The 58,994-nt window shown below is 34.3% G+C and overlaps 2 protein-coding genes across 3 annotated transcripts; both read right to left on the bottom strand.

The window, feature by feature from the left end:
* Positions 1–6,847: 6,847 nt before the first annotated feature.
* LOC138700925 (farnesol dehydrogenase-like) lies at positions 6,848–33,122 on the bottom strand. The gene is made up of 7 exons (XM_069827356.1): positions 32,977–33,122; positions 21,402–21,549; positions 21,052–21,220; positions 15,918–16,047; positions 12,307–12,433; positions 10,735–10,863; positions 6,848–7,401 (listed from the first exon to the last, which is right to left on the bottom strand). Exons 1-7 carry the CDS (start codon positions 33,012–33,014, stop codon positions 7,363–7,365), a joined length of 780 nt encoding a protein of 259 aa, XP_069683457.1. The 5' UTR covers positions 33,015–33,122; the 3' UTR covers positions 6,848–7,362.
* A 6,338-nt stretch (positions 33,123–39,460) lies between these two features.
* LOC138700924 (farnesol dehydrogenase-like) lies at positions 39,461–58,209 on the bottom strand. 2 transcript variants are annotated; one of them, XM_069827354.1, is made up of 7 exons: positions 58,060–58,209; positions 55,550–55,697; positions 52,150–52,318; positions 50,972–51,101; positions 47,082–47,208; positions 42,233–42,361; positions 39,461–39,619 (listed from the first exon to the last, which is right to left on the bottom strand). In XM_069827354.1, exons 2-7 carry the CDS (start codon positions 55,679–55,681, stop codon positions 39,581–39,583), a joined length of 726 nt encoding a protein of 241 aa, XP_069683455.1. In that variant the 5' UTR covers positions 55,682–55,697; positions 58,060–58,209; the 3' UTR covers positions 39,461–39,580. The 2 variants fall into 2 exon arrangements, with proteins under 2 accessions (XP_069683455.1, XP_069683456.1); XM_069827355.1 differs by having other exon boundaries at positions 55,550–55,694; positions 58,060–58,188.
* Between the last annotated feature and the right edge of the window lie 785 nt (positions 58,210–58,994).

Raw genomic sequence — 58,994 nt, 5'->3', positions numbered from 1 at the left:
TTCACCCACTCGGAAAGTTTTTACATGAAGTTATGTAAAAAGTTGTTATAATACTATTATTTACACTTGAAACTATCACATATTAGCCACCGGCGTGGCTCAGTCGGTTAAGGCGCTTGCCTACCGGTCTGAAGTTGCGCTCGGGCGCGGATTCGATCTCCGCTTGGGCTGGTTACCTGGTTGGGTTTTTCCCGAGGTTTTCCCCAATCGTAAGGTGAATGCCAGGTAATCTATGGCGAAATATAAATATAAAGTGTAAATATTTGTAATTTAAATATGTATCGTATTGATTAAGGCTGGTTGAGTGGAAGAGAAGGCCTTATGGCCTTAACTCTGCCAGTGAAAATAAAACATTATTATTATTATTATTATTATTATTATTATTATTATTATTATTATTATTATTATTATTATTATTATTATTATTATTATTATTATTATTAATCCCCGGCCTCATCTCGCCAAATACCATCTCGCTATCACCAATCTCATCGACGCTAAATAACCTAGTAGTTGATACAGCGTCGTTAAATAACCAACTAAAACAAAGTATCACGTATTTCTCTATTCCTCTAAGTGGAACACTGTGTATTTAATCTACACCCCTAATAAAACCCAGGTAAGGGAAGGTCGTATGTAAATTGCACACATTTCATGACATATATTTCTACCAATTTGTATAAATTTGATTTTTTTTATTTATATAAAATTATCCACATTCATAAACCGTAGCCTGTAAAGTCACTCATAAATTTGAAATAATGTCTCGAAATTCTGTTGTGATAAAATACGCTTATTAAATTACTATACATTGGCTATACCAGGGGTTCCCAACCGGTATGTGGCACAGCCCCACGGAGTGTGTCGCGAAATTTTGCAAATGAAAAATAAATTTTATGCTCGACCATGCCGAAATGTAGTAATTATACACCTGGTAGCAGTCCTTTACTGTTTAACATCGGCCTTGAAAAAGTCATTAGGAACATTGATATAAATTTTAATGGTACCATTTTTAATAGGACCAGACAGTGTATGGCCTATGCGGATGATATTGTGGTCATGAGTAGATCTCTTGGAGTGCTAAATGAAATAGTAACCCAAATTCAAATAGAAGCAGAGCACATGGGGTTAAAAATTAATAAAGAGAAAACTAAATATATGAGAAACATAAGACCAAGTGTCGTTTGTAATAAAGATATTATAATAAATGGGCAGAAATATGAGGAAGTAGATTCTTTTAAATATTTAGGAGTTCTAATTACCCAAGAAAACACTGCAGATGCGGATATGAGGCAAAAAATTGCTGGGGGGAAATAGATGCCTGAGAGCCCTTAACAAAACTTTGAGAGCAAGATGCGTAAGTAAAAAAGCAAAACTTACATTATATAAAACAGTCGTAAGACCAATTGTGCTTTATGGCAGTGAAACTTGGACTCTGTCGAAGAAAATGGAACAACAACTGATGACATGGGAAAGGAAAATTCTAAGGAAAATCTATGGTCCTAAATATGAGAATGGGCACTGGAGGATTAGATATAATGCAGAACTGAAAACTCAATATAAATCTCCAGATATTGTTGCTGAAATCAAAGCCCGTAGGTTGGAATGGTTAGGACATGTAATCAGGATGAATGATCAGAGAATACCAAAAAAGATTCTAAACACAAAACCAGAAGGCAGGCGCAATATTGGCAGACAGAAACTAAGATGGTTGGATGGAGTGGAGGACGATTTAAGGACTCTAGGCGTGAGAAGATGGAGGCAGAAGGCTCTGGTTGGACAGGAATGGACCAAGATCCTAAGGGAGGCCAAGGCTAGACTACAAGGGCCGTAGTGCCAAAGAAGAAGAAGCAGCCCTTTAATGGACCTCATTAAAGTACACCTATTCATTAAAGTTCAGGTGTTCCACCAATCAGAAAATACCATTGTAGCAATATGAAAGCGCAAGTATCGATTATTCTCGGATATGCAATCGAAAGACAACTAGCGCGAGACATTTGTTTCTCGGAAAAAATCAATACTTTCGCGTCTGCGCACATCTCACAATTTACGAGATATTGCACAAGGTCAGTTCCGCTCCTCAGTCAGATAAGAATAACGTGAATACTTATGAATAGTTTCAAGTTAGAAATATGGTCGAGCATAAAAAGTCGTATGAAACTTGACTATAATGGTAATTAAGACGCTCGTATGAAAATTATTAAACTCGCTTGCGCTCGTTTCATAAACATACTCGCGTCTTAATTACTACCATTATAGGCTCGTTGCATAATGTACTGTTATGCCATTCAGAAAGTCTCTTTACAATACATTTTTTATTTACAACGTAGTCTTTGATATGGTACATTTTATTTTGAGACAGACTTTACCAATGAAACGTGAACACCAGCAACAATGCTTTGTAATTCGTGTACTGTCTCCACTTAGTAACAATAGGCCCTACAGTTTAGAATCGTCAGAATATATTGGTCAGTTTCAGTATGAGGGGGTGATAATGCGACTATTTTATTAAAATGCTTTATTTAGATTTTATCGTGGACAAATTTTTAATTCGAAATCAAGCTCTGGCTTAGAATTAGATAACAGCAGTGCTAATTCCCTTCAGGGTTCACAGAAACGTATGTGTTTCATAATAACATAGTGACGAATACTTGCAATATGGTTTTACATGGCGTGGAGATGAATATAAACAAAATCCCTAGAGTCTTAATGCGGAAATGTTTTTTTTTCAAATCAGTCGATGGTGCCGAATAAACTAAAAAGTACTGCTGTTGATCGATCAAAATATTTAATCGATTAACTATTTGAATTTGATCGAGTTGAAAAATGTTTTAATATTCTGTAATACACAATTATTGTTAAATTTAACATGTGTTCGGTGATAAGCATAAGTATTAAATGCTGTATATCTGTATATATTGTATCGTTATATTACAAAACAACTATTTTAATTACTGGCTAACATATTTATTATGAGGCTTATAATTTATTGTTTCAATTTCTCCGGGAATTTTTGAGACAAACATAAATAACAAAAAGTATTAATACTTACCTAGTTAATACTGCTTCATCCATGATTTAAACATGTGAGTACATTCACATGCTCCGTATTAAGTGCCGCTCTACGTTTAGTAACAATGTTTCCTGCATCACTAAACACGAAAAAACTTTTTTTCTGTCAAGCACTTCTCCACGATCGTTCAATTTAAATCCAAACGTTTCGTCGAGTTTACCTCTCAAATTCTCATATGACATAATAGAGTTTACACTTTTCACAGACCACAGAAAACTGTTTTTTTTTCCTTTATCAAACTAAACACAACTTTCATCTACAAACTCAGTACAGAAACTGCAACTGCAAAAGTACAGCGGTCGAAACAGAAGACTGGCCCCTATTGTAATCGAATTACCAGATTTTAGGAAGAGAAGAAGATAGTTACGCTCTCACTTGCACACAGTGTAGACATGGCTATTTTATAAGGGATGAGGGGGACGAATCCCAGAAAAGTATGTATTTCATATGCTACGAAAATGAGCTGACAACAAGGTGGAAGTTTTCTTGGAAAACTATAAAATTTAATAAGAGTTTCGCATTGTGTTTCAACTTTCAATAAAGGTAGACTAGGTCACTGTCCTCATATCTCCATCTCTTTCTGAAGTTTTTGTGCAAAGATTTTCCCTACTGTTTACAGTTAGAAAATAACAGTGTTATTGTCCTTTTAAGCAAGCACTTTCCGAGAGAGAAATATTGTCGCAATTTTTAGTATGAGTTTGTATTAACGAAATAATAATTAATACCAACTACAACCGATTAATTTTAATCGACTCGATTATTCGATTAAATGTTTTTGATTGATTAATCTTACAACACAAATTCATCGATTAATCGATTAAATCCCACAACACTACTAAAAAGACATTTAAAACTGCTATTTTCAAAATCATACTTTTGTAAATGAGCATTTTCTACTATGAAAATAGTGAACTCTAAACAAAGTAACAGACTGTTGCATCTTGAAGATGATTTACGTGTCCTGTGAATCGTAAGACCACGTATAGAGAAACTCTGTGCAACCCACCAAGCGCAGACTTCACATTAACTTAAATAGGTGAGTTTTCAAAGACGATCATAAAAGCTTTTATCGGACATCCAGCATAGATAGTTTGTGATTTTTGACACATGTTACGTTTGTTTTTTCTAATTCCACTCAACTTGCTGCCCGTCTTTTTAGAATTTTCGATTGTGTGTTAACATAGACCTAACTACAACAGTGGATATCCGATATTACATGGAAATTATCAATGCTTTTTTTCTAGCACAACGCCCTGGAACGGTATTCCGGCACTTTTTTTTTTTTTGCATTTTTCATCATGCAAGCGAAATATGTGTGAATAACTATGTTTTTAATTTAATTTTTCTTTGAATTCCGCTTTGATCTTGAAAGCCTTAGTTGGACGAAAAGGAGGATAAAAACGACAAAATTCCCGTGCGGTGAAGAGTAATCATCTTACCGTACGCTATAAAATATTCTATACAGAGTTTCGCCATCTTTTCCTCCACAAGAAAATCCTGATTGTTGTTTATATCGTTACTAGTGCTTCTGCAGCAAATGCTGTAAATTAAGTTCATTAGACGTTCAAATAAACATTTTTCAGATTTATTTTCAATGAAGAATAGCAGGCATTTTGAAAGTTATTTTCTTCCATAATAATGAAACATACTCCCTCTGAATGGTTTTTCATACCAAATACTTTTCTTGAACCTATCCACCTTCCGTTTTTGAGTTTCAACGCGAAAACGTAAGTAACAATGTCAGGACGATCAGTGGGTTTTTAATGTGGGAGTAAAGCAATAGCTTTTTCAGGTCATTGTGGATTGTAGGTGAAAGTTAAAAAAAAAAATCAGGTTTGCTATGCTTTCGAACAATAGACACAGCATCTTGGTATAGCTGCTGCATGTAGAGCTTGAAATGTAGAGGGTAAAATCATTTTATCCTGCTAAGAGTTCTTGCTGAAATGATCGGGAGAGTACAAAATGTTGTAGGCCTCTTATTTTATCAGTAAGTAATACCTTTTGCTCTTTCCTTAGGAACTGTAATTTTTGCGCTCTCTCGAGCCAATACTGAAGACAATGACGCATATAAATATCTACACCACACCGCCATTAAGTATATGAAAAAGACCCAACCCCACTTGATTAATAACTATACAAATATTTTATTTTTAATAACATTGTCTTACGTAAGTTTTGTAGTTTTATATATAATATAATATAATATAATATTTATATAATAGCCGCCACTCAGTAAATTATAGAAATGAAGATCTAATTTAAGATGTTCTCTAGAAGAAGAAAGTTAGCTTCCCTTATGAAAAAGTTGCCAGATTTGACAAAGCGTATTACATATAATTTGAAAACAGACCTAAAAGGTAAAATGATATCCATTTGAAACGATGAGATAATCGAATATACAAAATGTCAGAAAATTTACACCTAAGTAGCGTTTGTGCTCATTTACAGTTAAGAAAGGGGGGGGGGGGAAGAAATATCATCAGATAGGTTAGAATGATATGAATGCCATATACCCCCAGAAAAATAATAGTACGGATTTACGTATTGGCATTGATATCTAAACATACTTACATAACCCTAAAACGTTTCACTTTCATATCATCAGTATAGCACGTCATAACATTAACTATAATAATATAATATTTCATTTCTAATGGTAATAATGTCATCAAACCACCTCAAGTATTGTAGATTTTAATATCAAATACACAGCTGTACCCAGAAAATTACACATCGCAGAATCAGTCCTGTAAATTATTTTTAGTAAATCTTGAGGTTTTTAATAATCAATTGAATTTGAACTCTAAATGTGTCACCAATCCTGCAGGTCATGGCCTTCGTATAATAGCCTATTGTTTATTGTAGTGTGTGTTTTCTTTTGTTCTGAAATGCAATTAGTTCTCGAAACTGACGAAAGATGGATTTTGGAAAATAGAAAAATTATGTAAGGAAACTATTGTTTTGTTTTGTTCTGAAATGCAATTAGTTCTCAAAACTAACGAAAGATGGATTTTGGAAAATAGGAAAATTATGTAAGAAAACTAACCCTTCACTGAAAGTTACTATTTTTCTGAAAATTCTTGGATGCCAAGCTTCAAAATGACGGGTCATTCATTAAAATCCGTTCAGCTTTTTTCTCGTAATTTCCATTACCAGTTCAAATGATGTATATATATATACTTACTTACTGGCTTTTAAGGAACCCGGCGGTTCATTGCCGCCCTCACATAAGCCCGCCATTGGTCCCTATCCTGAGCAAGATTAATCCAGTTTCTACCATCATATCCCACCTCCCTCAAATCCATTTTAATATTATCTTGCCATCTACGTCTCGGCCTCCTCAAAGGTCTTTTTCCCTCCGGCCTCCCAACTAACACTCTACATGCATTTCTGGATTCGCCCATATGTGCTACATGCCCTGCCCATCTCAAACGTCTGGATTTAATGTTCCTAATTATGTCAGGTGAAGAATACAATGCGTGCAGTTCTGTGTTGTGTAACTTTCTCCATTCTCCTGTAACTTCATCCCTCTTAGCCCCAAATATTTTTCTAAGAATCTTATTCTCAAACACCCTTAATCTCTGTTCCTCTCTCAAAGTGAGAGTCCAAGTTTCACAACCATACAGAACAACCGGTAATATAGCTGTTTTATATATATATATATATATATATAATTAAAATCAAATAAGTGTGTCGCGATATCGTGGGCATTCAGTAAAGTGTGCCGTCAGTCAAAAAAGTTTGGGAACCAGTGGGATATGCACATTAAAACAGTTGTTTAAATATTTCAAAAAACATTTATTTACATTCGGGTATCTATACCTATGTTTGTATAATGCATTCATAAATAATTACAGACATTCAACTCCAAAACAGCGCCTTCAACTCTTGTTAAAATATACAAATTTGGTTCCTTTGGTTATCGGGGCCGTTCGAAGACTTATTTTCTTCTAGACAGTTGCAAATCTTCTGTTGTCCTCTCTGAATGACGGATAACTACATTGAAGCTGATATAACCATCTGATAGATCATTCCTGTTTCAAAACTTGATCATCTTGGACGTAAAAGTAAATTTATCTACTATTTCCAGGCTGTTTACAAGTGTATTAAAAAAACCTAGTAAATTTCCCCCCGATTTCCTATCTGTATTTAAAATATTGTAACCATAGTTACGAATTGAACCATTTTATGATAAATTTCAGTTATTTCGTTTCACACAAACAGATATTTCGTAAAAATAAATCTTATTTCAAAAAGTAATAGAATTTGTTATTCTGTTTTCATTTTCTTCATGATTGTCCAACCGGATTGACCGTCAATTCGTGAATCTGCAATACAGACAAAAAAAAATTTGTTAACGGGTCAAGATTATGATAAAAGAGATTGAGGTAGGGTAACATTTGCATATTGCTGTTTCAAAATTTCAAGATATTGTTAACTGACTTAAGACTTTTAACAGATTAGTAATAAAAACAAGACTTTAAAGAAATTATTAACTGAAACAACATACTTCAAATTAATTTATCAACAGTAATCTCACTAGAGGTTTTGATTTATGTAGAGAAAATCAAAACTCGAGTGGGATTCAATTGACTATTACACGATTAGAAGAAAGTATATAAAATTATAAGAAAAAAAGTACTCTAATACAATAAAATATTCATTGACTTACTGAAATTCTATTTCACTTATGTTACCTTCCAGAAAATGTTTGAACGGAACCGTCATTTTCAGTCGATTATCTATGCGGAAAACAAATTACGATCGCAAAGGATGTTTTATAGTACCGGTACGCTATTTAGAAATGTTGGCAAACAAAGAAACAAATGATAGGGTGGTGATAAAAACAAACAAATGCTAGGAAAGCGAAAAAATTAAGCGATAAACAGCGAGGATTGGTTGAAAAACGTCGTTGCGTATCGTTTTATTGGTCAAAAGTAGTATGACGTAGTAAAAGTGTAATGGTCAATACAAACAAAATTTTAATTTTAATCTAGAATTTAGTACACATAATATTGCTCAGTTTTCTTATAATATTCGATTAAATTAAATTAATCTGAAAGAATCTATACGCACAAAGTTTCTGGCTTTGAACTGGGTAATCACTCGAAGTGGAAAAAAAACATAGAATGTATTACAACTGAATTTAGTTCTATCTGTTACGCATTAAGATTATCTTCTTTTGACGACGTTAACACCCTTAAAATAATATTATTTTGCATATTTTAATATACTTTGATATTGATTAATATTCTGGGACAACCAATTTGGAACTAAACTCTTTTAACAAACGAAAGTAGCATAAAAATTAAAGTTACTTTCCAGGCTTTAGAAATATTGATCTTACCTTATGAGTATATTCCTTCAATGATGATGTTTTATATTAAAAACAACGAAGATATATAATTTAATACAAGACACGAATCAGATCTTCATCTACCCTGTGTTAGTCTCAGCTGTCGTAAAAATTAGTTAACTATTCATGTATTACAGTCTTCAATGCACTGCCTAATTATCTTAAAGCTTTGAAGGGCCAAGAGAAAATTTTTAGAATAGAATTAACAAAATTTCTGCGTTTTCATACTTTCTATTCAACTGATCAATTGTTTCTGTTTCTTTTTTTTTTTTCGTTGTTGGTAACTCTATAGCATCTATTAGTGCTTTATGGTTGCGCCAGCGAATAGGGATTATAAAGAATGGACACTTCGCGTCGGTACCTTTGATGTAGCCGGACCGATTTCAACGACCTTCAAGCCAGCTAGAGCGTGAGATTCTGCTTTCTCCCTAGAGTTGGCGCTGACATCACACCAGCTAACAGTCGACACAGCGGAAATATAACACATATAATTAATACATCTAGGTACATTATGTACTCAAATAAAAATAAATTGGATCCATAAAATAATGAATCCTTCATTAACTGTAATGTCTAGACTCTAGAGTTCCTTTATAATGAGAGTTGAGACGTTGACCCAACAACAATTAAAATATGTAATGATTTGATAGCGCTGAAAATGGAAAAACAAAACTCTTACGAGAAGTAAAACCATATACCTATATTATATTATATACAAATATTAAACGAATTCGATACTTAATTTTATAATGTATTATATTATTTTATAATATAATGTATTATATCTGAAATATAAAATATCATTATTACAACTAGTTTGTCACTGAGAAATAAGGAAAAGCTGTTAACTTGAATTTATTTGAAGTAAAGCGTTACTGGATTATGCAATGAGGTAAGAGATGTTTGGATCCTGTGTCTCAACTCGATTCTCAATTATTATCTTAGTGTATGCTCGATTACACTACCTCTAGCGCTTGAAAGTGGAACTAACCGCTGGCGCACAGAGAAACAAAACACAGGAAAATTCGCTCAGTGTCCATTCTTTATAATCCCTATTCGCTGGTTGCGCTAACAGATGGAGTTACTTGTCAACAATGTGACGCTGAAACGTGTGTTCAGGTTACTGCCCAGTGACAGTCCTGATGTATTTTTATATTTGTGATGATTGGTTAATTAATATTAACCCGGCACACTCACAATCATACAAATTTCCAGACTCTAGACACCCAGGGAATTATCATCATCATAATCATCATCATCATCATCATCATCATCATCATCCACAGGGATTAGGCCTTTCGACCTGTTCCGTCCTCTCAAAGAAATTGATCTCTCCATCTCTTCGTAGGCCTTCCTCTGTCTCTCTTGCCTTTAGGTTTGTACTCTAGAATCTTTTTAGGAATACGGTATTCTGGCATTCTTTGTACGTGTTCATAGTATTTTTCTTGATATTCTTTTATTTTATTATTTAAGTTGAATATGTTCAGTTCGTCTCTTATCGTTTCATTATATTGTCTGTTCTTCTGTATCCAGCTACCGATCTCAAAAATCTCATTTCTGATACTTCTATTTTGTGTTTTTGGTTTTCTGTTAGGGTCCAGCATTATGAGCCATACAAGAGAGATGGGACTGCCAAGACTTTATAAAACTTCAAAATGGTTTCTTTCCTTGTTTTGTTTAATAAGATTCTTTTAATCGTTCCACATATTTGGTTAACATTTTGTAATTTTCTTTGTTGATCTAATTCTCTTGTGTTTCCAATTTCACAGCCCAGGTATTTAAAATCTCTTACTTGCTCTACTATATTGTCGTCAATTATAATTTTACATCGTACCTGTGTTTTCCCTTGGAAAGTTAAAATTTTTGTTTTTGTCGAAGATATTGTTAAATTATAGCATGAGGCTGTATTTGTAATTCATATATTAGTTAGGGAATTATTCTTCTTCAATAAAAATTCACCGAGAGCCGAGCCCGGGAATCGAACCCGGGACCTCCTGATCTGGAAGCCAGCATGCTGACCAACAGACCACGGAGGCAGTCATTGTTTCTGTTTGCAAATTAAATTAATCAACTTACTATTATATTAATAATTAGTTATATGTTTTTGTGTAGCTTATGACGTGCTCCACATCTCAAAGCTATAATGCTCATGTAATCTCTATGAAATATTATAATAAAATAAATAAAAATTGAAAAACAAAAATAAATTAGTTGATAAATGTATCTTTAGACAAAATGGTCAGCAGAAATATAATTTTAAACGCAATGGTTTGTGAAATAAGACAGTGAAGAAATGTACAACAACCTGCACATGTGGTGGCACTCCCAGTACATACATTACGGCATCCGCTATGTCCTCAGGGTTGAGAGAGGGGTAGTCTTTCAGATATTGTTCTGGGGGCATGTCTGTCTTCACTAGGCCTGGACTCAGACTCTGGAATGGAATATATAGAGCATTATCTGTATATATCGTTATATTTATGGGAAAATTTTAGAACACGGTTTGCACCTACCAAATTATGTCTTAAAATACTAAAAAGAGCAGATTTGTCTGCGTTTGTCGAATGCGCATCATTATATTTACGAAAAGGCACTTTTCAGTGCCAATAATTTATTTTGTGTGCACAAGGCTGGAATTTTGAAGTAAGAGGGAAAGGGTGCAATCCATGTTCTGGAGTTTATCCATATTTATTATTATTATTATTATTATTATTATTATTATTATTATTATTATTATTATTATTATTATTATTATTATTTTCATGGAAAATATTTTAAATTTATAAAATAAGTCTTATTAATAACTTAAGTATTTACTGATATTTTTTTATCAACAGTAATCTCACTAGAGGTTTTGATTTATCTAGAGAAAATCAAATGATTAGAAGAAAGTATATAAAGATTATAAGAAATAAAGTACTGTAATGCAATTAAATATTAATTGACTTACTAAAATTCTATTTCACTAATGTTAGCTTCACCAAAACGTTTGAAAGGAGCCGCCATTTTCAGTGGACTACCTATGCGGGAAACAAATGATGATCGGAAAGCATGTTTTATTGTATCCTAAATGAATTTTTAGTTTGAAATATTGGCAAACAAAGAAACAAAATAATGGAAGGAAGGTGATAAAAGCAGAAGAAAGTATACAAAAATTAGAAGAAATAGAGTACTCTAATACAGTATAATAGGTAATAATTGACTTTGACCTACTAAAATTCTTTTCACTAATGTTAGCTTCACCAAAACATTTGACCGGAGTTGAATATCTATGCGGAAAACAAATGACGATCGCAAAGCATGTTTTATGGTACAGTAAAGAATTTTCGGTTTGAAATGTTGCCAAACAAAGAAACAAATGCTAGGGAAATGATAAAAACAAATATATTCTAGGGCAGTGATAAAATTGTAGCGATAAACAGCCATGATTGTTTGAAATACGTCCTTTCGTACCGTTTCATTGGTCAAAAGTAGTATGAAGTAGTAAAAGTGTAATAGTGATATCAATTACACTTTTTAAATATCTGTACCTAACCAGTACAATCTCCCTAGGTTATATACACCAACCTTTGTTTTGTGATGACTTGAGTTTGTAAGGACTTCAGTAATACAAATTATCCCTAATTACCCCATGCGTGGGTTATTATTATCACAACATGCTTGAAAATGCAATAGAATCATTCTAGAAGGTCACATTGCTAACATATAAAAAACTGACTGGAAAATTGTATCGTGGTAACAAGCTATAGGTCTCTAAACTTAAAAAAATGCTGTTTTATTCTAAAAATTACCCCGACCCACCTAAATAAGTCCAAATGATAACTTTGATGCGAAGAGTAAAGGCCCTTGACTTTTATAGTTAATAAATTGACCTCACCGTGACTCGAATCTTGGACTTCTGCTGCACCAACTCTCTCCTCAGACCCTCAGTTAAGGCAGTGACGGCGTGCTTTGTTCCGGAGTACATGGTGAATCTTCCAGAGGGCGGTCTATGTCCTGCCACACTGCATGACAAAGTATTGGAAAACAGCTGGTCAGATTATTTTCAATCATTAGCACCGTCCGATAATAAGCGTGTACACAAAAAGGTAGCATAGAATATGCGATAGAAGTGTAGAATATTCTAGACCAGGGGTCGTCAGCACAGAGCACGCTGGGGCTAGTCTCTCATACCCGCGGAAAACGCAGTGCACTAGGGTGCACTCCGTAGCTGCTAGCGGGTATGCTCTCTATCTCTCCCTGCTGCATGACGGTGCACATGGGACGGCACCGCGTACACTTCACACATTTCAGCGAGTGCCGACGACCACTGTTATAGAGTGCCCCACAGTTCGTACCGACGAATTTCAGCATGCTGTTCTAAAGTGACTATATACGGTTTAGAAATATCAAATTAACACAGAATATTGCTTGGACAACGTACTTTATTGACAATTTATTATTATTTAAATGATACATTTCAAGTTAACCCCCGCTATCTTACGGTTTCTTACAATCTTAGCCGGGAATTGTAATGCCACATTGTAATAAATCTGGGATTTTTGCCTAAATCCTGTTCTTCAGATCCTGGATACAGTGTGATTTGATTTCAAACACGCTTTCTTTGAGATAATAATAATAAAAATACTAATAATTTTCTTATTTATTTATTTATTTATTTACTAATTTATTTATCTGTTTATTTATTTATTTATTTATTTATTTATTTAATAATTATTAATTGATTTACTTATATACTTACGTATTTATTTATTTATGTATTTATTTATTTATTTATTTATTTATTTAATAATTAATAATTGATTTACTTATTTACTTACGTATTTATTTATTTATTTATTTATGTATTTATTTACTCACCAACTCATTCATTTTTTATTTATTTATTTATTTAATAATTAATAATTGATTTACTTATTTACTTACGTATTTATTTATTTATTTATTTATTTATTTATTTATTTATTTATGTATTTATTTATTTACTCACCAACTCACTCATTTTTTATTTATTTATTTATTTATTTAATAATTAATAATTGATTTACTTATTTACTTACGTATTCATTTATTTATTTATGTATTTATTTATTTACTCACCAACTCACTCATTTTTTATTTATTTATTTATTTATTTAATAATTAATAATTGATTTACTTATTTACTTACGTATTTATTTATTTATTTATGTATTTATTTATTTACACACCAACTCACTCATTTTTTATTTATTTATTTATGTATTTATTTATTAATAATTGATTTACTTATTTACTTACGTATTTATTTATTTATTTATTTATTTATTTATTTATTTATTTATTTATTTATTTATTTATTTATTTATTTATGTATTTATTTATTTACTCACCAACTCACTCATTTTTTATTTATTTATTTATTTATTTATTTAATAATTAATAATTGATTTACTTATTTACTTACGTATTTATTTATTTATTTATGTATTTATTTATTTACTCACCAACTCACTCATTTTTATTTATTTATTTATTTAATAATTAATAATTGATTTACTTATTTACTTACGTATTTATTTATTTATTTATTTATTTATTTATTTATTTATTTATGTATTTGTTTATTTACTCACCAACTCACTCACTTATTTATTTATTTATTTAATAATTGATTATTTATTTACTTATTTACTTACGTATTTATTTATTTATTTATTTACTTACTCACTCCCTCATTTATTTACTCACTCACTCATTTATTTATTTATTTATTTATTTATTTATTTATTTATCTGTTTAGTTATTTATTTAATACTTAATTATTTATTTACTTATTTACTTACGTATTTATTTACTTATTTGTTTATGTTTTATTTATTCACTCACTCACTCAGTCACTTATTTATTTATTCACTTTCTTACTTACTTATTTATTCATTCGTTCATTTATTCATTTATTTATTCATTCATTGATTCATTTATTTATTTATTTATTTATTTATTTATACTGGCAGAGTTAAAGCCATAAGGCATTCTCTTACATTCTGCCAGGTCATAAAGTATACAGGCAGTGAAATTTAACAAAAACTTAAAGAACAGAATACTAACATATTGCAAAAAAGTAATAGCATAACAAAATCTATGAAAATAATACCATAATATAAAAAAGAGAGTAAAATTTAAATCTAAAGATTGGAACATAATAAAAGCAACTCAGTACAAATAGTTAACAGGGAAAACGTAAGGAATAATACAACAAATGGAGTGTAATGTATCCCCACAGAAAAAAAATCAGCATCTCTAAGGTCTGGGGATCAAGCCGGCCAGTATAAGCCTTGGCCCAGTCTTGCTGAAACCAAATGAAGAGTACAAGGGAAAACAATCAAAGTCACAATTCTCTTAATCAATTAATAAATAACAGTAAACTACCCCCCATTGAGGGTAGCCCTTACGGCTACAGTATATCCTCAAAAAAAATATTATACATAGATATTAAATTTTAAAGAAGGGAAACAAAGAAATGGGGCGTGAAAAATTACAATTGCTGTTAATGTGGCACCATGTGATTAATTATGATTTGGCAGAATTTTTTTAACACAATTATGACAATGTCATCCCTCAGAGATGTTGGCAGAGCAAACTGCCGTCGAAATTCTTCGAAAAAAGCTGGTATAGTCCCTCGAGCACCTATGAGCAAGCCGAATACCTCAACGTGAATTAAGGCATATTTAAGCTTGAAATAGTTGACTGTAGGCTCATAGATCGACTTCTTCTCAAGGTGGACCTCGACTGACTGATGACATTCTACTTCCAAACGTATCGTGGGGTCCACAATGATGCCCTGTTTAGTGTCAGCATTGTACGCTAAAATATCTACTCGTCTCGTTGACCCATTTTCAGCTAGACAGAAGATTTCTTCTTCTACTATCCAGCCCTTATTTCTTAATGCGGCAGCAATTTTGGATCTTACAAGATGATGTCTAGAGTTCCTCAAGAGCAATCCCTGTTCACAGAATCCCAAGACGTGCGCTAAAGTTTAAATCTACGGGCAGCGATGTCTGCACCGGGTACCGTCGAGAGATCTGCCGGGAACTACAAAATTTATTGTTATTCCTAATGGAAAACAAGGAAAGTATGACTGTATCCATGGTGAAAATTCTCCTTTACCAGTTTTGTTAAGAAAAACACCAAAGTTTGCAGTAATAAACTTAATTAGGTCATGGCGTCAACCTTAACAGAATTGTGACGTTGATCGTCTTTCCCGTGTACTCTTCAAATGCCATCCCTGTTTATTGTGTCACTGAATAACGTATGTAATATTTGCCATTTGTAACATCTTTGCCTAACTTGTCAGAACCAAAAATGTATGTAAGTTTGCAGATAAACACAAAATCACAAGTCCACATTGCGTGATTAGTTTGGAACGACAATGCCCCAGAAATGCACTTTTCTTCCCATATTTTAGCGTTGTGACTGTATTCTATAGGGCTTAGTGATGTTAAGTACCTGTTAATGTGGATTATGTGTCCATCATCCACGCCCTTCTCCTTCATCAACTGCAGGGCCTCTTTGGTGCACATGGACAAACCCAGGACGTTCAGGTCCAGCATCTTCTTCAGCTCATCAGTGGGCGCGTCTAACAAACATATTACAGTAGTTTGGTGTCAGAAATGCATTGATTGTTGAACCAAATCAAGGATTTCAGTTACTTTGAATAATTCATTATGTTGAGAAACAGATTTAGATGATGTAACCATTTGAAAGATGAATTAGGTCCAGTTGTACGAACACGGAATGAAGTCCTGTTAAAATTAATTCCGTGGTTATGCGAGAAATGTGTTGTACGAACTTAGAATAGTGCATTAATCGGAGGATAACTTCCGAATAAGCTATTCCATTCTTTTAGTAGCTGTTAAATTTATATCTAGAGAATAAAATATAAAATGGCAGCAGCATTAGACATGAATCTCTGATAGTGATGATGAATTACATGTACAGAGGTGTGAAAATTATTAGAATAATCTTAATTTTAAAGGTTTTTTAATAGTTCCTTCACAAATACTAATTGAATTGATGAATATTGGTATACAGTATATTACTATACTGATATAGGATATATTTACTACTAACAATGCCGGAAAGCATTGTTGTACATTGGTATTTTTCTTATTTTACAATTGTTATGGGAATTCAGAAATTATTATATTATGTTGGCGGAATTGGAAACATAAAAAATTATATGCACAAAACAGATGTATACGTTCATTTGAACCTTCACAACAATGTAAACGCAAAGAACAATTTGTTTAAAGCATTTCTTAATTAATTTTTTATGTTTCCAATTCCGCCAACATGATATAATAATTTCTGAATTCCCATAACAATTGTAAAATAAGAAAAATACCAATGTACAACAATGCTTTCCGGCATTGTTAGTAGTAAATATATCCTACATCAGTATAGTAATATTATATACCAATATTCATCAATTCAACGAATATTTGTGAAGGAACTATTAAAAAACCTTTAAAATTAAGATTATTCTAATAATTTTCAGACATCTGTAATGTATTTTTGAGAGTGCGGAAACAAAGAAAATAAGGCACATATTTATCTATTAAACGAGTGTAACAATGAAGAATTTCTGGCAAGATTCAGTCTAAAAATGGGCACTGCTTAAAGCGTGCTGGGATTGATTGATGATTATTGGAACATATAACACACAGGTAAAAATAGTTCACAATTTAATCATTATAAAGAAATTGTAATTTTTAAAATAATTAAAATTAAATTTAAGCAAATTCATAGCACAATATTATATCAGTATTACGTTTTGCATTATTATAACCTAGCTATAGACTCCCATGCTCTTGTCTTTTGTTTAAAAGTTATGGCATCAGGTTTTGCTTTCTAGCACTTTCTTATAGTCATTCACTATCACAACTAGCTTAAGTGTAATCTTCTGTCTAATAATTTTGACTTCTAATTTATTTTGATTTACTCATTTCTTTATAACAAATTCTGTACACAAAATAATGATATGTTCAGAAAATAAATTTCAACAATTACTGGTATTCTGAATGTACTTCATAAACAAAACACCATCTAAAATATTGCCAACCTCTGTTTCAATTCGGCTAACTATGGAATAGATAACCTTGGAATAAACTAACGTCATACAACACGATACTCCATTTATTCTATAGTTTAGGCTATTCCATGAATAGCTAGTCCAAGGTTTATTCTGTGATCATACAACTGGGCCTTACAGAATTAAGTTAAAAGTATTAGATTAATACCTAAATTTATTAAAATATAAGCTCAATATATTTCAGACACTACAAGTATTAATTCAGTCACATTGCATATATCTGAACGCCTTACTTTGACGAATCATTCTGGTCAGAGAGTATTTGTGCTACGATACCTTGAATGGTCATTTTAAGACCTGTAAGCGAAAGTAATATATTTTATATGAAATGTAAGGTCGTAGAGTTCTATGCAGAGTGAATCCTGAGTAGTGTCATTAATTTCAGGGGGTTATTCTTTGAGATATTTCAAACAAAAAATTTTAATGCAATTTTACTTGGTTTCGCTTCCTTTTCGAGATAAAAATTGTTTTATATGAAACATTTCATAGCGTATTTTGGGAAATACATTGATTGAATTCCCAATATCTTCAGTCAATTTGATAGAGTAGTTTATTATGCAATGAATGATTGAAATTATTTTAGTTTTGTCTTTAAATGTGCAGAAATTTGATCCGAAGAAATGTAAAATTGAAAAAACCTTTGCAGAACCATAAGTTACATTTGTTCGGATCAAATTTCTTCACATTTAAAGGACAAAACTACATCTTTTTTTGAATAATTTATTATCGTAATACACTGCTCTCTTAAATTGATTTACAAGGGAACCAACCTAGGTCATGGTGGTTGAAATTAATAAAAATGCATATTTAAGCTAATTTTCGTTCGTTAAAAAACGTGGTGAGAGTCGTTCGTTTCGCTTTTTCCTCGTTTACGAAATATACTGGCTTGGAAATCGATGCTACTTATGCCGCTTCTTGCGCGCACTCATCCTCATAGCTCCGTAACACCGTATCACAGCTCCCGCATTAATGCTCTAGGCTATTTCCTTTTTCTCTTAACTCATATTAATACAGTACTGTTGCTGAAATACAAATTCAATTTGAATTTAAAATATGTATTAACCCCTTATCGCATGGGACAATCTTGCACACACCGGTTTAATATTCAGATAACTTAAGTAGTTATTTCTTTCTCAACTTATGTCACATATGGTCAGATCCAATTCTTGGCCGTGTGCGATATCTGTCTCAGTATGCAGTTTGAAATATTATATGCTTATATTATAAACTAGCCGTACCCGTGCGCTCCGCTGCACCCGTTATAAATAAATATAATTACATAATTAAAATAGGACATTTGATCCAGGGAACATTCGTGTTTGATATAAGGATAAATCGTTTATTATGTTACTTCATTTAAATTGTATTTGCATAATTAAAATGCGATCATTTTGATCCAGAGACCACTCATTTGGTCATAAAAATTATTTTAGGAAATACAGGAAACGAATGTACAGAATAGCCTATCAAGTTTTCTGTGCATAAGAAGCTATTTTAATCTTACCTGTCCTCGATTCACTCAGAAGTTACTGTAATAACATTATAGCATTATGTCCATCTAGAGAAACTACACTTTCCAATGATATTAATAATTAATTATACAAATCGGTTAATTTAGCTTAAGATATTACTTCATACAAACACAGAAACATTATCTGTAGGCTATCTTTCATAGCTTTCGATTGTTGTTGACCAAGGCCCCTTATATACAAAGTCATTTGTTTTTTAATTCATTACACGGCCTTAGATGGCAGTTATTTTAATTTTAAAACTCATTTATCTCATTAAATATCAGTCCTATCAAAATGTTTCAAGGAATAAAACTTATAGCAAATTATTTTTAAAGAAACTTTTGTTATGTAACATTTTTCACAAAAATCAATAATAAGCGCGATATTTCGATTTATTTAATTCAGACCCCCTTATAACCCCCCTTTTAAATAATGTATTTTGAATGCCATATAGCCTAAAATCTAAGTTACAACGAACTAATTTATATTCCAATTTTCATCGAAATCCGTTCAGCCATTATCGCGTGAAAAGGTTACAAACATACTGACAGACAGATAGACAAACAAAAATTTCAAAAAAGCGATTTTCGGTTTCAGGGTGGTTAATTGTATATGTTAGGACCAATTATTTTTGGAAAATCGAAAATTACCAGAAAAATTTCGGCTACAGATTTATTATTAGTATAGATTATATTAATATAAAACCGGTATGTGCCATATCTGTCCCAGAATGCGGTAAGGGGTTAACTTTGTAACTCAACTTAAATACGATATCGTGGATTCGAAATAAAGTGGTTGGGACAAAGCGCCATTGAACAGTAAAAACATTTTATATAGGCTGGTTTTTCACACTCTTCTGTAACATACACACCGTTTCCAACATGCAACATTGTTGCAGGAATGTTATCAAACTTTCTCACATGTTTCTCTGTCACATATCCACACCTCTGCCACGCGTATTACCATGTCTTTGAGTACAGATAAATTAAATTTGTGATACACAACAGAATGTAATGTCATTATGAAGCCCCTATCGCGGCATGTGTCTGGAATGTTTTCACAGATAACTTTATGTCTGAAATACTCTTCTAGCCTTGGAATTACAAATTTATATTGCCTTGAAAAAGTATACATCCAAGGGTTGCAAAAATCTTATAGTTTTGGAGGGATAATTTCTCTTTTAGTTGTCTTACTATGTAAAGTATTGTTTACTCCTTCATCGGTAAACATAGTGTCATCTATGTGACCACTCCAGGAATCCATAAGTAGTAATTTGTCTTTCTTAACATCCGGGAGAAATTAATCTCTTAACCATCTTCTCGCGTGATTTTTTGCCAGTTTTCCGGAACTATATTAGCATCGATCAAAACATTAAATAGCTTATATTTATCTACATGTTGTTTTACTTTTGATCCAAATTCCCTTTTCGCTTCTTGAAAGCATGTATGTACAGTAGTGGCAAAAAAAAAACCGGGCCGAACCTTGTAGCTGATTTCAGAGCCTTTTTCACTCCAGAGCACGATACACTGGTAACTAAGACTTTCGTGGTTCGAATCCTGCCTAGGAAAGAAACTTTTTTTTGTTCCTTATTCAAATTTATTCCCAATACTTTTCGATTGCAGCGATATTTTACTACTTAATTAACTTATTATTCCTAGGACATGAATTTTACCAGTAATCAAATTGGGTACAAATCTCAATATTTCTGGTAAACGGCGCTGCTCACAAGCAACCAAGACGATATCTGGTTCTGTTTTCCGCTCGTTCATGGCTGAAGTTTAACAAAAGTTTTCCCAAATGTTTATTTCTATTTCTGGCTAATCTCCTTACAGAGTTAATCAGACCGGGGAAAGTGTCTGGATAAGTATTCATACAGCTCCAGAAACTCCTAATAGAACAGATGATTGCTCCGGTAGTAGCAATAATTTCTGTACATTTCTTTGTTCTGTAACAATAAAGTTGCCAGATGCGTGCCTACCTATGATAGAGTTGAAATATGCGACAGCTGCATTATTAACAAGAATGTCGACCACCCCCAGCTTGTCCTTGACCCACTTGAAGGCTTCTTTGACATCTGACTCCTTGCTGACGTCACATTTCACTGTGTATAGTTTGCCTTGTGAGGATCCAAGTGATTTGGAAAGTTCCTGAAACACATATAAGGAAACACGTTTTAACGTATTTCAAAATTTTCTGTGTCTGTTTACCATTGTCTTATTTGAATGCCCTGAACAATACTTAAAACAGAAAAACGAACTACAACTGGCAATATAGTTCACAAAATGATAAAGAAAAGGTATGGTTATAAAATTGGAATTAGCAACTCACCTCTATTTTTTCAGATCTCCTCGCCAGACCGACGACTTGGAGACCTTTCTTGGTGAGTTCAGCAGCAATGGAAGCCCCAATTCCTCCACTCGCTCCTGTTACCACGGCAACCCGACCTGACCAACGCTCCATGGTGAAACAATTGCCACTGAAGCAAGGTAAGGGATACACAAAATCTTTTTAGACTAGAAATATTATTATTTGTATGAGATTCTGAAGTTACGAGGATGATAAAACTTGTATTAGAAAGAAGGCAACTCCATTTTAAACAAACCTTGTGTCTCTGCACACAGACTAACTATAATCATTTTACTAACACAATAATTATGATCAGGGACGAACGCTAGTCACGAAAGTTAGGCTTGTTCTTTTATTCATAGGGGAAGATGGGAGGATATAATAATTCATAATTAATAAAAAATAATCAGGCCCACATAAATAATTTATTTTATAATTATGAAATCATCATGAGTCATGGATCATATTCGATTATCAGATGTAGAAGTTCGATATAATATAAAAAACATGGCCAACAAAACAGTTTATTTAGTTTTTTCGACCCTGCCAACCAATGCACATTGTTGTATTGAGCTGCACTGAAAGAGCCCACATATTCTCTATAATGTCTGTCTTCTCTTGAATAGTCCTTCGGGAAAATGGATTTAATAATAAGGTTTCAATAACACACAATTCCGAACTCATTGCAATAACACATTCAGCCACTGACACAATTACATTGCACTCGCCAATCACAGCACATTCCCGCTGTCAATACTGCTCTGTGTAACGTTAAATAGTCGTTGGTGTAGCTCTCGGACCAGAGCTTCAAACAACACATAACAGAAGCATGTGCGCCTAGGACGGACTAAGGAGGAAGGCACTTGCGCGCGCATTATATTCTCGCTATTTCTACGTCTTTCCTGTAGCTCCGAGAAACGAGCAAGCGTTGCGATACTTGCGGTGTGCAACCTGCGGATGGTATTACGCCTATACCAAAATCAAAATAAATTTTAATGTACGTAACGCCATTTTGAGAAATAGACATTCTACGAAAATATTGGGCTTGCGCAGCAAGCATAGCATGCCCTGAGAAATCGCCTCTGATTATGATAAGCAATTGCAAAGAATATTATTGATATATATTTTTAATCACCTACAGAAACCATACGGTTATGTTTATTGCCTTCTTCCGACTTCGCACATTTCAAATTATTTTAAACTAGCCGTACCCGTGCGCTCCGCTGAACCCTTTAGAAATAAATATAAAGTAATTACATAATTAAAATAGGACATTTGATCCAGGGAATATTCGTGTTTGATATAAGGATAAATCGTTTATTATGTTACTTAATTTAAATTGTATTTGCATAATTAAAATGCGATCATTTTGATCCAGAGACCACTCATTTGGTCATAAAAATTACTTTAGGAAATACAGGAAACGAATGTACAGAATAGCCTATCAAGTTTTCTGTGCATAAGAAGCTATTTTAATCTTACCTGTCCTCGATTCACTCAGAAGTTACTGTAATAACATTATAGCATTATGTCCATCTAGAGAAACTACACTTTCCAATGGTGAATTAATAATTAATTACACAAATCGGTTAATTTAGCTTAAGATATTACTTCATACAAACACAGAAACATTATCTGTAGGCTATCTTTCATAGCTTTCGATTGTTGCTGTCCAAGGCCCTTTATAGACGGAGTCATTTGTTTTTTAATTCATTACACGGCCTTAGATGGCAGTTATTTTAATTTTAAAACTCATTTATCTCATTAAATATCAGTCCTATCAAAATGTTTCAAGGAATAAAACTTATCGGAAATTATTTTTAAAGAAACTTTTGTTATGTAACATTTTTCACAAAAATCAATAATAAGCGAGATGTGTCGATTTATTTAATTCAGGTCCCCTTATAACCCCCCTTTTAAATAATGTATTTTGAATGCCATATAGCCTAAAATCTAAGTTACAACGAACTTAATTTATATTCCAATTTTCATCGAAATCCGTTCAGCCATTATCGCGTGAAAAGGTAACAAACATACAGACAGACAGACAGACAGACATATAAAAAAAAATTTCAAAAAAGCGATTTTCGGTTTCAGGGAGATTAATTATATATGTTAGGACCAATTATTTTTGGAAAATCGAAAATTACCAGAAAAATTTCGGCTACAGATTTATTATTAGTATAGATTAACTAGTTTAATATCATATGTTTCACATACAAAGAATATAAAATGGAATTGATAAAGTTACACATTAGAGTCCTCCTAAAGATCTATTGAAAACGAGATTATAAAGATGCTGCCGCGGCTTGAAGGTGAATTCGAGGGTGAAGATGTCATTAGTGAGCGTAAAGCACAACGATGGTTCCAGCGTTTAAATAATGGAGAAGATATTGAATATATACAACGTCCTGGAAACGATGCAATATTGAGAATACACACAGAGGTTTAGAAGAAAATCAACAAAAAGAAGCCATAGGCTGTAAGGTGAAGTCGAGGGTGAAGGTGTCATTAGTGAGCGTAAAGCACAACGATGGTTCCAGCGTTTGAATAATGGAGAAGAAGACATTGAATATATACAACGTCCTGGAAACGATGCAATATTGAGAATACACACAGAGGTTTAGAAGAAAATCAACAAAAAGAAACCATAGGCTGTAAGGTGAAGTCGAGGGTGAAGGTGTCATTAGTGAGCGTAAAGCACAACGATGGTTCCAGCGTTTGAATAATGGAGAAGAAGACATTGAATATCTACAACGTCCTGGAAACGATGCAATATTGAGAATACACACAGAGGTTTAGAAGAAAATCAACAAAAAGAAACCATAGGCTGTAAGGTGAAGTCGAGGGTGAAGGTGTCATTAGTGAGCGTAAAGCACAACGATGGTTCCAGCGTTTGAATAATGGAGAAGAAGACATTGAATATCTACAACGTCCTGGAAACGATGCAATATTGAGAATACACACAGAGGTTTAGAAGAAAATCAACAAAAAGAAACCATAGGCTGTAAGGTGAAGTCGAGGGTGAAGGTGTCATTAGTGAGCGTAAAGCACAACGATGGTTCCAGCGTTTGAATAATGGAGAAGAAGACATTGAATATATACAACGTCCTGGAAACGATGCAATATTGAGAATACACACAGAGGTTTAGAAGAAAATCAACAAAAAGAAACCATAGGCTGTAAGGTGAAGTCGAGGGTGAAGGTGTCATTAGTGAGCGTAAAGCACAACGATGGTTCCAGCGTTTGAATAATGGAGAAGAACACATTGAATATCTACAACGTCCTGGAAACGATGCAATATTGAGAATACACACAGAGGTTTAGAAGAAAATCAACAAAAAGAAACCATAGGCTGTAAGGTGAAGTCGAGGGTGAAGGTGTCATTAGTGAGCGTAAAGCACAACGATGGTTCCAGCGTTTGAATAATGGAGAAGAAGACATTGAATATATACAACGTCCTGGAAACGATGCAATATTGAGAATACACACAGAGGTTTAGAAGAAAATCAACAAAAAGAAACCATAGGCTGTAAGGTGAAGTCGAGGGTGAAGGTGTCATTAGTGAGCGTAAAGCACAACGATGGTTCCAGCGTTTGAATAATGGAGAAGAAGACATTGAATATATACAACGTCCTGGAAACGGTGCAATATTGAGAATACACACAGAGGTTTAGAAGAAAATCAACAAAAAGAAACCATAGGCTGTAAGGTGAAGTCGAGGGTGAAGGTGTCATTAGTGAGCGTAAAGCACAACGATGGTTCCAGCGTTTGAATAATGGAGAAGAAGACGTTGAATATCTACAACGTCCTGGAAACGATGCAATATTGAGAATACACACAGAGGTTTAGAAGAAAATCAACAAAAAGAAACCATAGGCTGTAAGGTGAAGTCGAGGGTGAAGGTGTCATTAGTGAGCGTAAAGCACAACGATGGTTCCAGCGTTTGAATAATGGAGAAGAAGACATTGAATATCTACAACGTCCTGGAAACGATGCAATATTGAGAATACACACAGAGGTTTAGAAGAAAATCAACAAAAAGAAACCATAGGCTGTAAGGTGAAGTCGAGGGTGAAGGTGTCATTATTGAGCGTAAAGCACAACGATGGTTCCAGCGTTTGAATAATGGAGAAGAAGACATTGAATATGTACAACGTCCTGGAAACGATGCAATATTGAGAATACACACAGAGGTTTAGAAGAAAATCAACAAAAAGAAGCCATAGGCTGTAAGGTGAAGTCGAGGGTGAAGGTGTCATTAGTGAGCGTAAAGCACAACGATGGTTCCAGCGTTTGAATAATGGAGAAGAAGACATTGAATATGTACAACGTCCTGGAAACGATGCAATATTGAGAATACACACAGAGGTTTAGAAGAAAATCAACAAAAAGAAGCCATAGGCTGTAAGGTGAAGTCGAGGGTGAAGGTGTCATTAGTGAGCGTAAAGCACAACGATGGTTCCAGCGTTTGAATAATGGAGAAGAAGACATTGAATATATACAACGTCCTGGAAACGATGCAATATTGAGAATACACACAGAGGTTTAGAAGAAAATCAACAAAAAGAAACCATAGGCTGTAAGGTGAAGTCGAGGGTGAAGGTGTCATTAGTGAGCGTAAAGCACAACGATGGTTCCAGCGTTTGAATAATGGAGAAGAAGACATTGAATATATAGAACGTCCTGGAAACGATGCAATATTGAGAATACACACAGAGGTTTAGAAGAAAATCAACAAAAAGAAGCCATAGGCTGTAAGGTGAAGTCGAGGGTGAAGGTGTCATTAGTGAGCGTAAAGCACAACGATGGTTCCAGCGTTTGAATAATGGAGAAGAAGACATTGAATATATACAACGTCCTGGAAACGATGCAATATTGAGAATACACACAGAGGTTTAGAAGAAAATCAACAAAAAGAAACCATAGGCTGTAAGGTGAAGTCGAGGGTGAAGGTGTCATTAGTGAGCGTAAAGCACAACGATGGTTCCAGCGTTTGAATAATGGAGAAGAAGACATTGAATATATACAACGTCCTGGAAACGATGCAATATTGAGAATACACACAGAGGTTTAGAAGAAAATCAACAAAAAGAAACCATAGGCTGTAAGGTGAAGTCGAGGGTGAAGGTGTCATTAGTGAGCGTAAAGCACAACGATGGTTCCAGCGTTTGAATAATGGAGAAGAAGACATTGAATATGTACAACGTCCTGGAAACGATGCAATATTGAGAATACACACAGAGGTTTAGAAGAAAATCAACAAAAAGAAGCCATAGGCTGTAAGGTGAAGTCGAGGGTGAAGGTGTCATTAGTGAGCGTAAAGCACAACGATGGTTCCAGCGTTTGAATAATGGAGAAGAAGACATTGAATATATACAACGTCCTGGAAACGATGCAATATTGAGAATACACACAGAGGTTTAGAAGAAAATCAACAAAAAGAAGCCATAGGTTGTTAAAGGAACTTGGTCCTTTAAAATATACAATATATCCATTTGTTATATTCTATTATCCATGTGCTAAAAAGGATAAATGTTCATCTCCGCTCTTGCTTAAAAAAGTCCCTTCTGCAGACGCTTGTATTTCCCTATTTTGACTACGCTGACATTTTACTGACTGACCTTTCCAGCGGCAACAAAACGAAACTTCAACGTGCTCATAATTTGTGTGTACGTTTTGTAAGCAATGTTCGTAAATATGATCATATTACCCCATCCCTGGAAGCAATAGGTTGGCTTAAACTAGATAAGAAAAGAAATTTACATTCACTTCTCCTGCTCTTCGAAATCTTGAACTCTTCTATTCCTTCGTACCTGTCGTCTCGCTTCACTCACCTTTCTTCCCACCACAATCTGAACACACGCTCTCGCCATGAAACAATACTAACAATACCATCCCATCGCACCTCCTCATACTCATCCTCTTTCACAATAGCCCTGCCAAGACTCTGGAATTCGCTACCTGCTAGCATCAGGGACTGTCGAAATAAAATTGAATTCAAACGCAAATTTACTAGGCTCTTGGTCAGTAATTGATTTCTTGTAAATAGTTCTCTTAATCTATCACAAAATATTTCAATATCCAGTAATTTCATCACTATACAATTTTGTTATTCTAGGTTTAATTTCTAATTCAGTAAATATAAAATATTCTTTGTTTTTCTATGATAAATTATCTAGCTTTCATTAGTGAGGTAATCTTTTCGTACTTTGATTTTTATTGTAATTGTAATTATAAATTTAATACTAAATTGTAATTTTAATTGTAATTGTAATTGCAAATTTAATACTAATTGTAATTTTATTCTTCATATTAGGCCTATAGTTTGAATCTCCTGATAGAGGGGCAGAGAAGGCCTGACGGCCCTACCTCTACCAGGTTAAATAAATAAATAAATACTAAATACTACTACTACCACATCGCCACATTAAAATGCTTAGAAAATCGTACAGAAGCTGTAGATCTGTACTTCATGAATTGACCCCTGAACAAGCTCAACGCAGAGTGGATATCTGTCGTCAGCGTATCGCTAATCCCATGGATGATAGACGTATCAGAGAATTGTAACAATTTATGACAAATGGGTAAATTACCGCAACTCTGACACTCGATTCCCATCAGCCTGCCGAAGTCGTTGTTAAACAAAATCGATTCGATTTCAAAATAATGTTGTGTCTGGTAGAACGTTTAAGGTGCAAAATACCGTAGCATACAGTCCTGATCTGGAGCCTTCGGCTTACCATCTGTTTCGATTCATGGCCAACTTCCTGCGTGGAAAAAATTTCTAAGACTTGGAAGCCGTTGAAATGGGTATCGACAAATTCTTCGCCTCAGAAACCAGAAACTGGTTCCGTCGCCAGATAACAAACCTCGCTGAAAGGTGGCCAAGACCATAGAATATAATGGCCTTCACTTCGAAGATTAGATTCGTTTTTTGTCACAACACACTGTGACTGAAAATTTGTTCCAATTCCAACATTATTATATCTGCATTTTTACATTCTCAATGAAGTATACCACTTATATTACTATCCTCTTCTATTTTGTGCTATTGTTATGAAATTATTGTAACATTCAGGTTAGTATTGTGTTATGTATTGCATTATTAACAATGCTTTTAATATTGCCATTACTTACTTACTGGCTTTTAAGGAACCCGGAGGTTCATTGCCGCCCTCACATAAGCCCGCGATTGGTCCCTGTCCTGAGAAAAATTAATCCAGTCTCTATCATCATATCCCACCTCCCTCAAATCCATTTTAATATTATCTTCCCATCTACGTCTCGGCCTCCCTAAAGGTCTTTTTCCCTCCGGCCTACCAACTAACACTCTATATGCATTTCTGAACTCACCCATACGTGCTACATGCCCTGCCCACCTCAAACGTCTGGATTTAATGTTCCTAATTATGTCAGGTGAAGAATACAATGCGTGCAGTTCTGTGTTGTGTAACTTTCTCCATTCTCCTGTAACTTCATCCCTCTTAGCCCCAAATATTTTCCTAAGCACCTTATTCTCAAACACCCTTAATCTCTGTTCCTCTCTCAAAGTGAGAGTCCAAGTTTCACAACCATACAGAACAACCGGTAATATAACTGTTTTATAAATTCTAACTTTCAGATTTTTCGACAGCAGACTGGATGATAAAAGTTTCTCAACCGAATAATAACAGGCATTTTCCATATCTATTCTGTGTTTAATTTCCTCCCGAGTATCATTTATATTTGTTACTGTTGCTCCCAGATATTTGAACTTCTCCACCTCTTCATAAGATAAGTTTCCAATTTTTATATTTCCATTTCGTACAATATTCTGGTCACGAGACATAATCATATACTTTGTCTTTTCGGGATTGACTTCCAAACCTATCTCTTTACTTGCTTCAAGTAAAATTCCCGTGTTTTCCCTAATCGTTCGTGGATTTTCTCCTAACATATTCACGTCATCCGCATAGACAAGCAGCTGATGTAACCCGTTCAATTCCAAACCCTCTCTGTTATCCTGGGCTTTCCTAATGGCATAGTCTAGAGCAAAGTTAAAAAGTAAAGGTGATAGTGCATCTCCTTGCTTTAGCCTATAGTGAATTGTAAACGCATCTGACAGAAACTGACCTATACGAACTGTGCTGTACGTTTCACTGAGACACATTTTAATTAATCGAACTAGTTTCTTGGGAATACCAAATTCAATAAGAATATCATATAAAACTTTTCTCTTAACAGAGTCATACGTCTTTTTGAAATCTATGAATAACTGATGCACTTTATCCTTATACTCCCATTTTTTCTCCACCATCTGTCGAATACAAAATATCTGGTCAATAGTTGATCTATTATGCCTAAAACCACACTGATGATCCCCAATAATTTCATCTACATATGGAGTTAATCTTCTCAAAAGAATATTGGACAAAATTTTGTACGACGTCAACATTACGTTTTATTAATAGGCTGACCAGACGTTCCCGATTTCCGGGGACATTCCCCGGTTTTGAGTTGCTGTCCCCAGGGAGCAAATGTCCACTTTTTGTCCCCGGAAATTAATTTTGTCCCAGAAATTTTGATTATGTTTCAATAACATTTTACACATGAATATTTAAGTATCGTGATGTAACTGCTGCGATTCATGCACATTTCTGAACGGTTCTCAGTATGAGATAGAAGAACCAGCGAGCACAGTATGAGATATTCTGCACTCTTTGAGAAGAACATAGCATCTTTGTCTTCATTCGCTTTGCGCGGAAGCGTTAGAACTGCTGCAGCGTCCATTTTTAAGTAGTTCAAAAAATGGAAATTTTTGTGACAAACCAATAGATGAAAATTGGTGTAATGTTTTTCAATGTTTCAAAAAAAAAATCTATTCCATTTGAAAATCTTCTCAAAATAGTGTCATTAATCATGTGTCTTTCAGTCAGAAATTCGTCAGTTGAAAGACTTTTCTCCACAATGAACTCAATCTGGACTGATTAAAAATCAGGAATGAAAATTGAAACAGCTTTGTTACAAGTGAAAACAAACTTTCATTTCTCATGTGAAAAACTTAGTGTGAACCTGTATGGGAATGAACAGATCTTTAAAAAGATACATTCTTCGGACAAGTACTTGTAAAATGTGTGTGTTAGAATTCAGTGTGTACAATATTACGGGAAAGACTTCGACACATGCGTCAGTACTGAAAATGAATTCTTAGTGGTCATAATTATGTATAGAAGTTACGTGTTTATTCATGTAATTCAAAAAGTTAAGATACTCTACAAATTTAGTGTGCAAATTTCTATAATTGTATCTACTGTTACATGTAATTTTTGCAACATTTTAACAGATAGTTACAAGATTAATGTTTGTGGTTTTTCTTGAAATTACCGATGTCCCTGTTCGACCATAAAAAATCTGGTCAGCCTATTTATTAATATCAACCCGTAAAAGTATTCTCATTAATCCACTCGTTTAGGCGATTGAAGAATTTTCTACCCTTTTCCATTAAAAAAATGTTAGTGCAAACACTCGTGATGCCCCACTTCGATTACTGTGATATTCTGCTTACTGACCTAAGCGTTACTTCGGCGCAGAGACTACAACGTGTTCATAATATGTGCGTCCGTTTCGTCTGCAATATTCGCCGGGCTGATCACGTAACACCATCCCTCGAAATGTTGTCCTGGCTCCGTCTAGAAGATCGTAGGAAAATCCACTGTCTTTCCCTTCTCTTTCACATATTGTGTTTCTCCACTCCTGTCTATCTTGCGTCTCGTTTTCAAAATTTATCCACCCATCATAACCTAGACACACGACCACAACACTCCTCAATATTATCCATTCCCTCCCACCGAACATCCTCATATTCATCTTCTTTCACTGTGGCTGTTCCTCGGCTTTGGAATTCCCTACCGAGTAATGTCAGGGACTGTCAGACATCAAACCAATTTAAGAATAGGCTAACGAGATATTTTTCTAACAATTCTTGTTAACAATAATAGCTGTTTCAGGTTTCTCAATGTTTAATGGTGATATATATCACAGATAAATATCTAAATTATCTCATTATTATTATTATTATTATTATTATTATTATTATTATTATTATTATTATTATTATTATTATTATAACTATTTCTTACCAATGTTTATTATTGTCACACTAACATTAGTTATCCAACTTTCATTATTTACTTTCATGTTGTTTTATGATCTAGATATTAATGTAATAACTATGTAAGCAAATGCATTTAATTAGAATTAGAGTCTGGCTGTGCGGAAGAGAAGGCCTACTGGCCTTAGCTCTGCCAGATTAAATAAATAAATTATTATTAATTATTAGCCGTACCCGTGCGCTCCGCTGCACCTGTTAGAAATAAATATAAAGTAATTACATAATAAAATAGGACGTTTGATCCAGAGAACAACTTTTACAACAGCGCAAGATAATCTGCTTCGCTCATTACCCAAATTTTTTTTTTGCATTGCATTTATTGCATATATATTTTATGTATTTTAACACGATTCAATTGAGCATAGTTAAAATTTGAATTATAAAATAATGGATTGCTAAGCTAACGTACTATTACTGCATACTAAATCAATACACTCTCGTTGTTCGTTAATTCTCTGAGATTAAAATGAGTGTACATAAATATTATTTTAAGAAATACAGAAAACGAATGTACAAAATAGCCTATCACATTTTTTGTGCATAAGAAGCTATTTTAATCTTACCTGTCCTCGATTTACTCAGACGTTACTGTAATAACATGATAGCATTATGTCCATATAGAGAAACTACACTTTCCAATGGTGAAATAATAATTAATTATACAAATCGGTTAATTTAGCTTCTGATATTACTTCATACAAACACAGAAACAGTCTCTGTAGGCTATGTTTAATAGCTTTCGATTGTTGATGTCCAAGGCCCCTGTTTCGATTGTTGTTGTCCAAGGCCCCTTATAGACAAAGTCATTTGTTTATTTCATTACACGGCCTTAGATGGTAGTTATTTTAATTTTAAAATTCATTTATGTCATTAAATATCAGTCCTATCAAAATTTTGTATAGAATAAAACTTATCGGAAATAATTTTTAAAGAAACTTTTGATATGTAACATTTTTTACAAAAATGAATAATAAGCGAGATATTTCGATTTATTTAATTCAGGCCCCCTTATAACCCCCCTTCTAAATAAAGTATTTTGAATGCCATATAGCCTAAAATCTAAGTTACAACGAACTTAATTTATATTCCAATTTTCATATAAATCGGTTCAGCCATTATCGCGTGAAAAGATAACAAACATACAGACAGACATACAAACAAAAATTTCAAAAATGCGATTTTCGGTTTCAAGGTGGTTTTATATATATGTTAGGACCAATTATTTTTGGAAAATCGAAAATTACCAGAAAAATTTCGGCTACAGATTTATTATTAGTATAGATTATTAATTCTGTATCTAATCGAAAACCACACAACGAAATTGTCACTTCGATGTTCAACTGTTTGCAGACGAAAACATAACACGATCGACAAATAAAAATAACGAATTCTTTTGGAACATACCCAAGATCACGGCTCCTAGCAGTCAACTGTTTGAGCATCAACGCCCCACTGCATTCGTATGTCGTAGAGCTACTTAACTTATATCAATCATAAGAAACGATATCTCTGAATACACAGTTACGTAACGCTGTACTGTTCAGCCACCAGTGAAATTCATGCAGAAAATAGTCCTAACGGTACTCCTGCTATACTGACGAACATATCAAATGTGTGCTACCAACTTCTAAAAAAATATAAATTAGTACCATTAAGTTGCATAACATTTTGCAATACTAAGGCAACAATAATGATGAACGATGAAAGAGTAATGGAACGGAGAAAAATTCTCTCCTGCGCCGGGACTTGAACCCGGGTTTTCAGCTCTATCCACTAAGCCACACCGGATACAACCCCGGCGTCGAACAGAATTGTCTCTGATTGAGTTCCAACTCTTGGGTTCCATCTAGTGGCCGCCCTCTGCACTACGTCATAGATGTCTATGAACATAGGACCGAAGTCCACACATGTGCTGAGGTGCACTCGTTATGAGTGACTAGTTGGCCGGGATCCGACTCTTTCATCGTGTGATGACGCAGAATATCTGCATGGAAATATCATATGTACTTCGGTACATTGAAATAATAATGATGAAGTTAAACGCATTGTTCCAAAATCAACATTTTCACCAATGTGTAGCATATTTTAGAGGGTAAAATTTATTGAATTTGTATTGCTGATATTAGAAATTTATCGATTTTTTCTATGTCTGGAAGCGGCAAAATAAACTCTTCTTATGCTGATAATATTATAAATTCAGCGACTTCTCCATTGTTTTAAATGTGGTTTTTAATTTCGGAATATGTATGATAAGACTTTCTTGTGTTAAATTTTAACGTACCTTGTTTACATGTCTCGACCTATTTTCTGTCATCTTCAGAACTGGTCGTTGTTGGTCTTGGCGCCTCTTGTTCTTTCCTGTGAGGGTGCGTTCGTAGTGTAGCGTCAAAGAGTGTGTGTGTTTTGAAATTGAGTTGTGTGTTGAGAATATCGTTGGGTGTGTTTTCGTGTGTCTGTATATTTCATATTGTTCTAGTGTGTTGAGTTTCTGGCTTTTTGGTTGGATGTGCAGTATTTCCATGTCTGTGTTGATGTCTCTGTAGGTGTGGTTGGCATTTGTGATGTGTTCTGCATATGTGGAGGTGTTTTGTAATTTTGTTATGGCTGTGATGTGTTCTTTGTAACGTGTTTGAAACGATCTGCCTGTCTGTCCTATGTAGAAGTTGTTGCAGGTGTTACAGTAGAGTTAGTATACGCCTGTCTGGTTGTATTTGTTTATTTGTGTTGTTTGTGTGTTGAGATGTTTTTGTAGAGTGTTATTTGTTCTGTATGCGATGTTGTAATTTAATTTCTTGCATGAGGTTGCAATTTTGTGTGTGTTTCTGTTTTCGTATGTTAGTGTGATGTATTTTTTGTGTTCTTGTGTTTGTGTTGTATTCTTCTGTTTTTTGTGGTTTTGTTTTGTCTTACGTATTATGTTGTCTATTATGTTGGGGTTGTATTCGTTTTCTTGTGCTATGTATTTGATTGTGTTTAGCTCTTCGTTGTAATCCTGTTGGTTCATTGGTATGTTGAGTAGTCTGTGTACCATTGTTCGGAATGCAGCTTATTTGTGTTGTGTGGGGTGGTTGGATGTGTTGTGTATGTGTGTTGTTGTTGTTGTTGTAGGTTTTCTGTATACTTTGAATGTGTGTTTGTTGTCTACTTTTGTTATTGTGATGTCTAGAAAATTTATGGATTTGTTGTTTTCAATTTCTAATGTGTAGCGTAGCTTTGGGTGTATTTTGTTTATGTGTTGATGTAGGTTTTGGATCTGTCTTTTGTTTCCTTTGTATAGTATTAATCAAGATGTATGGTTTTTAATTTGGCAACAGTGCCTGAGCGTGTCCTTACCTTTCGATGGTGAGTTGGTTCATATTAGAACTATACTTATATTCCCCACTTTCTTTTTTTTCCGATTCTGCTTAACCTTCTCTTTTATCAGAATTAACAAACCACTGCAGGTAGGGAAGTAAAATTTGTTTGATCCTACAGTAGACATTCAAAAATACGGTCTTCCCTGGTTATAGGAACAGCATGACGTAGGGTCACTGCTGAGATACCACAGGACAAAGGACGCCGGGAATCGAACCTCGGATCGCTTGGACCGTAAGCGCAAACGTTATCCATATAGCCACAAAGGCGGATAATTCCCTAATTGCAAGATTTAATTACCAGAAACGGGGAAATAACTATATAAGTGGGACGTTAAATAACTAGAAAAATAGAACATACCTTGTGTTTTTTCTGGAGGGGTATAGGACATAATGATTTAACATTGCCATAAGAAACCTATGTACAAAAACAAAGAAGAAATAACTTAATCAATGGCCCATGTCTTGAAATCAGCAGGCCTTGTCTTAGCAATCATAAATAATGTTCTCTTGTTTTACAAATTGTCAAAGCCTGCTAATTTCTAAACAAAGCCCACTTATTAAGTTATTTTCGCCAAACTGGAGAATTTGCTACGGTAACTTTGAACCGTGCCGGTACGGTTATGACCAAATTTAACAAAATACACAATGTCGCCAACATAAGGACATTACGGTATGTGGCGTCATTAGAAGGAAAAATTTGTTTTTTTTTTTTGCTCTCTCTCTCTCTCTCTCTCTCTCTCTCTCTCTACCTCCTTCGTTCTGAAATTACAGAGAGATAGCACCACTGATGGCGACAAGATGTATTTGCGTAAATATTGCGAGTAGATTGCGTGTCTTAGGTGAGGGGCTCGCGACAGGAACAGTTTTGCTGTGGCGTATACGCGGACCTCTCATGCAGTGGCATCGTGATCCTTACTTGAATTTATTTTCGTGTTTACATTCCAGATCAAATCAACATCTCTTCTTCTTCCGGTTACACATCTTGCATATTATACGAAGGTTAGGTTTGGTTAGTTTAGGTTTTTATTAATCAAGTCCGCGCATATGCAGACACCAAGATGATTCTGTCGGTCATGGCCCATGTTTCGTATTATTCATAAACAATAATATGATGAAAGCGGTGAATAATTTCATGGCCGCTAAAAGTTTTCTTCGTAAAAGACTAGGTATTTTCTCTACACCACAAACAAAATGGCAATGCGGTCATAATTATGTACTTAACACTTTGGTGAATATTAACCGGAAATTTACGTTCCTTCACTTGAATGATATTCCCTGAAAAACACATTTTTCCCCCTTTATTTCGTTGTGATTACCTGCTTTAAGATCTTACTACTTACTTACTTATTTACTTACTTACTTACTTACTTACTTACTTACTTACTTACTTACTTACTTACTGGCTTTTAAGGAACCCCGAGGTTCGTTGCCGCCCTCACATAAGCACGCCATCGGTCCCTATCCTGTGCAAGATTAATCCATTCTCTATCATCATGTCCCCACCTCCCTCAAATCCATTTTAATATTATCTTCCCATCTACGTCTCGGCCTTCCTAAAGGTCTTCTACCCTCCGGCCTCCCAACTAACACTCTATATGCATTTCTGGATTCGCCCATACGTTCTACATGCCCTGCCCATCTCAAACGTCTGGATTTAATGTTCCTAATTATGTCAGGTGAAGAATACAATGCGTGCAGTTCTGCGTTGTGTAACTTTCTCCATTCTCCTGTAACTTCATCCCTCTTAGCCCCAAATATTTTCCTAAGCACCCTATTCTCAAACACCCTTAACCTATGTTCCTCTCAGAAAGTGAGAGTCCAAGTTTCACAATCATAAAGAACAACCGGTAATATAACTGTTTTATAAATTCTAACTTTCACATTTTTTGACAGCAGACTGGATGATAAGAGCTTTTCAACCAAATAATTACAGGCATTTCCCATATTTATTCTGTGTTTAATTTCCTCCCGAGTATCATTTGTATTTGTTACTGTTGCTCCAAGATATTTGCACTTCTCCTCTCTTCAAAGATAAATTTCCAATTTTTATGTTTCCATTTCGTACAATATTCTGGTCACGAGACATAATCATATACTTTGTCTTTTCGGGATTTACTTCCAAACCTATCTCTTTACTTGCTTCCAGTAAAATTCCTATGTTTTCCATAATCGTTTGTGGATTTTCTCCTAACATTTTCACGTCATCCGCATAGACAAGCAGCTGATGTAACCCGTTCAATTCCAAACCCTCTCTGTCATCCTGGACTTTCCTAATGGCATACTCTAGAGCAAAGTTAAGATCTTACTACATCTTAATTTTCTTTTCGTGCATTCAAAACACCGCCGTTGTACTGCATAAACCTTGCAATTATTTAAAAATATAGTCGCAAATTTTACTACCACCATTTCGATTGTCTTTTGTTTGACACAACTCGGTACGGCCCGGTCACGATTGGACAGCAAGCAACGTCGACTACCAATACTGGTGTACCGTGCGTATTATCCTGTTGTTCCATTATTTATTCTTTTTTTTACATTGGTTTCTTATGGAAATGTCAAATCCTTATGTAATATTTATAGAAAAACACACGATGTAAAGTTGGTGGTGCACTATTTTTATGGAAATACATTGGTAAGGTTGATCATTGTTGTGCAATATCTACCAAGATAGATAACATTTCTAACGTATCTCAAATTATGTAATTGAAAAGATAATGCCGCCACTTGAGGTATTCACACTGATTAAACATCTATAGCTGATAGTGTTCCTTGTAGCTGAAATAATGAAATCAGCAGAAAAGTATTCTGAAATGTGCAGGATGACGTTAATTTTATGAATCGCACCAATTTGTAGAAATGGATTGGCGTTTTTAAAAGTGGTAGGATGGGTGTTATGGCTAATCAGTGCTCTGAAAGGTTAGTCGAAATTTCAACACCAGCGCTTGAAGATAGTGTTGATAAGAGATGCGGAAAGAGAGGAGGGTAATAGAGATGAACAAAATTAACTGCCGCTCTCGCTCGCTGTGTTCGTTGCATTTGTCTTTCGGGTCTCGCTCATCATTCTCATACGTTTGGAAGTAAATCCCGAAAAGACAAAGAATATGATTATGTCTCGTGACCAGAATATTGTACGAAATGGAAATATAAAAATTGGAGATTTATCATTCGAAGAGGTGGAAAAATTAAAATATCTTGGAACAACAGTAACAAAATAAATGACACTCGGGAGGAAATTAAACACAAAATAAATATGGGAAATGCCTGTTATTATTCGGTTGAGAAGCTTTTGTCATCTAGTTTGCTGTCAAAAAGTCTGAACGTTAGAATTTATAAAACAGTTATATTACCGGTTGTTCTTTATGGTTGTGAAACTTGGACTCTCACTTTGAGAGAGGAACAGAGATTAAGGGTGTTTGGGAATAAGTTCTTAGGAAAATATTTGGGGCTAAGAGGGATGAAGTTACAGGAGAATGGAGAAAGTTACACAACACAGAACTGCACGCATTGTATTCTTCACCTGACATAATTAGAAACATTAAATCCAGACGTTTGAGATGGGCAGGGCATGTAGCACGTATGGGCGAATCCAGAAATGCATATAGAGTGTTAGTTGGGAGACCGGAGGAAAAAAAGGCTTTTGGAGAGGCCGAGACGTAGATGGGAAGGTAATATTAAAATGGATTTGAGGGAGGTGGGATATGATGATAGAGACTGGATTAATCTTGCACAGGATAGGGACCAATGACGGGCTTATGTGAGGACGGCAATGAATCTGCAGGTTTCTTAAAAGTCATTTGTAAGTATAACAGATGTAATACACTAATCATACTGTACAATCAAAACTCAAGATATTTGTTGACGCAGATGGGACTTCATAGAAATGTTATAGATTTTAAAAGACACAAGGTCCTAAATGAGAATACTTTGAATTAATCCAAACAAGATTTTTAAAAACCACTCTCCATGTAGATAAGGCCATGAGAAATTGTTAACTGAGTCAAGACTCTCAAAAGAAGGAAGATATTAATACGATCTAGATTTAGTATAGAAACAGTAATAGAAATTGGGACTTTTTGGGATACAGAGTGATCCGTTTATGAAGACATAAAATAAAAAAGTGATAAAATGAGAACTGTTACTATTTTTGTTAAATAATTTGTACATGCATTCTACAAGAGTAGGAGTTTTGTCCAAATTAGACCACAACACAGTTCATATATTGAAGTTAATTCCTTCCATGTGTGGTCCAACATCTCAGGAGTAACTTCCTCAGAAGCTGAGAATATCTTTGCTCTGAAATCATGAATACTCCTGGGTCGCTGTAAATACACATCGTTCTGCACAAAACCCCAGAGAAAGAAATCGAGTGAAGGCAAATTACACAAAATGTTGATTTATTTGAGATTATAGGAATATAGAGTACTTGTTTAATTCAGCTGTTTGTTTGTGATTAGTAAGTTCTTGTTACATATTGTTTCCTGAAAGTTGTCAGTATTTGAATTGGCTGTAATATTGGAAATAAAACATAACTGTTCGTTCCTGGAGTAATTTATTAGGCTACATTTATTGTTTTTAATACAAATGCACGAATTTGGTATATAGGAAGTTTATTTCAGTCAGAGGTAGCCTTATTTGCTTTGCTTTCTATTTCTTCAATATTGTCCAACCGGTACCACTGTCAATTCGTGAACCTGCAATTCAGAAAGGAAAATATATTTTGTTGACATGTAAAGAAATTACGAAAGAAAATCGCATCCAAGACAAAAACACTTGCCTAATAGTTGTTTAAAAAGTGCTTTCAATAAACTGTTAACTGAAATAGTACGTACTTAAAGAGATTGACACAAATTTAAGGAGAATTACTAACTGAAACAAGATTTGAAGAGACTCTTAAGTGAAACAGTCCTTAAAGAGATTAACTGAAAAATATTTGAGCAGTATTACAAATTTTAACAAAATTTAAAGTGATCGTTAAGTGAAATAGTGTTTAAATATATTACTTGAAACTAAAAATAAATTATATTAAGGGCTGGTTTCATCATCAGATGTTAAAAATTCTCTAACAAGTTGTTATCTAACAATTGTTTAAAATCTTAACAACATGATAGGAATATTGCGTTTCACCAAACTTTTTTGTGCAAAATGTTACCTAACACGCAATTAAGAATTGCTATTCCTTTGCTAGAATTACGAACAGAACGAACCTAGAAGGCGGTGTCTGAATCATAGTCTTTTAAATGCATTCCGCTGCGCTTCTGTTTGGAAGTAACTAAGAAGAAAAAGACACGTGAAATAAACATGAAGAGAGCTATATATTTCTATTGATGGTGTATTCTAGCCCCTCTTATACTTATTCAGCAGTTTTCCTGACGACGGTTTTGGACAATCTGTAATACCGTAAAAATTCTTCTATTTCCAGATTTTCGTGATTGTTTCGTAGTGCAGCTCATCCCCTGTCAGAAACATCGTTCAAGAGATCCAAATATGGCAATTCTGAGCCAAAAGCATTGTTGTTCTAGACTGGTAACAGTTGTTAAAGGTTTAACAGAAGGCAGAGCTGATGTTAATTTAAGTTGCACTTTAATACGTTGTTAAAATTAGCATTTGTTGATGGAACAGAATTCTTGTTAAATTCAATGTTAACGCGGCCTAACAACGTGTTAAGTTTTAACATCCGTTGATGAAACTGGGCATAATAACAGTAACTGAAATAAGATTCAAAGAGATTGTTATGTGAAAGAATGTTTCAAGAGATTAATTGAAGCCAGTGGCGATTCGTGGTATAATTTATAGTTAGTTCCAGTTAACTTATAGCTATAAATTTTAAATTTTGAGAACTGCCTTCATATTATGCAACATAATCGTAAATTTAATCCCGAGAGAAAGAAATGAGTAACGAAATATGAAGAAAGGGTAATAAATGTGGTGGTTACGCAAATCTGCAACCAGGCCAGAAACCGCCACTGACTGAAACGGAAAATAAATGATATTAATAACAAAAAATATTTAAGGAAATTTTTAAGTGAAACCGCTTAAAAAGTTTAATTGAAACCAAAAATAAAAGACACTAATAGCTGAACCACGATTCAAAGAGACTGTTAATTGAAAAACGAAATATTTAAAGAGATTAACTAAAACGAAAGTAAAAGAGATTAATAGCTGCAACAAGATTTAAAGAGAATTTTAAGTGAAGAGATGCTACCGAATCCTGTCATGAAAGATATTTAAAGAGATTGTTAAGTGAAACAGTGCTTAAAAATATTAATTGAAACCGAAAATAATGGAAACTAATAGCTGAAACAAGACTTGAAGTGAATGTTAACGTTAAGTGAAAAAATTTTTAAAGACATTAATTAAAACCAAAAGTAAAAGAGATTAATAGCCGTAACAAACTTCAAAGACATTGTTATTGAAGCAATACTTAGAGAGATTACCTGAAGTCAATTAAGTGAAGAGATTTAAAGAGACTGTTAAGTGAAACAAGGCTTAGGATCGATTTCATCAAACTTATTTAACTTTAATTAATTATCACTTAAAATATTCTTAATTGACACATAAGGGAAAATGCATTTCACCAACATAAATTGGGCTCTAAACTCTCATTAAGCTACATTTAAGGTAATTGGTCAATATTTTGTCAATTAAATAATTAATCCTGTATTAATGACGATCATTTTCATTATGGCGAGGAGAATGACAGACTTCATATTTGAAAATGATGATTTCTTATCAAGATGGGCGAAGATAGTTTTCAAAAGAGAAGATTATTTTAATGCAATGGACGAAAAAGGTTTGCAAATGCGGTTTAGCGAAGCAAAACATCAGCATTATATATTTCTTTTTTGTATGTTTGTCTTATTTGAAAGGTATTATTGGTAAATCTTTATAGAGATTGATAACAGAAACAAGTTTTAAAAATTTATGACAGGAATAAAATGGTTAAGAAATTGTAGCAAATACAAGATGCTGTAATACAGTAAAGATTCTAGATGATTTTGATGTAATTGGGGCTTCATTAGAGAATGAAATTTGCCAGACAAAGAACTTTGAAGACATTTTAACAGAGCAAAGCATTAAAGGGATTCTTAATTGCAGAGTTAAAACTTTAAAAAGCTATTAATTGAGCAAAGATTTGAAGAATCTGCCAAGAGACTAGATTTAAAAGGTAATTTAAACAAAATAGTATTGTTAAGAAAATCTAGAGTTTTGGGAGCTTTCTCAACCAATGCTAGATCTTAAATGGTTTAACAAAAATAGACATGTTTTACGGATTAAGACAAGAAGAAGAAGTGGATTTCACGAACCTGAACATGTGGCGGCACTCCTAATGCATACAGTACCGCATCTGCTATATCTTCAGGGTTGAGATATGGGTAGTTCTTCAGAAAATCTTCTGGAGGCATTTCTGACTTCACTAGACCAGGACTGACGCTCTGAAAAATTAATAAAATTCAAATTACGTATCCCGAAAGTTTTGTTTCAAGATTTATTGTGCTTTATAATAAATTAAAGACCTGAAGTAAATAAGAATCGAAGTGCCATTTTCAACCTTTCCAGGAACTCAGAATATAAATTGAAGCTACTGGTAGGTAGGCCACATGTCCCGACATCTATGAACACCTAATAAAATGATGAAGGATCGAGTCTGGTCTTTGATTATTATTATTATTTTTGTTATGTACAGTAGTGACAAAAAGAATTGGACCGACTCTTGTAGCTGATTTCAGAGCCTTGTTCACTCAGAGCACGATAGACTGGTAACTAAGATTTTCGTGGTTCGAATCCTGCCTGGGAATGAAACCTTTTTTTGTTCCTTATTCAGATTTATTCCCAATACTTTTCGATGGCAGCGATATTTTACTACTTAATTAACTTATTATTCCCAGAACATGAATTTAACCAGCAATCGAAAAGTATTGGGAATGAATTTGAATAAGGAACAAAAAAAAAGTGTCCTTCCCAGGCAGGATTCGAACCACGAAAGTCTTAGTTACCAGTCTATCGTGCTCTGGAGTAAACAAGGCTCTGAAATCAGTTACAAGAGTCGGTCCGGTTTTTTTTTTTTTGCCACTACTGTACATAAATTGATATTTCATTGAAAAAATAATTTCCACAAAGACGTCATTTAAATGCTTATTTTATTCACGTATGCAAGAGTTTCTGAAATGTTACACCTGAATAACTTACTGTTCATATTATGTGTTATTCCTGCAGTAGCACCATATTTTCTAACTTGCTATTCCTGCGGCAGCATCAGATTTTATAGTGTGCTATTCCTACACCTGAATAACTTGCTGTTTTACCTCAGTTTTTGTGAATTATACAGTGTATCTCAGAAATAAACCGACAAAATTTTCTGGAATGTTTTTCAATTTTAGAAAAACATAAAAGCACTAATATGTCAAATAATCATGTGATGTATATTATAATACTTATTGAACATTTATTTACTACCTGTTCAACTTCTAACTCGCCTCGGAATCCGAGAAAAGCTCTCCATACACTGCCTAATCACCTGAGTTAGATTGAGTTCGTATAATTTTACCTATTAAGAAACCGGAGAGAAAAGAAACAAGACAGGCACCGGCGTGTCTCAGTCGTTTAAGGCGCTTGCCTTCCGGTCTGAAGTTGCGCTCGGGCGCGAGTTCGATCCCCGCTTGGGCTGGTTAATTGGTTGGATATTTTCCGAGGTTTTCCCCAACCGTAAGGTAATCTATGGCGAATCCTCGGCCTCATCTCGCCACATACCATCTCGCTATCACCAATCTCATCGAAGCTAAATAACCTCGTAGTTGATACAGCGTCGTTAAATAACCAAGAAAAAAAATAATACAACAAATAACTCATAACCTTTCCTTTATTTAAGCCTCTCAGAGATTGTGTAACTTTCATTATTAGGAGTAGTTTTTAAACATTCACAGAATGAGAACTTGAAAAATATTTAAAATAGAATTGTGAGGTTTTCGCTGGAATATTTCTTTATTCTGTGGCTACTAATTATGACAATTCATTTGTCGGTCTATTTTTGAGATACCCTGTATGTAAAGACCTGAGTGCACTGAACATTATTAGCTTATTTTACTCGCTCTTTTTTACATTCTCGGATAGTTAGAAATTTTTGTCAACAACGGAAGGAATGCGAGGTCGTATTCCTATACAAAACAATCTCACTTTTTCTTCATACACACCTCACGTGCAAACTTAAAACGATAAAGTACAAGCGGTAACGGGTTCAGTCTGTGATTGAAAGTTGCTGAGCTAACACGTTTGCTTCGTACTTTAACCATCAGAGATGTGCACTGTAAAGCAGAAAACTTGGTGAAGGAAAAGTGAGATGTTTGTCAATGAGAATCAAAGTTTCTCCTAAATTAAGTCAAGGGACTTTCATAGTTTTTATCTATTACTTATTTCCATGTTCATTGGACCATGTCCTCTACTGACCATGAAAACACGGAGAACGATTCTTATACAGGGAATATCTTTTAAATGAAGGGTTCAGAGCCATAGTGGGCCAAGCGCCATTTATTAAAAACGGAGAAAGCAAGGGTTAAAGTTAAGTAAATACCATTGTTTAATGAAGATCTATATATATAATTTGAACTGGTAATGGAAATTACGGGAAAACGGCTGAACGGATTTTAATAAATTACCCCGCATTTTGAAGCTTGGAACTCAAAGTTTTTCAGAAAAATAGTAGTTTTCAGTGAAATGTCAATTTTTCAACATAATTTTACTATTTTCCAAAATCCATCTGTCGTCAGTTTTGAGAACTAGCTAATTGCATTTCACAATAAAACAAAACACACACTACAGTAAACAATATTACACGAAGGCTATGATCTGCAAGAATGCTGACATATTTAGAGCTCAAATTAAATTGGTTATTAAAAACATAACTTACTAAAAATAATTTACAGGTTCGATTCTGTGGTGTGTAATTTTCTGGGTACAGCTGTGTATTGGATATTAAAAACTACAGAACTGGAGATGGTTTGATGACATTATTACCATTAGAAATGAAATATTATTAGCCTATAGTTAATGCCGTGATGTGACTATTTTTCATTAATTATACATATTAATGCTATATTGATGATATGAAAGTGAAACGTTTTGGGGTTATATAAGTAGATGTAGAGAATAACTTAAATTAGATTTTGATTTCTATATTTTACTGAGTGGCGGCTATATAGTATATATAGTATATGTTACTGAAAGCTATAAAACTTACGTAAGATAATAATATTATTAAAATCAAATATTTTTATAGTTATTAATCAAGTGGGGTTGGATCTTTTATATATATATATATATATATATATATATATATATATATATATATATATATAATGGCGGTGTGGTGTAGATATTTATATGCGTGGTTCTCTTCAGTATTGGCTCGAGAGAGAGTATCATTATTATGGAAGCAAATAACTTTCAGAATGTCTGGTATTCTTCATTGAAAATAAATCTGAAAAATGTTTATTTGAACGCCTAATGAACTTAGTTTGCAGCATTTGCTGCACAAGCCACTAGTTGATATATAATTTAGTTTTAATGTGTATACTTTATATTACTTGCTATATGTTTCCATTGAAATAGTAATAACTTCATTTTAACCCTTGTTTTCTAAGGTTTTAGTAAATGGCACTTGGCCCACTATGGTTCTGAACCCTTCAAATGTCCCGGAGGGATGCACCCTCTGTTCTCCTGGCAGGCAAGCAGTGTACAGTGATCTGTACTTGTCCAGCTAATCTTTTATGTTCAGAATGTCCCTCGTTGAATACTACACATTGCTGACACTTTCTTATAAAATTATTATTAATTTTCGCAAGTTAAGCAGCACTGATTGACTCCATTTCAGCTCTTTTATAGTCTTTTAGGATCATTTATTGAACCTGACTCTTTGAATTTCTTATCTAGGTATTTTATTGTTTTTACACAAAGTACGAGTCTGTTTGAAAATTTCTGTCGGAACTTGCATCGCGTTTTCGCACAAGATTTTCTGTATTTTATGTATTATAAATATACACACGCTCACGTAATGAAAATGGCATTGGAACTAAACACTTTCTTACTTACTTACTTACTTACTTACTTACTTACTTACTTACTTACTGGCTTTTAAGGAACCCGGAGGTTCATTGCCGCCCTCACATAAGCCCGCCATTGGTCCCTATCCTGAGCAAGATTAATCCAGTCTCTATCATCATATCCCACCTCCCTCAAATCCATTTTAATGTTATCCTCCCACCTACGTCTCGGTCTCTCTAAAGGTCTTTTTCCCTCCGGCCTCCCAACTAACACTCTATATGCATTTCTGGATTCGCCCATACATGCTACATGCCCTGCCCATCTCAAACGTCTGGATTTAATTTTCCTAATTATGTCAGGTGAAGAATACAATGCGTGCAGTTCTGTGTTGTGTAACTTTCTCCATTCTCCTGTAACTTCATCCCTCTTAGCCCCAAATATTTTCCTAAGCACCTTATTTTCAAATACCCTTAACCTATGTTCCTCTCTCAAAGTGAGGGTCCAAGTTTCACAACCATAAAGAACAACCGGTAATATAACTGTTTTATAAATTCTAACTTTCAGATTTTTCGACAGCAGACTGGATGATAAGAGCTTCTCAACCGAATAATAACACGCATTTCCCATATTTACTCTGCGTTTAATTTCTTCCCGAGTATCATTTATATTTGTTACTGTTGCTCCAAGATATTTGAACTTCTCCACCTCTTCAAAAGATAAATTTCCAATTTTTATATTTCCATTTCGTACAATATTCTCGTCACGAAACATAATCATATACTTTGTCTTTTCGGGATTTACTTCCAAACGTATCTCTTTACTTGCTTCCAGTAAAATTCCCGTGTTTTCCCTAATCGTTTAAAAACACTTCACACACTAATCACTAATTCCACATAAATAATTAAGCACAGCTCAGAAACTAAAGATCATTGAAATATGCACCCATCCCGTACGGGAGCCAGTCTAGCACTAAGACCCCCAACCGGGTACTGCGTCATCAGCGTGTTAGTCACAAGGTCGCCTGGAAGCGGGAAGCGGCAACTCTCGGGGACAGTTAAAAGTTATTCACTGTACAAAGACAAAACCTCGTAATTATTGTGATGAGTAAATTGCTCTCACCGTGACTCGAATCTTGGACTTCTGCTGCACCAACTCACGTCGCAGGCCCTCCGTTAGCGCCGTGACGGCGTGTTTTGTTGCGAAGTACATGGTGAACCTTCCAGGGGAAGGCATGTGTCCTGCTACACTGTGTAACAAAGTATCGAAGTAGATGATTAGAGAGATTCTTGTTGGTCCTTAGTGCGCATTATTCAGTGTACAACTTGTAACAACAGAGTGCACAATGTGAAATAACACAGAGTAGAATATCTCGTACAACAATATTAAGTTTAGTGTAGAATGTACAATGCATCCTTATAAAATGCAACTTACTTACTTACTTACTTACTTACTTCCTTACTTACTTACTTCCTTACTTACTTACTTACTTCCTTACTTACTTACTTCCTTACTTACTTACTTCCTTACTTACTTACTTCCTTACTTACTTACTTACTTACTTCCTTACTTACTTACTTAGGCCTACTTACTTACTTACTTCCTTACTTACTTACTTACTTCCTTACTTACTTACTTCCTTACTTACTTACTTCCTTACTTAGGCCTACTTACTTCCTTACTTACTTACTTCCTTACTTACTTCCTTACTTAGGCCTACTTACTTCCTTACTTACTTCCTTACTTAATTACTTACTTACTTACTTACTTCCTTCCTTACTTACTTACTTACTTACTTACTTCCTTACTTACTTACTTACTTACTTCCTTACTTACTTACTTACTTCCTTACTTACTTCCTTACTTACTTCCTTACTTACTTCCTTACTTACTTACTTCCTTACCTACTTACTTACTTCCTTACTTATTTACTTACTTACTTCCTTACTTACTTACTTCCTTACTTACTTCCTTACTTACTTACTTACTTACTTCCTTATTTACTTACTTCCTTACTTACTTACTTCCTTACTTAGGCCTACTTACTTCCTTACTTACTTACTTCCTTACTTAATTACTTACTTACTTCCGTACTTACTTCCTTACTTACTTACTTACTTCCTTACTTACTTACTTCCTTACTTACTTCCTTACTTACTTACTTCCTTACTTACTTACTTACTTACTTACTTACTTCCTTACTTACTTCCTTACTTACTTACTTCCTTACTTACTTACTTACTTCCTTACTTACTTCCTTACTTACTTACTTCCTTACTTACTTCCTTACTTACTTACTTCCTTACTTACTTACTTCCTTACTTACTTACTTCCTTACTTACTTACTTCCTTACTTACTTCCTTCCTTACTTACTTACTTACTTCCTTACTTACTTATTTACTTACTTGCTTTTAAGGAACCCGGAGGTTCATTGCCGCCCTCACATAAGCCCACCATTGGTCCCTATCCTGTGCAAGATTAATCCAATCTCTATCATCATATCTCACCTCCCTCAAATCCATCTTATTTGAAGGATTCGTAACACGCTGGTTTTTACGGTGATGGGTTGTTAGCCCTTCGCCCAACCCCCGAGCTGGAGGACCACCCCTCATCGGCTGTCCGCGACTGCTTATTCAATATATTCACAGCTACCCTCCATATCTGGAGGCCGTCTCCTCGATTTATAAAATGCAACGTGACTGAAAAATATAAAATAGGTACTGTAGAATGGACAGTGACTGTAGATTGTAAATTGGCTAACTGTGGAATGTAAATGGGCTGACTGTAGAATATACCCAATTTTATAATATGGTATTTTTACGGCAGCAACCAATTTCGTAATGTGTAAGTCCTGTGTGATATATTATTTAAGAAATACTATTCCTACGGAAGCACCCGATTTTATAATGTGATATTTCTGCAGTAGCAACATATTTTATAATGTGATATTCCTGCAGTAGCATCAGATTTTATAATGTACTATTTCTGCAGTAGCATCAGATTTTATAATGTTCTATTCTTGGAGTACCACCATATTTTTTATTGTGCTATTCCTGCGGTAGCATCAGATTTTATAATATCCTATTCCTGCGGTAGCACCAGATTTTATAATGTGCTATTCCAGCAGTAGTACCATATTTTATAATGTGCTATTCCTGGAGAAGCACCATATTTTTTATTGTGCTATTCCTGCGGTAGCACCAGATTTTATAATGTGCTATTCCAGCAGTAGTGCCATATTTTATAATATGCTATTCCTGGAGAAGCACCATATTTTTTATTGTGCTATTCCTGCGGTAGCACCATATTTTATAATGTCCTATTCCAGCAGTAGTACCGTATTTTATAATGTGCTAATCCTGGAGAAGTACCATATTTTTTATTGTGCTATTCCTGCGGTAGCAACATATTTTATAATATGCTATTCCAGCAGTAGTACCATATATTATAATGTGCTATTCCTGGAGTAGCACCATAGTTTTTATTGTGCTATTCCTGCGGTAGCATCAGATTTTATAATGTGCTATTCCAGCAGTAATATACCATATTCTATAATGTGCTATTCCTGGAGTAGCACCAGATTTTATAATGTGCTATTCCTGCGGTAGCACCAGATTTTATAATGTGCTATTCCTGCGATAGCATCAGATTTTATAATGTGCTATTCCTGGAGTAGCACCAGATTTTATAATGTGCTATTCCTGCGGTAGCATCAGATTTTATAATGTGCTATTCCTGGAGTAGCACCATATTTTTTATTGTGCTATTCCTGCGGTAGCACCAGATTTTATAATGTGCTATTCCTGCGGTAGCACCAGATTTTATAATGTGCTATTCCTGCGGTAGCACCAGATTTTATAATGTGCTATTCCTGCGGTAGCACCAGATTTTATAATGTGCTATTCCTGCGGTAGCACCAGATTTTATAATGTGCTATTCCTGGAGTAGCACCATATTTTATAATGTGCTATTCCTGCGGTAGCACCAGATTTTATAATGTGCTATTCCTGCGGTAGCACCAGATTTTATAATGTGCTATTCCTGCGGTAGCACCAGATTTTATAATGTGCTATTCCTGGAGTAGCACCATATTTTTTATTGTGCTATTCCTGCAGTAGCATCAGATTTTATAATGTGCTATTCCTACGATACAGTCAGATTTCATAATGTGCTATTCCTGCAGTAGCACCATATTTTATATTATTTATCGAAATACGAGTACTCTTGGTACAGTAATATTATGAATCTCGGTTGAGAAGCTTTTGTCATCTAGTCTGCTGTCAAAAAATCTGAAAGTTAGAATTTATAAAACAGTTATATTACCGGTTGTTCTGTATGGTTGTGAAACTTGGACTCTCACTTTGAGAGAGGAACAGAGATTAAGGGTGTTTGAGAATAAGTTTCTTAGGAAAATATTTGGGGCTAAGAGGGATGAAGTTACAGGAGAATGGAGAAAGTCACACAACACAGAGCTGCACGCATTGTATTCTTCATCTGACATAATTAGGAACATTAAATCCAGACGTTTGAGATGGGCAGGGCATGTAGCACGTATGGGCGAATCCAGAAATACATATAGAGTGTTAGTTGGGAGGCCGGCGGGAAAAAGACCTTTGGGGAGGCAGAGACGTAGATGGGAAGATAATATTAAAATGGATTTGAGGGAGGTGGGATATGATTGTAGAGACTGGATTGATCTTGCTCAGGATAGGGATCAATGGCGGGCTTATGTGAGGGCGGCAATGAACCTCCGGGTTCCTTAAAAGACAATAAGTAAGTAAGTAAGTAATATTATGAATCATTCTTGATTCTTCTCATGATGCATGTCAAATTTATTACTCTCTAGCTAGTAACTTTGCTGCGTATACGAAGTATCAAGATTGAGCATTTCTCTCTCTCACACACACGCACGCAAGCTCACACACACAATAATAATATTTGCAATATATCAGACTTTTAGTGTTACCAATTAAAATACCAGAAAACTAAGTACACTTCCGTCGATAAGTACCTATTGATATGAATTATGTGTCCATCGTCGACGCCTTTCTCTTTCATCACTTGCAGAGCCTCTTTGGTGCACATACTCAAACCCAGAACGTTCAGGTCCAGCATCTTCTTCAACTCCTCAGTGGGTCCATCTAGCAAAAATATTAGGTTAGAAAATTTGCATTAATTAATAGCCATACGACCACACAGGCGTATACAAACTCACATGTAATAGTTGCGATAAGTTCTACATAAGACAGACAGGCAGATCATTCCAAACTCGATACAAAGAACACATTAAAGCAATAACCAGAGGACACAATACCTCTACATACGCCGATCACATAACCAATGCTAACCATACATACAATAACATAAATGCGACATGGAAATCCTACACATACAACCAAAAAACCAAAAACTCAACACACTAGAACAATACGAAATATACAGAACACACTAAAACACACCCCGATCAAATTCTCAAAACACAGATCAATTTCAGAACACACACACTATTTGACTCCACTTTTCAACACCTTTCAACAATCAAACGCACCCACATAACAGGCAGAAAAGTTCGAGATGAAGCCGAGATCTAGTAGGCTCTGAGGATGGTGTGATGAAGCACCGAAACAGCTGTAAGCCGCACAAACTTACATAATTAACACGAGTAAGTCCGCTAGTTAATCAATTACTTAAAATTATCTTGTTCATTCATAAAATATTACTTCTAAAAGAATTGCACTGTTGACTTTTAACAAAAATAAAATATCAATACAGAAAAACGTGTTTCAGCTAGTAGTCAGACCTAGTTGTAAGCTAGATCTATTCGTTTTGGTCATGGGAGCAGAATGTGTACAGAAGTTTATTTCCTCTTCCCGCAGAGCCTATACACGGTTTAAATTAGCATTTGAAGTTATGCCATTTGTTTCATCACGTATCCACACTCGGTGTGGAGAAAGACATTACTACCCCTCCACCATTAAAAAAAAAATCCTGGATTCTATCGTCCACATTTCGGCAACTCCTCTTTGGAAATTAAATCCTATTCCTTTACTGAGACAGCTAAAAATGGAGTGAGGCAAGTGTTCTGGGGGCTAACTTGAGATAACATGATTCCCCATAGATCCAGAACATCCAGGATAATGAGTGATAACGTAAATCATTTCGTTGTGAACCTTCCAGATGCGTGCCTACCTATGATAGAATTGTCATAAAGGACAGCTGCATTGTTTACAAGCACGTCGACTACCCCCAGGTTGTCCTTGACCCACTTGAAGGCTTCCTTCACTTCTGACTCGTTGCTGACGTCACATTTCACTGCGTATAGTTTGCCTTTTGCAGAATCCAGTGTCTTAGAAAGTTCCTGAAAAACATTAAAGAAAAACTATATATATAATTTGAGCTGGTAATGGAAATTACGGGAAAACGGCTGAACGGATTTTAATAAAAGAAGCTTGGAACTCAAAGTTTTTCAGAAAAATAGTAATTTTCAGTGAAGCGTTAGTTTTCCTACATAATCTTCCTATTTTCCAAAATACATCTTTCGTCAGTTTTGAGAACTAATTGCATTACAGGATAAAACAAAACACACACTACAATAAACAATAGGCTATTACACGAAGGCCATGACCTGTGTAAATATTTAGATATCATTGATTAAAGTTCACGTTAACACTTTGTTAAAAGCATAAAATTTACTCTCTCACACATTAAAAGTGTTAAAATTGTTAGAAAGGTATTTACCTTCGACAGATGGCCCGTTTCGACGCTATTTGTCGTCGTCTTCAGTGTCTCTTGAACCACTCAAACCACGGGCCGTCTGTCGAAGGTAAATACCTTTTTAAACAATTTTAACACTTTTAACGTGTGACAGAGTAAATTTAAATATTTAGAGTTCAAATTGAATTGGTTATTAAAATTCAAGACTTACTAATAATAATTTACAGGTCTGATTCTGCGGTGTGTAATTTTCTGAGTACAACTGTGTATTGGATATTAAAATCTACTAAACTTGAGGTGGTTTGATGACATTATTACCATTAGAAATTAAATATTATTATAGTTAATGCCATGATGTGACTATTTTTCATTAATTATACACATTAATGATATGTTCATGATATGAAAGTGGGGTTATGTAAGTAGATGTAGACAATATCTTAAATTAGATCTTCATCTCTATAGTTTACTGATTGGAGGCTATATAATGTATATAACTAGAAAACTTACGTAAGATAATAATATTGTTATTAAAAATCAAATATTTTTATAGTTATTAATCAAGTGGGATTTCGTCTTTTTCATATAATTCATGGTGGTGTGGTGTAGATATTTATATGGTCATTCTCTTCAGTATTGGCTCGAGAGAGCGCAAAAATTACAGTTCCTAAGGAAAGACCTAAAGGTATTACTTACTGATAAAATAAGAGGCCTACAAAATTATGTAGTCTCGCTATCATTTCAGCAATATCACTTAGCAAGATAAAATGATTTTACCCTCTACATTTCAAGCTGTCCATGCAGCAGCTATACCAAGATGCTATGTCTATTGTTCGAAAGCATAGCAAACCAGATTTTTTTTTAACTTTTACCTACAATCGACAATGATCTGAAATAGCTATTGCTTTACTTCCACATGAGAAACCTTGTTACTTGCGTTTTCGCGTTGAAACTCAAAAACTGAAGGTGGATAAGTTCAAGAAAAAGTATTTGTCATAAAAGAAACATTCAGAGGGAGTATGTTTCATTATTATGGAAGCAAATAACTTTCAATTTGTCTGGTATTCTTCATTAAAAATAAATCTGAAAAATTTTTATTTGAACGTCTAATGAACTTAGTTTGCAGCATTTGCTGCACAAACCACTAGTTGTATTTAATTGAAGCTCTTAATATTTCTCTATTCATTCTTTCATTCATTCATTCATTCATTCATTCTGAGAGTTGTGACAAATGGCAGGTCTTTCACTGCATCTTCTTCCGTTCACCATTTCTTCCAATACCTCCTTCAGTAGACAGTAGTGTGATTTGCAATATCGATGGCCCAGAACCAGACTGTACCAAGTCCATTTTACTTTTTTTTTTTTTTCAGGAGAGCTATTTTAAGCTCCTGATATTCAAAGCTTCGTGAAACAATTTGGAATAGCTTCACAGCAACCTTATGGAGAGGAATATTTACAGTTTTGTTCGATTCATATATGCAGAGAAGAACTGGAACACAATGAAACACAGATTTCTTTCTTATAAAAAGTTGGACCTAGAATATTCTGGTTCTCAGCCATTGATATGACAAAGCAAGTCAATAGCGAAATGTGTAACGTACGTATGTGATAATTAGGGCTAGGATTTTGATGACCTATAAATTATAAAAAAAATGTCCTAAAACAATGCATTTATGACCTAAAAATCTTTAAAAAAATGCTGTTAAAAATGCCCTTTGACTGCCTACGTGGTCTGTTGGTCAGCATGCTGGCTTCCAGATCAGGAGGTCCCGGGTTCGATTCCCGGGCTAGGCTCTCGGTGAATTTTTCTTGAAGAAGAGGAATTCCCTGGATGTCTAGAGACTGGAAATTTGTATGAATGTGAGTGTGATTGTGAGTGTGCCGGGTTAATATTAATTAACCAATCATCACAAATATAAAAAATACATCAGGACTGTTGCTGGGCAGTAACCTGAACACACGTTTCAGCGTCACATTGTTGACAAGTAACTCCATCTGTTAACACAACCATAAAGCATCTAATAGATGCTATAGAGTTACCAACAACGAAAAAAAAAATGCCCTAAAATTGATCTTACATAATTGGCTTAGTAGGAAAAGAGGTTGTATACTACTTAATATTTAGACTAGTGCTTAATTGAATTAAATTTTACATAATTTTTTTCTAAGTAGTACACTTTAATTAATTATTTTGCCTGATGTAGTTTTCATGTATAATCGTTCACCTCTGCTTCGGCATGTGGACGTGAGGTCAGCAGTCAGCTGGTCGGTCTTGGCCCTTCATGGGCTGTAGCACCATGGATTTATTTTACTTTTAGTTTCCATGTAGTCTACCACAAGGCCACTCTTATCCGGAATTAGCAGGTATAGAGGAGTCTATATTGAAGGGGTGGTTGGACTGATCCATTACATGGGGTGTACTACGTTAAAATGGCAATATTTGTGTAGAAAAACGATTAAATTATCATACAAAATAATGGGTATTAATGGACAAAATATGTAAAGAAAATATCAAAGGAAATAAACATTTTACATTAATAATGGGAATTTATGGCCAAAATTAAATGAAAATGCGTGAAAAATTACCGAATAAAACAAAAGATGCGCTTATGAGTTGAAACAGGCAAAAAATACAAAAAAATGCCCTAACAAATATGTGTTAAAACACTCAGTTTATCACATAACATATAAATACTAAAGCAGCTATGTTTCTGGCTTACTAGAAAAAAAGATGCAATTGCATCAAAATCCTAGCCCTAGTGATAATATTTAAACGCTATTTCCTAACTTCCTTTTTGTGAGATATAATGTTTAATGTCTTACCTTGAAGTTATATGAACTACTATTGGTATTTACATTGAAATTAACAACTCACCTCTATTTTTTCAGATCTCCTCGCCAAACCGACGACTTTGAGACCTTTTTTGGTTAGTTCAGCAGCAATGGAAGCACCAATTCCTACACTCGCTCCTGTTACCACGGCAACTCGACCTGACCAACGCTCCATGGTGAAACAAATGCTACTGAAACAGGTCAGAGACAAAAAAAAAGTTCTTTACTCTAGAAAATATGTTTATAAGATTTTGTGTTGCATGACTGATATTATAAAGTATCAGCTCGATGATCACACCACTATAAATGACTTGTTTACAAAAGAGTTAAATTTAAGTAGTTAATAATATAATAACGTAATACTGGCATTACAATATAACTATGCAGCTGTGCACTTTCCTTTTATCACAGTCTAGAACAGACCTGCAGAACTGTAGCTCCTCAGAGAGACTCTTTACTCCCCTTTCTTACCCCACCCACCTTTTCTACCAGGGCGGTCATGACGTTCTAGTTACGCTCGGCTGCATCAACATTTATTCTCGCGGCGGCAGGTATACAATACGCTATAAAGAATTACAAATGAACAGATAATAAAATCCTTAGGAACATACCTTTACGAAGTAAAAGAAAAATTAATGAGGGAAATAAATAAATTAAAAGACATATAAAATAAATTTTAAAATGTATGTGTGCATATAATGTAAGAAGGTCTACCTATGTATATATCGTCCTATTACTAGTAAAGCCGATTAAGTCCACTTTTTGTGTAAAATAAGTTAAGTACGGTCCCCGATTTGTCTTTCCGTGCTCAGTATTCTATTAAAATGAAATAAGTCTGAAATGTTGCATGCAGGCAACAAACCAATTACTTTGCTTGAAGAATTTTTTTATGATTTTTCGTGCATTAAAAAAGTTTTAATTACTGTTTTACAAAATTTTGTTACTGGTCTTAACTGGTTTTACTAGTAATAGGACGATAAATAAATTGTACATTGATAAGTGAGTGATAGCTATATGACCGGATGTCAATGCTGTCATTCAACATTGTAACGCACTGCAGCCAAATAAATAAATATATTATATATAAGTAAATAAATAAATGAGTAAATAAATAATTAAGTACGTAAATAAGTAGGCCTAAATAATTAAATAAGAAAATTAGTAAGTAAATAAGTAAACAAACAAACAAACAAACAAATAATATGCGTACTGCAGTTTAAAGAGAACTGGAACACGGCAAAATCTAAACCCGTGAAGGAATACTACTTCCAAAGGAAATGGGAATATGATTATTTTGTTGTTGAAGACGAAAGAATTGCTTGTTTACTGTGTCCCATCCAATTTATTTCTACTCGTCATTTCAATATTAAACCACATTTCAACAAAGTCCATATTAAGAATTATGGAATGCACAAAATTTCGGGCAAGTTCATTATTACGAACTGTATATTGATTATTTATTTATATACTGTAAAATTAAGGACGTCACTCGTTGTGTTCATTTTGAATTGAAATTAATAGTGACTTTCAAGGTTCATTACTTAAATGCTATAAATTTATGTTTCGTAGGTGATGATAGGAGGAAAGTTTTCGAAAATCTAAAACAGGTTAGGTGCAAAGAAATCTCAAAGAAACTACCGACAGGAAATCTAGCATAATTGTAAACCTTGAAACGAGATAATGCATTATAAAACAATGAATTTATTACAATCCTTTTGAAAATTACATGCCACCACTAACGGCAAGAGAATGTAAATAACTCTACGCGGAAGTCGATCATCCCCAATAGAAGTGGAGTGAGGCTGACGTCATATTTCCCCTACTTACGAGTTCTGCGGGCCTGGTCTGGAATATACAGTCACGAAGCTTGAGTTGTTGAGGGTACTGGGAACAATAGACTGTGCCGGTACTATTTCGCATTGTCTGTGATAAGGCGATAGTAGCGATCCTAGTGGTTAGCAACTAATCTATGGCTGCATATTCCCTACGTATTGAGCTTTGTTACTGTATATACTAGACTATGCGTATACTATCGCTATGATCACAACAATGAGAACAAAACAATATCCTACTTTCACACGGTGTTCAAGAACAAACTTAGGAAAAAATTTACAAATAAGTGTTTTAAAAACAAATTTCACTGTAACATTAAAAACATGAAGAAAAAAAGAAGGAAAAAGAGAGAAAAATCCCCCCCCCCCGGAAATTGCCGCCCTAGGCAAACGCCTAGGTTGCCTAGGCCTAAATCCGGCACTGCATGCATGGGTTATAATTTTTACACTTCCAAAGCATTTCAATGTTATTTGTATTATTACTCCCTTCTTCTAAGTTATGGGTATTGTTATTGTGAATTTATAATAAAAATTTCGGAATTTTAATGTATTAATATACATTTTCTTAATGTTATTGCTTTTCAATATCATAATATAATCATATTTGATAGAAAACTACACTTCAAAAGCGTGAAAAAATGTCACTGTACGTGCAAATCTCTTTAGAAGAAAACAGAACAGAATCGACAGATTAAAAGCAGTGAATTCTTTTGGAACGTACCCAAGGTCGCGGCCTGTAGCAGTCAACTGTTCGAGCAGCAACGCGCCACTGCAACTGTGGTAGTATCACGCAGAGCTTCTATATATCCTGTACAGCAAACTGCCAGTAAAGTTCAGTCAACAATGAGATTGAGATGGAAAATAGTCCTAAAGGAACTGAGGTTTTGACGGATTTACGAGAGATGTAATGCCAACTTTAAACATATAAAAGTTACTAAAATATAGGGGAGTAACTACAGCAGAGGTCTGCATCGGACGTTTTCGCTCGAGCGCCAAGTAGTTCATAGCATAATCCGATAGGTAGCGCACATGCATGATGGGTAAAATTGTCACAAGCGATAAATCCTCGAACGGTATAAGCAAAGACTTTATAATAGTATACTAGACTCACACAGAGCGCTGGTGTGCTGTCCAAAATTGAAACCAGTCTGCGCATGTTTGCGCCGCCATGCTACTGGTAGAAATAGAGCGGTAAACACGATTGTCATACTTGTCCTTTGTTTTGTCTCGGGTGTTTTTAATGAATAGTGTGAAAGTAATGGCAATATAATTTTGAAAGATGATATATTATCGCCGCGGACTCATGCTTAACATGTCGGCATCATACAATGACGTGCGGTGTGGTTTAAAAAAATAATTTTGCCGATCGATTGTTGCTCTGTAGGTTTCACTCTAAGCGTCACGTTGTCACGTCTACTTTCTCGATAAGAATAAGCACTAGTTTGTTATATTGTTAAATGGCTATTATTATTATTATTATTATTATTACTATTATTATTATTATTATTTCATATACGAGTACGTTGGCTTTCTTAACTCTTAATAATAAATCTTTAATAATAATTTTTAATCACATACCTTAATGTTCGTCCTCAGCACAAGACATTGCAACCTCGGGTTTAGTCTACGTGGATTAGACAAGTAAGTGTCATTTAA

Source organism: Periplaneta americana, chromosome 6, assembly GCF_040183065.1.
Source record: "Periplaneta americana isolate PAMFEO1 chromosome 6, P.americana_PAMFEO1_priV1, whole genome shotgun sequence".
Classification (NCBI taxonomy): Eukaryota; Metazoa; Arthropoda; class Insecta; order Blattodea; family Blattidae; genus Periplaneta; species Periplaneta americana.
The sequence above is the reverse complement of the archived record's forward strand: the minus strand, read 5'-3'. Positions and strand labels throughout refer to the sequence as shown.

Excerpts from the sequence above, each read along its gene's own strand:
- LOC138700925 (XM_069827356.1), bottom strand. The coding sequence starts at position 33,014 with ATGCTCAAACAGTTGACTGCTAGGAGCCGTGATCTTGG. Across the intron at positions 21,550-32,976 it reads GCTAGGAGCCGTGATCTTGG|TGGCAATTGTTTCACCATGG; the intron begins GTATGTTCCAAA and ends ACCTTGCTTCAG. Across the intron at positions 10,864-12,306 it reads AGTCCAAGATTCGAGTCACG|AGTCTGAGTCCAGGCCTAGT; the intron begins GTGAGGTCAATT and ends ATTCCATTCCAG.
- LOC138700924 (XM_069827354.1), bottom strand. The coding sequence starts at position 55,681 with ATGGAGCGTTGGTCAGGTCGAGTTGCCGTGGTAACAGGAGCGAGTGTA. Across the intron at positions 47,209-50,971 it reads CACATAATTCATATCAATAG|TGTAGCAGGACACATGCCTT; the intron begins GTACTTATCGAC and ends TTTGTTACACAG. Across the intron at positions 42,362-47,081 it reads AGTCCAAGATTCGAGTCACG|AGCGTCAGTCCTGGTCTAGT; the intron begins GTGAGAGCAATT and ends TTAATTTTTCAG.